The following is a 71,762-nucleotide window of genomic DNA, read 5'->3' on the forward strand; positions in this document are numbered from 1 at the left end:
CACGAAAGAATGACTAATCACACAGTTCGATGAAACTTAAACCTCAATTACACCTGCAGTGAAAAATAAGTGCTGCTTATAATTACTCGTGAAACAGTTTAGTAGCGATTAGTAGCGGCGCTCACGTGACAGTTATGGAAAGTAAGGTTTTTTGCTAGTTTCGCCAATTCTTCCTGTGACGCTTCGTTTCGATAAATTCCTTACATTCCTTCGAGTAACTTTGTTTCGTGTAGTTCAATCATTCGAAATGACAAGGTCAAGATGCCGTAACTGAGACAGGCATTACTACTACTACTACTACTACTGCTGGTCAGTCCTAACCGCTGGTTGATGGCATCGCCTCACTCACTTCCTGTACGCGGAAGAGAAACATGGTGTTACATGCGGTGCACGCCGCGTAGAATTATGATAGATCTTTGCAACGGTACCGTATCCGTCGCAGCTAGCAGTTGTGTTAGAAAGTAAGGGTAAATGGCAGTGATTAGAGGTAGCTTCACTTGGCCACTTTATCTCTACACAAACGCGGTACGATCATAGTTGATGATGATAATGATGCAAACGGCTCATGTGGTTGATGATGACGAGTAAACTAGGTCTAATTTTCGCGTGTATAGTACGGTGTTGCATGGTTCGTGACAGTTTTTCACCAGTACACGTGTAATGTGTTCCACTGTCTCATTACAGGAACAGCTGCAGGAGGAGCAGCTACTACAGCAGCAGTCCAGTACAGAGCGCGACACTACGAACGATGTCTGGAATTACGTTGTGTTCGTATCCTTCGTGGTGATATCGGCGCTGATACCGATCCGTAAGCGGCTCTGCCGTCGGAGCACAAACAGTAAGAGCAAGCAGGACTATGTCTTCGGAGCCGGCCATATATCTACCCTGGCGATGATGTTGTCCATAGCACGGGGTACGCTCGGAGTGATCTCCGTGTTGGGCTACCCGAGTGAGTTCTTCTACCGTGGTTCGGCCATGTGGGAATCACTGTACGGTGTCATTACCGCTTATCCGATCGTATGCTTTGTCTTCATACCGGTGTATTTCGATCTTGGCATAACGTCCGTCTATCAGTATTTGGAGTTGCGGTAAGGTGGTAATGATGATCTTCAAATAGATGCATCGTTAAGAATGATTTTTTGTGCTACTTTCTTTACAGCTTCAACAGCCGTTTAGTGCGTTGCTTAGCGTCAGGAACATACATACTGCGAACATTGCTGAGCTTAGGTGTTACTATCTACACTCCCACCGTTGCCCTGAACACAATCATTGGCGTGCCGTACTGGGTGTCTCTGCTTTCCATTACGTTGATCAGCATCTTCTTCAATGCATTGGGAGGGTTAAAGGCAGCAGTTGCTGCAGACGTTATACAGAGCCTCAGCATGACGGCTATGCTTGTGGGGATCATCATTTATTGCAGCATTACGGTCGGTGGTGTGGATAAGATATTCACCATCAGCTCCGATAACGGTGAGGTTTTACTTCCTGATGTTAAAGTTTCCAAAGAGGATCGTTTGAGAATAAAACTTCTTTGTTTTTTGCCAGATCGCTTTGCGTTCTTCAACTTTGCTGCCGATCTTCATCTGCGTGTGACGACAACGTCTGCCTGGTTGGGAGAGCTGTTCAACTCGCTCAGTCTGCTCGGCTGTCAGCAGAACTTTGTCCAGCGTTACCTCAGCATGCCGACATTCAGCCAGATACGACGCACGCTCATGTGGAACATACCGGTAGTGACGCTGCTATTCTCGCTGCCCTGGTTTGTCGGGATGGCCATCTACGCCATCTACTGGCATTGCGATCCCCTGAAGGCGAGTGTGATCGCGAAGATGGATGAAATACTGCCCTACTTTATGTTGGACCGGTTCGATAGTGTACCGGGCGTTTGGGGCATCTTCGTGGGGACGCTATTCAATGGAGCGCTCACATTAAACATCTCCAACATCAACTCACTGGCAACGGTGACTTGGGAGGACTTCCTCTCGCTAATACCAGCACTGCGTAAGAAGAGTGATAAACATCAGCTGAATGTGATAAAGCTCGTGGGTACGATCTATGCGGTGCTGATCATGGGCGTTGGTTTCATTGTTGGTTTATTGTCCGGCGTGATCGAATCATCGATGCTGATCATCTCGGCGACCTCTGGTCCGCTGTTGGGTGTGTTTGTGCTGGCTATGTTCATACCGTTCGCAAATTGGAAGGGCGCTGTGATGGGCATGATAGCGTCCCATTTATCGATCCTGTGGATCGTGGTTGGTCGGTTAATCGAAAGCAACGTTAGCGACACACTGTTGGATACATCGATCGAGGGGTGTTACGCGGATTTGGTGGAAGCGCAGAAAAATGCATCCTTGCTGGTGGTTGCTCTGGAGGAAGGTGTTAACGCGATTGAGTCGAGCAATCTGCTCAATCGCATCTACTCGATCACGTATATGTACTACGGCGTGTTCGGCACGGTGCTCACTGTACTGGTAGGGATCGTTATCAGTCTCGCTACCTGGAGCAGTCACGATCAGTACAACATGAAGATGTTACATCCGGCTGTACGGTGGCTCTATTCTCGTTGTCCATTCAGTGGTAAGCACTTTGGCTCGTTCGAGGTAACAGCTAGCTATGGTGCAACCACGAAAGAAACGGTACCAAAGTGTTGATAACGGCTGCCCAGAATAGGATTGTGGATGCCCATTCCACATTGGCATGTGATAGAGAGAAGAAATAGTTCCTATGCCCAGCTTAATAGACTATGTGGGCGTCTTGTAAAGATTTTAAATGTACGATAAAGTGTATAGCCTTAGCCATTAAGTAGAAATATTACGAATAAAAAGTTAAGCCATTTTTAAAGCGAGAAAGAGTGTTCTTTTGTTTTGTTCTGGCTGTATTACACAGTAACTTATTTGGTTGATTTTCATTCAAAAAGATATGAGTAGGTTTAAAAAAGTGTTTTTCTAGAGCTGTTAAATCAGAATGCAAATATGTTGAAAGTGCACTTAATTTAAATTGAGCGAGCTTTAACAAATGACTTAAGCATGGTTGGGTGAGATAATGAAAGCGTGAGAAGGAAAGAAACAAGAGAGTCTCAGCACGGTGGTTGGTACAGCGGTGCCTACACTATTTGCTGCTCTGTTAGATCAAGGGTGTGCAACACCAAATGAATTGTTATTCAGTCTATTAAACATCTATGATACACATTTTAGTGTTATTAACGTTTTGAAGATAAACCATATAATTGTATGTCAGGTTAGATCCAGCATTTGAATCGTGATAAGATTTAAATCTGCAATCTGCGATGTTCCAATGGACAATTGTTGTGAACACCGTATGTATACTGAATTTTTTATATTTGTCTTGATAATAAACGTTTTGTGATGCTTTATTTCATCTTGAGCTTATATTATACGCATAACTATAATATCTTTCAAAGTGTGTTATTATAGTTAGTTAAATAATAAACGTATCAAACACTAGAATGTTGGAATTAAACCTCAATATTGCACGTTCAAATTAGTAGCGAATAGGGAGCATAAGTATAGTAATATAAAAAATAAAATTAAATAAAATTAAGCCAAAACATTTTATATTTCTAGCTGATTTTATTTGAAAAAAAAACACAACAATATTTTTACGATTCCATGTCTCGTACAGAGAGGAAATACAAACGACGAACGAGACTCACTTTCGACACCCCTGTTTTGAGTCAAGGGCGTCGAACATTTCTATATTATATTTTTCTCATAGCCTTATTTAAATTATGATAATGGTTTATTGTTTTTGTATTTCATTTTTTTCTAAACAACAGTTTCAAATAGTTTGTAATAGACATGATTATAAATAGACAAGTTTATAAATAGACATGATTTTGGTCATGTGAAATACAGGCTGTGAAATACGTCAAATCAAATCAAATTTAAATTGAGTTTTGCTTATTGAAAGTTAAAGAAATTTAATGAATTTAGGGTTTTATGATTAATGGATATTTTGTAGTTGTATTTTTCCTAAGAAACACTGTATTAGTGTACATTTTCTTATCCACTCGATCAATGTCACAAAGAAGGGTAATAAATAAAACTAGATCATTGCTTTGTTTTATTAACAATCAATTCGATATGTCCGCTGGCTTTGATGCATCTGTTCGCACATTCCATTCCCTAACGGTGTTTCCAGTGTCGTTGGATTCGATCCTCATTCAGCTTCTCATTTGAACTTGAGTCATAATTTATGTACCAACAAGCAAACAAAACAAAAACGACTTTGACTGGACCGGTGTAGAACTAACACCCGTACTGCGCGCAGCCACTGTTGGGCGTACTTTTCCACGGCACTTGACCGTCAATAGGCGGCAAAACCAATAGCTTTCGAGGCGATTTGCGGCAACATTGACACTGGCAGTAAACGGCCTTCTTGAGCTTGAGGGATACGGTGGTTTTTTTGGGGCTGTATTTGTGTGTATAATTTGAACGCATTTTATCGAATTGCCATTCGTGACCAAACGGCATGGATTGCGATGTAGTAACAGCATTGCTGTCTTCTAGACCGGAAGGTGTCAACGCTAGTGCCAGCACGTGTTTTTTGATACAATCTTGCACAGACACCGGACAGTTTGAGATAGTCGGTCGCTAAATTTCATCTACACTTGCGTAGTTGTGTGACGCAACGCTTACCGGGACTGTCTGGCAGAGCCCCGAGTTGTTTATGTTTTCCAAATTCCAACTCATATCTCGAGGTGCAGACAACAATTGCCCATTGCAAGTGATCCAGAACCATACTGGGTCAGTTGCGTCAATGGTGAATTTAGAGCGTGAAGATGAAACTTTATGATTGTGCACAAATTTAAAAATAACTTTTCTAAACCGAATTTTACGAATTCCTCACTAATCAAATATTCCAATCTGATAATTGCTAATTTTGTTTGATTTGTCCTATATTGCGCATCAAAGTGTCTATGTCTATGCTTCATGAACGCGGCATGATAAGCAGGCAGTAGAGTGTAATGTGATTGATTCTCACATGCGCTATCTGGTCGAGCCTTCTCCGACAGTGGCCTTTCTCAGTTTTTTCTCAATGAATTCCCCATGAACGGTGCTCAGTATCGTTCGTCGTAGACACACATCCCAACGCGTCAATCAAATGATCATACATGAATGATAGCATTTGGCGAGCATCTTACGCATCCCGAAACCAGTTCAATCCGATTCGGCTCGGTTTCACGCGGTTCATTGAGAAAATTCGTTGACCTTAGCAACATTAAACCATGGACCATATATATGCTTTTTTTTGGCAATCCAAAAAAAACACAAAACAAATTGCAAAAATTGTGCCAACTGTCGCGGCACCTTTGCAACGTTGCGATGTTTTAATGGAGGTGTTTATTTTTGTTTCCCAAAACAAATTGACGGGTACGGGGACCGGCTGCGGTTTGTTTTAAATTTGGACAATCCAACCCCGACAGCCCACCCATCGGCGGGGAAGCGTTTTTATCGAAAACAAAAAAAAAAGAAGTTGATAATTATAGTAAGCAAACAATAGTGATTGCTATTATTGTGGTGCTGTGGTGCTGCGAATAGGCCACCGCCTGCCGCCAATGCCGCTAATCAGCAGTGCTAACATGGCGCGTACAGTTTTAGCATGTCTGCTGGTGGATTTCCCATTAACACCTGATCGCATCGACGATCCCACCAGACGGAGGTGTTTTTGATGATGGGTATTTTGGTACTTGTTACGAGAAAGCTCAACGAGCATGGATGTTTATCATCGTGCATGGTTGATAAGACTTTGGCGGTGGATGAGTCACGGTTGTTTTAGGGGACACGAGCGATAAAAACAGAGATGCACAGCTGGGGCTAGAAATAAGCACCATCACCTTACCACCTACTACAAGCATTTGGAACTGCTGGACGAAGCCACCTGAATGTGGGATGAGGGCACCGAACGTGTTGCGGTCAATCATAATGACAAAGTGTTGTTCAGTGACGGTAGCGCTGACCACTCTTGGAAGGGTCTTCCAAGGACGTTGCCGAGGGTATGTATCGATCGTAGCCGATCGTGCTGAAGGTTTGTCTTTTTTTTTGGTTCTTTCTTGTTCAATTGTTTCTACCAACCGTGGAGGTATGACCCTCGCGCTGCAAGCACGAGACAACACCGTGACCGGCCTTGCCCGCGTGAAACCCTTGGAAACTTGGCTGCCCAAGTTGGTAGGCACCGGTACCGACCGCTTGCAGCTAGTAGGAAATTGGGACCTGTTGTCTGCCAACGGCACATGTGAGCCACGAGGGTTGAAGTTGTTGTTCGGTTCGACTCCGGATCGTCCCATTTTCACTAGCCGACAGGCAACCGTTGTGTCCGGCTATTAATCTCCGTTCTCCGTATGTTAGGTGGAACGCTAACAGGGGCCACCGATGACGATTGGAAGGTCTTCGGACGGTTCGGACAAGAGCCGCTGGAAAGCGGTGGCCAAAAATAAGTGGTGGGAATCTGCATGAGACAAACGAGTCGTCGAAGGGACGGAAAAAAGGGCACTCAAGGGCGAAAGGGCGATATGTTAGGTAAGGAAGGGAGCGATACGACTTGATCGAGTGTGAGCGGAATCGTAGAATAGTAGCCCGGGCGAGGGTAATGCATACGAGCGTGCATAGGCAGAGTGAAGCCACCAGTAAACGACCTGTAAGACGTGTCCGAAATCTTGCAGGCAAGCAAACTGAAACTGAAAATCGTCTCCGGCCGAACCGCCAAAATTGAAAAGTGGGGTTTTCTCTAGTGGGTCAGGCAGGTAGTGTTGACCCGTTCCAAAAACAGACGCGCGCAAGACCTGGACCAAGCAGGACGTTCGTCGCTTGTAAACGGCTGGAGACTTGAGGGAGTTACTCGTGTACTAGTTCGTGTTTCATATCACACAAGGTGACGGTGAATGCGCGTGTGTGTGTGTGTGCATATCAGTTCTTAGCGGTAAAATCTTGAAAGTACGTAACATTTTGTTTACCTGGTAGTACCCAAAAAAAAAAAACATTCCACACCAAAACAAAACTCCCCCCGAGGGCTTAGTGGCGCACGTGACATTTGCTGCCTACGCATAATCTACAGCGCATGTTAAGTTTTCGGTTAACTACTACAAGCAAACGAGCGCATCCCTGTTGGCCGACGAGTGCAAGTTGGTGCAACGTGCGTAGTGTATTTTTGTTTGTTTGTTGTTGACACAACGGCACGTTGGGTGGAGAGAAAGAGAGAGAGAGAGAGAGAGAGAGAGAGAGAGAGAGAGAGCGAGAAAGATTTTTTTTAGGGAGGAAAACAAACGTAGATTGATCGATAAGCAAAGGAACGTGCGTACATGTTTCTAATGGGTGATAGGCCTATTAAGCATAATAATACACAAACAACATAACTGTCAGTAAAGGTAAGTTCTTCCATATTTGTAAGCAATTTAAGATCTAAAATTTAAGATTAAAATTTTGTTGACTATTTAATCAAACCCAAAAAAACTATTTCTAAAAGTTATGCAATCAATCTTTCCTAGAGTTATGCAATCTGCACAGCATCACATGCAGAACAGACTGTACGTCGGCATTAGTTCTTCTTTGCGGCCTTTTGACTACCGACACACCGCTCTACTGGTACCGGCGCATATAATTATCTATATTGATTGTTTACGCCCGCCTCTACGGCTGTGCCAAATTCTGTGATTCACGTGATTTTGATAAGATGGATCGGTATGTGCACGGGACACATTGGACAACTGTCTGTCGCTAAGCGTGCGAAAGAAACAATTTTGCTGAGCTTACTTACCGCTGCACTGATCAGCTTCTGTGCGTGGGAGCTATCTTTTAGTATTTGCTTGTAGTGACAATGAGGTAGACAGGTAGGAAACGGAACACATGTTTAACGCTTCTTAGCTCACGTACGGTGTCGATCAAGTGGTTCCAAGAAGTTGGAAGCACTTAAAGGTTAATGATGGCATTCGTCAGAACTACTACTCTTAATTATCTTCTATCAATCGTGTGTTCGTAAGTGTAAGATGGCATGACTTGCGGGTAAATTGTCCAACAATCGCCCGGTAAAGCGTACTTAAAACAAAATCTCGGCTACTGAGAGTGTACGTACTTCAGCTAAAGACTTGCAACTCGCGTGCTCAATGTCTCGTGACGTATATAACCACAATGGGTTGGAATCGTACCGGAGCACGTTATCAAACGGTTAGGGGATGCTTTTATTGAACCACTTACGGTCTAGTGCTAGACAATCCAGCGTACTTGTTCACGCAGAGAGTGAATGCTTCTTCACTGATCGCGAGCTGGTTCGGTAGATGTTAAAAGTGTCTGCTGGTGTTTTTCCTATCGACTGATCGAAATGCGTCAATCTGCAAGGAAATTCTATTGTGTCTGTTATATAGCACATATTTTGTTTAATTGTTCTACGTAAGTGGATTTATTGAGGTTTCTTCTACTTTTTCTTATGTGGCGCTACAACTATGGGGGAGGTGTTGACCTGCTATTTCTGGTTTTATCTGACTTGATTTGATATCCGTGCCCTGTCGTGCAAAGGGGCCGTCCATTTGAGGTTTACTAAATATCTATTATAGGAACGTAGCATGTAGAAGATCAGATGAGAGAGACGGATTTGCTAATTAACGCTCTTAACGGTACGGTTGAATAAGTGTTTAAAGTGCTTCCAGGAACTCGACATCTGTCTTTAATTGTTATTTAATTTCCGGGAAGTACAGCATATATGTCTTTCGCGGAATTTGGTTTTTCTAACCGGAATAAGATCTGGCGTTATATTTTTCTACTTTTCCTAACCTCTTAAGAAACGTGGAAAATGATGATATGGTGTTTTTGTTGAGTAGCATCGTTCGCAGATATGTATCTAACCATCTACATGACAGCTCTGCTGATTAAAGCGACACGCTTGACAAATCGATCTATCCCGTGTGATTCATCCAAGTACTATGAGTCAGGTGGCGTGTGCACGACGTGCACGAATGTTTGAAGAAAATGTTATCCCCCCAAACGGTCAAGGCATGCTAATTGCTAGCGAAGGATTGCCTCCAGCAGTTTCGTCCAGCAGGAGGGCTAATAAAAAGTAATCTCTAAATGATAATACGTCTTACGCGACGTCTCGTCAGGACGTGACTAGGCACAGTAAGAGAAATCGAGTTAATCGTGTTGTACGGAAGTGCGAAATACGGAACATAATGGCCCATAGAGAAGGTAAGGCTTCTGTGTGAAGCCGGTCATTACTGGTGCGGTGCGATACGCGAAAAGATGAGGTCAAGTGAATGATTTTTGCCCAAAAAAATTGCACGCGTTTCGATCGTGCTACCGATGGCGCGGAGTTGCTAGAGCAGGACTGGCAGCAAAGCTCAAAGTTGGCCAAACATTCCCCAATGAGGGAAAAACAAACCTGTTTCGTTAACATCGAACTGTTGTCGCAGATCATCTGGGCGTTTGCGTCACGTCTGCGTAGCCTTACATCCAGCGGGATACATATTGAACAGGTCGAATATCTCGTGATGTATTCAGCTCAGTTGTCCTTTTGTGGGATGGAAGATAAAATGCCCCGAGGGCACATTGAAAAATCCCCAAAACAATTGGTTGGAAAATCCCACCTTAAAATGGATTCTTCAGCAGTTTTGAGTGTGAACGAACTTTACAAGGGCTCAGCAATTGTAACGCTTCTCAGTTACATAATGTTGAAGACAAGACCCAGATGACTAATGACAATGCGATCCGATCCCGACTTCATGAGCGTTAATTTCTCGATCATCCTCTGTTTCCCAGCGTACCGTTCGTCGTCGTATTATGTCGATTAATTATTAGATAAAGTATGTGTGATGGTTTAAAATAGCATCGGTGAATCGATCTGTCTGTCACACAAATTAGCGACAGTCGAGCCCGGTTTGGCTGTTCACGCAAGCTCAAGATGCGGTCGAACCTGTGGGCTTACGGTGATTGATGGATTGATGTACCTATTGGTCGACCGTGGTCGATACACTCATTGAACGTGCCGGTCGCAGCATGGGATGCGCACTGATAAACTGATACTGATTTTAACCATGTCCACTTGAGTGAGACACCGGCCGGTTACGGACCGAACTCTTTATAAATACTATCGGATGCGTGGGAATACCTATCAATACGGTGTCGATCGTTGTTCGGAACAGTCGTTGTTTGCTAACAGGAACAGTCGTGCGATATTGGAGTGCTCTGAGTGAAGAACTCTTTAAGAAGATATCGATATATTGCTTTCCTTAATCCCGAAGGTGACAACGATTTAAACGCCCAAGGTAGGTTAATAACGGTGTCGTTTAGTTATACTGCTTTGCTAAGTACACGGCCGAGTGCACTAGTCTTCCAACAACGAGGCTGCCAACGGTTAATGGATGCAACGCTGATAAAGTCGATGAGACAAAGTTAAAAAGGCACCTTTGATCCACACTCACATCAGCCTCGTGAGCTGACGATGACGAGTTTTCGGCAAATTAGTGCTAAACATCTCTACTGACGTATCAGCTAGAGTTTGTGGGCCATGTGACGGAAATCCGCTTTAATCATATTTTCCAATGGTGCTCTAGAGCATTGACATTCTTTTGCATTTCGATGTGAGTACCTTGTGGCAGCAACAGTAACAACAACAGGTTTCGCTTCCACCGGAAATGGGTTAAGAACTGGTGGTCTAATCTATAGTTACCTAGCACGATGGCACCTATCGGGTTGCCAACGGAGGAAAGAAAAAAAAAACACAGCTGATGCCGGCCGATGTTTTGCCTGGTACGCACGTTCCCGCATGGTAGGTGGCGGATTGCATAAACTCATGCCACCGTTTATCAAAACCGGACGCAAGCGTTTAGAGTTGGCAACAAGGTTAGACTTTCGATGGTTCGGTTTGTTTATTGTTCGCAGTGAGTATGAGGTGACTACTCGCACATTTCTGTACGTTGTTGTCACACCAGCAGATCCTTGCGCCGGGGGTATGTTTTTTCACCGGTGAATGATCGCGAGTGCCACACTGGCACATGATCGAACCGATTGCTAACGGTTGCCGCGAAGAGCACAACGGAGGGAAGAAGGTGCAGTTGTGAATTGGCAACGATCCAAGTCCACCGATCGAGCCTCACGCAACAGTTCGCCGACAGTGGTCGATCGTCGTTCGACAGTAGCGGAACGTAGCGTCGCTCTCGTTCAATATCAGCGAACGTTAGTCGTCGTGGCGACAGGTGCAGTCGCTACAATTGGCCGTCTAGAGTCGCTTGTTCTAACCGGTCAGAGACGCATCTGGGCTGCTGGTCTGCTGCTGTGACGGAAGGTTCGAACCTTCCATTAGGTGCATTATCGCAAAAAAACCCGGTGCGGGTGATTGGTGGTGTTCTAGATTTTGGGTACAGCTTCAACCGACCATAAACGTAAACCATTAAGGTGCTAATTGTTACCGTTTTAGTGAGTGTAAAAAGTGTAGTGTAACGCACCCGATCGTTCGATGTACAGTTGAATATTAAAAGTTTTTTGACCTCCTTCACGATCACTCTGAAGACCGTCGAACCGGGCGCATAAACGCGCATAGTATACCGGCCAGGTATATCACGTGCATCGACCTAGTGGTACGGTGGTGTTAGAGTGCAAGTGCAGTTGCATCGCAAAAATGATGGTAAATATCCGCCGATTGTTTACGGTGTTGGGACCGGGATGATAGTATTTCTCCCTCAATTTTCATTACCATTTTGTTGCTGTTGTTCTGTGTTCTCGACCGGACGGATCTCCAGCCATCGGTTGGCAAAGTGTGACAGAAACGAGCGAAGTGATTGTAGCAAAAACAAAATCGCTGCCGGTGTACTGTAATAATGCGCTTTTTGTAGTGTGTTTCAAGTTTTAATGCTCCATTATTGAAGCGGGCGTTAAATCTACGTGTTAAATTACGTGAAAAAAAACGCAAATATTAACTCAACTTTGGCAGCCATGTGTGATGTATTCGATGTGTTTTGAGTTGGTTTGTTTTTTGTTTTTAGTTGACACACACCACCGGCAGTGCCCGAACGGTTCAATCATGTGGGAAATTACAGTAGTGAGTGAACTTTTTAGCCTTCCTATGCCCTATTACCGCTGCTTGGTTAAACACACGGTGCTTACGCAAATGTTTATCGGTCCGATCGTTTGTGCTCGTCTTTGCATCATGCTCGTGGTGTAAAACAGCTCAAATCACTGCTCGTAACGATCATGTGTGTGTGTGTGGGGATGGGTGTGAATGTGCTTTTTTTTTAAGAACCATTCTTCCACGTATGAGCCTGCCGTAATAATCTCCAAATGCAAGGCGCGTTAAGCGTAGGGAGACGAAGTAAACGGCATCTCCCTGGAATGCTTGTGATGCGCTATTCCCACGCACGCATTCCCGCATTGCCAGCGGACTGTGCTGCATGTGTAATTCATTGAGATTAATAATTGCAGAAACGGCCGGACGGTATGAGCGAACTGTGTACCCCGGGGGCACGGGTATTACAATCGTTTGGGCTAATCTTGCTCATTGCGATGGCCGGACGATAACGAGCGTACACACAGGTGACATGGGGCGCACGTCATACCGGTCAGCCATAGGAATGCAAACGTGGCCCTCCTATGCTTTGGAACGGCGCACATCTTCATAATTAAGCTTTTCCGGCCTGTTTGATGAATTTGGGCTTTGGCGTCGAGCGATTCACATTACGCTGCTAATTGGTGACTAAATGTGTGTAGTCTTTTATTTAAAAGTATGCTTGATTTAATTTGATCAACCAAACACAAATCATCATCACTTACATTGCGGATGATTGCGATATGTGAAAATTGCCCTTTTTGAATCGTTCTGTTTATAGCAACTCATAAAAATGTATTATGGTTGAAGCTTAGAAAAGATTTTTTTTATACTAATCATGTATTGGATGTTCAAACAAAACGCACTTACATATCGTTGCGTTGAAGATCTTTCGACAGCAACCTAAAACGATCTAGAATACTAAAAACACAGCTAATCTGAATAGTTGAATCATTAAAAACGATTTTTTGAGTACAAACGCCTGCGTATATGCAACGTATTATCCAAAAAAAAAACTATCAAACGTTTAGTATAAATTGCATAAACACAGGCTTTACAGCCAATACTTAGTAAAATTCAATCGAAGAGACTTATACCAGGCTGTAATTTACAGTTACAAGAAATTTAGAGTTTTCATAAAATGTCGCCTAAATGTATGCAATTCCGATTAAAAATCAGATTGTTAAAGCCTTCCCGTCGTAGGGCTGTAGAATAGAAAATTCACAATTCTCGGATGAGTAGGAATGCACACCGGTAAGCATAGCCCATACATGATCGTGAGTCATCCTAAGCAAATCTGTACCGATCATCGTGTGTAACGAGGCGCGTACTATTGCCTATCACTGGAGCACAATGTACATACAGTAGCACTTGCAAAGTGTTTACTCATTAATCTAGTTGCGCTTGGCAAACTGTTTCAACATCACTTCAAACCTTTTATCACTCTGTCTCCGATGTGTGTGTGTGTCCATTTGATCAACCTCCAATGGAGGGTCGTCTCACCACAGATGGCCGGTCGTCCGTAGTTAATTATCGACGTCACTCAAAACGGTGACTAAACGGATGCTGGAGAACGCTTTGTAAACATGAAATTCGTTCATTAGTCGATAGTCGATATCGGATCCGATCCGATCGGTCAAATGGTTTCACACTCGATCCGATCACAAATTATTCTACGTAAAAGAGAACAAAGCGGGAAATGTGAAGCACGAAACCGGCATTTGTTGTTTGATTACTTTCTGTCCAACAGGAAAAAAACGATCTGGGAAGGATGGGTGAAAAATGTATAGCGACAACACTTAAAACGCTTAGTTGCGGAAGGAAATCATTGATCGGTATAGAATGGGAAGGAAAAAAAGAAAAACACGAACGTTTGTTCTGTTCTCTTACTAACCAAACCAGAAAATAAGCACCACACAATGCAGGCTAATGCGTTTGTCAATAGCTTCTTCTTCCGCATGTAGCAAAACGATGCGGTGCACCACGGTCTGTGTGAAATTGTTGTGCACCTCGATTTAGACGATGAGCCGACACGATTAGTGACCTCCACGGGTGCCACCTCATGCACCTGCCGGTAGGTGATGCTGTGTTCCGGTTCCGGTCACCGCACTACAAATTAATTACGAGCAGTGGATTATGTTTTTGTTGTTACTATTTTTGGGTTGCATTGTGCGCTAAATGCACAAGGGCCGGGTGTGGTCACATTCGGTGGCGGAAGTTGCAAAAAGAATGGTTGCCCTTTTCCGTTCCGTGGTGTTACCACGTGACGGGATGGACGCGTTGATTTTTTGTCTCCCTTCTTTCCTGCCTGTTTCTCGTTGTCCCACGTTGGGAGCTGATTAAACCAACTTTAGGGCGAGCGGGATGTATTTAGGGAAGGAAAACTGGCGGTTGACAAGCAGTTGGCACCTAGTTAGGGCTTCTATTAAAAGCGCATTCCCCATTAGCGTTACATCGTTGGATGCGCTCGATCGGGGCACGACCAGTGGCGACCATCGAGAGAACAGGACCGTTCGTGCATTGCAGCCAGCTTGGCAGATGCAAAGTGGCACAGATAGCACAAGATCCGTCCGGCAAAGTCAATGGCAAGTGCAGTCGTCACCATCGCTGCCGTTCTGCTAGCTCGCGTGATATTTTCGATGACGAAAAGTGCGAATTGATTGCGTTCTTTAACGTAGTGTAAACAGCGTGCGTACCAGAGGATCTACAAGCCGCTTGTCGCTGATTGCAGAAAGTTGTGCAACCCCTACACCTTGTAGACCCCGTTTTTCTGAACGCCTTCTACTACCCGGTCGGATCAGTGCGATGAAGCATTTTGTAAGTAAGTGGAAACGTCACAGCAAGCGCGTGCTGTGGTGTTTGTTTAGCAAAGCGTTTAGCGCCAAACAGTGGGTACCACTTTTATGGCTACCCATTATCGTGAGGACACTAATCGAATTCATCATTATAGGCTGTAAGTGGGATTGGGGGGATAAAATGAAATTTCGCTTACCCTCTAACGATTCCGTAAGGATGGGAAAGACCTCCAGGCAGGCGATTCAGGCACGATCTTCCTCCGTGGATGACGCGTACAAACCAAAACAACAGACGTGCATTCAGTGGGGCGGTCGTGCTTGACGCTTCGTTTCTCCGACGGTGGACACCCGAACGTTATGCTGGCGATTTCGCGATTGGTTATAGCGCCGACGGTGAATCGTGGCTTGATTGTGGTGAGTGTTATCACCGATGTGAGGACAGCAAATCAACGCCCTATCAAACGTGTGCTATCTCACCTGTGCGATGAAAACGAGACGTAGAAACTCATTCTCGGAATGGTACAAATTGCTCACAGAGGGCGCCACTGTTCTCCACTGTTCTGCTCTCGCTGTATACACCGCCGTATCTTTACAGCTGTAGTCATGTAGGGCCGGGAGGAAAACGTATTTTATGAGCTGCACCGTGAATTAATTTAAATGTCTATTTGTTTCTACTTTCACATCACCTTTCCAGATGGCAAGAAGTTTTATGGACCTTATCTGGGACTATGCGGTGTTCATTGTGTTCATCATATTCTCCACACTGTTCCCGCTCTGGGGTCGGTTTTTCGGCAAGAAGGAGAAAACCAAGGCCGACTATGTGTTCGGACTGGGCACGATATCGATGGGAGCGATGATGCTGTCGATCGCCCGTGGCACCCTCGGCGTACGATCGTTTCTGGGCTACCCGAGCGAACTGTTCTACCGTGGATCGGCCATGTGGGAAACGCTGTACGGCATGGTGACCGCATATCCAGTCGTCTGCTTCATCTTCATCCCGGTGTACTTCAACCTGGGCGTGACGTCCGTTTACCAGTATCTGGATCTGCGCTTCAACAGCCGTCTGGTGCGATGTCTCGCATCTGGCACGTACATCGTACGGTCGCTGCTAAATCTCGGCGTCACCGTGTACACACCGACCGTGGCCATGAACACCGTCATCGGTGTACCGTACTGGGCATCACTGATCGGCATATCCGCCATTAGCATCGTGTTCAACTTGCTCGGTGGTTTGAAAGCGGCAATCACGGCGGACGTTATACAGGGCGTGACAATGATCTTGATTTCGTTGGGCATTATCGTACAGGCGATGATTACGGTCGGAGGGTTCGATAAGATATTCACCATTCCCGCCAATGACGGTAAGGTTTCCAATCCATTGTTCACAAAACAAAATGTCCCTGCTAATGCTAATAGTTTGTCTTAATTGTTTTGCAGATCGGTTGAATTTTTTCAACTTCACCGGCGATGTGACGGTACGCGTGGATACGACATCGGCCTGGCTTGGCCAGCTGTTCATGTCGCTAAGCATATTCGGCTGTCAGCAGAACTTCGTGCAGCGCTATCTAAGCATGAGCACGTTCAAGGAGGTACGCCGCACACTGATGAGCAACATTCCGGTCGTTATTGTGCTGTTCTGTCTGGCGTGGATTGTAGGGATGGGCGTATACGCAGTGTACGCCGTATGCGACCCGATGAAGGCCGGCTACATTAACAAGATGGACGAAATTTTACCATTCTTTGTGGAGGACAAATTTGCCTACCTGCCAGGCGTTTTGGGCATCTTTATGGCTTCGCTGTTTAACGGTGCACTAAGCCTGAACGTATCGAATCTCAACTCACTCGCGACGGTCACCTGGGAGGACTTTCTGTCACATCTGCCCCGCTTCAAGGGTATCAGCGATAAGCAGCAGTTGAACGTTATCAAGTTCATCGGTTCGATCTACGGTGTGATCGTGATGGGTGTCGGGTTCTCGGTGGGACTGCTGTCGGGTGTTATCGAGAGCAGTATGCTAATGACGTCGGCCACTTCCGGACCGCTGCTGGGTGTGTTTCTGCTCGCCATGCTGGTACCGCTCGCTAACTGGAAAGGAGCCGCCTGTGGCATGGTCGTGTCCCACATCATCACACTGTGGATAACGTTCGGCAGCTTAACCGTGTCGAAGGAGGTTATACTGCTACCAACTACCATTGAGGTGAGCATCTCTTTGCACGATACAATCCAATCTTTAACTCGCTTTATTAATGACCCAATGGTATTCCTTTCCATTGTTTAGGGTTGTACAAACGACACATTCTCTTCGGGTATAACGAAACCTACCAAATCGTGGCTGCTTGCCAACACTCCGCTCGAGGTGGAGTCAGAATTCTCCTACTTCGACACGACGACACAAACACCGGTACCGCCCGCTACCGGTTTCCCGCAAAATATCTATTCCGTGTCGTACATGTACTACAGCTTGATTGGCACCTTCCTAACCGTCGTCGTGGGCACGCTGGTGAGCGTGCTGACGTCTCACACCGACGATGCGTACGATCGTAAACTGCTGCATCCGATCGCGTACCACTGCAGTAAGATATTCCCCGGCAAGGAACGCCGATACATCTCCAATCCGGACATTCGGCCCAAGGATGTGGAGTCGGTGGAAAACAGCACGAAAAAATCGCCCCTCGAAGAGCTCGAGCGTGACAATCTGGGGTTCGATACGGTTTCTGAACAGTCTGGTGTTACGGTGGTGAGCATCGATCCGATACCGCCAAAGTTGGAGAGGCCAGAGGTGTACCGGAAGCATGACACCGAAACCGACCACTAGCCGGTAGACCGGGTAGACGATGGCTCCTCGTAAGCGTTATGAAACACTTTAAAGACTGTGATAAACTCAGAGAAATTTACCGAGTACGTGCACCACCTAGATCAATCAAACACGTTTCATCACACTCAGGAGGAATCGCGTTTCCTCCGTGTGTGTTACTTGCCTCTTTGCCACAATAGTATTTGCCGTTCGAATGACATAATGGACGCACGATCGAAATGTTTTTGTTGTTTTGTTTTGTTTTCTATCGACTATAAGCGTCCTATAAAGATGGCAAGCTTAGTGAAAAGGGAACGTGTTTTCTATTCTCACCATAACGTGCGTTGCAAGATGCAGGTTAATGTGGTGCTAGCAAAAAAAAAAATAAGGAAAATAGTCATAAGAATAGCATAAGTGTACGCACATGTCTAGACACATGACATTGTGCTTGCGACAATGGGGTAGGGTCACAAATGGAATTTATTTCGTATTTAATGTAGTATGTAATGCAAGAAAGTACAAGCAAAATAAATTATGCATAAATAATAGAACCAAGGTGCGTGGTGAGATAAATGTTTAAATGCAGGAAGTCTAACAAGGCATGATTCCCGATGAACTGTAAAGTTTATAAATTCGCATAACTCGAGAAAGGATCGCATACAACGAAAAAGAAAGCTTTTCGATATGGTTCTTTTGAATAGTCGAGGATACAACTTCACCACACATGAGAGAAGTATAAAACAAAGCCGTTTGATTAGTGTAATCATACACCAGCCAAACACTTGCCAACGAAAGTTCAAGATGATGCGGAGTTTAATGCAAAGGCTTGCGTAGGTTTGAAGTTTATGGATGAATTTTCATCCCAGGCCACCATCTTGCACTCATCGGTCTTTGTTTTACGGGCGTGTTGAAAGGATGTTGATGAAACTTCAGGTATTCTTCATTCCCTACGTTCATTTCCTTTATGCTCGATTTTCGTATGCGAGTTTGCTTCTACAATGTTGTAAAAACGAAACAATTTTTCAAGTAGCTCCACGAAGCGAACAAAACAACACGAAAATGATGTACTCCTTATCATGCATGTTGTGTGACATATTTTCTACTTTCCTTTTTCTCTCTCTCTCTCTCTCTCTCTCTCTCTCTTTTCCTTCTTTTATATCCCTTTTTTGTGAAGAGAAGACCACTTATTAAATAGCAAGAAAAAGTAGTAGAATATATTGTAGCTTTAGTGCTTTTACACGGACAGCAACATGGTGAGTGGATTCCTACAATCTGTCTAACCGTGAAGTTGGGGACGTGAAATTATAGTAGACACGAGCTGAGAAAAAGAATCTAGCCCACCGTAATGAAGTTTATCCTTTTGATTATGAGCTCGTTGAAGTGCCCGCCCTCTCCGTACAGTTAAGTTTTCCAGATGCTTTTTGTCTGGCTGGTCGTGTAGTGGGCTTTGATTGAAGGTAAAGAGCCAAAGCTTTGTAGGTTTCTGCTTTCTGCCAGTAGCTGATGCATACATTTCTTTTGTAAGAATGTAGGTCACCTCACGATGAAGATGTCGGATGACGATGATGATGCAACGGCATGCCAGAGCGGGATAGGAAAGCAAACAAACACCACCGGCAAACCGGGGATGCTCGTGAAATACTGGCCGACATTCAACGAGTGCCTAGTTTGCTTACATTTTAATACAAATTACCATCGACCATTCAGTACGGTCTATTTATCCAAGCATTATTGTTTAAATGCCTTTTCGCCAGAGGTCGTTTGGATACGACAGGCGGATTTGTGTTTAAAAGGTAGTAAGAAAAAAAAACCACAAGATCCAAGGTAGAGTTGATTTCAATGAGCCAAGTACGGGAACTGATTTTGATCCAAAGTTTATGAAACCATGCTACTAGCCGGGTTTCATGGGTTTCAGTTACCGTGGCCGATGCCTGACGAGCGCCAACATTTTGCAAGGTCGGTATGGATCGCCCATGAATCAGGCTCTTGGTTGCTCAAATGAGTACCGAATGCACAACGGGTAAATTACTTCTTGTTTACCATAAAAATGTCAACCCTCGTTATTTCTGTGTACACAAATGCTCGAAGTAGCGATGACGCTTTTTCACGGCTTGGGCTTGGGTTTTGCATTCGAACGTGGAACCATTTATTAGCAATGCAACGTTTCATTTACCGAGCTGGTAGCTTTAATGTGGTGAGTATCGTGCGGAATTTGGTAAACATTTCTGTGAGAATCTCGATGACATTATTACTTAGCACTGGGGGAGAGAAATGACCTTTTTGCGATGATGGTGATGGTGATGATGAGTTGTTAGTGTGATTTATCGCTTTCAAAATAGTACAATGTACAAATTGGTTAGTTGGATTATACTATTGGAACATAATTTAATAGTTTTACTATCCATTTTCCAAAGTAAAATCATAAAAAATTGGAAGGTATGTCAAATTGGATCAAAAGGAGCAATGTTAGTTTGTTTTACTATCTGTTTTAGTCACTTTGCAAACATTGACATTTTAAATTTAATGTCACCATTTTTTTTGCTTTGTTATTCTAAATCCATGTCCCAAATTTCAAAGAAAGATGAAAAGAACAAAACACAATTTTATAGCGTCTGTAATTATAAATAGCTATAAAATAGAAACACGTCCCTTATAAGCTGTTTTGATCTGCCGTTCGCCCATTTTTCGCAGGACAAAATCGTTTTTTTGTTTCTTCCTTCGCTAAATTTAATTAAGTCAGATTGAATGCTTATTTTTGATTGGATCAATAAAAACAAAACACCAAAAAAACATACAACACACCGCTGGGTGGGAAGATCAGTTGGGTGGAAAATTTCACCTTCTCGTTGGTGGGCCACGGATCACGGCGAAGCTAATGTGGTGCAGCACAGCAAAACATAGATCACAGTGGAGAAAATATTTATTTTGTTAATATATCAAGATCAAGATGCTGGCGAGTTTTATAGCACGGTCCGATTGGAAAGCAAAAAGCAACGGTTTTGAAGGCAAAGTGCGTTATTAGTTTCACCTGTTATGACAGCTAAACGATGAAATGGATAGCTTCGCTATGTGTAACGCCTGGTAGAAGAGAAGCGGTTCGTTTACACATTTAATGGAGGTCGTTTTAAAAACCAAAAGGCAGATTTTGGGAAGAGTAAACAGGGCGCAAATCCTTTTCTGAAATCGGCGCGTACTAAAGAAAAGAAAGAAAATATATTTCTGATGAAAGTGTTAACATTATTAAGGTGCATCATTATTTTTAGAAAAATGAATTCTTTTCAATCACTTTTACAAAAAAAAGAAAGTGCTAAAATAGAATTCACTAGAAGGTGAGTAGCAAACGGCGAACAACAAGAACTGGCTTCATACCTTGCGGCTGTTCAGCATTGTTTACCGAAACGGTAAAGATAAATACTTACACGATAGCTAGGCAGTGTGAGGTGTCGCGTACTATTTTTAGCGCCCAAGATACATTGCCATTATGAATCGACCGTTTATTTATACATCGATCATTTTTCGTACATTCGCGCGAGGAATGCAATGGGAAGCAGCTTCTGGTACGTCGTTGAGTCTGCACGTCACTTAAGTGATGGTATTGTCGGTAATTCTCGAACCTTTTACCGCAGCTAGCTGATACGGGAGTGAACGCATGCGCCACCAAGTTATTCGGTGTATGGTCAAGGACCGGTTCGGTCGCGTAGTTTGCGGTTAACCCCATTAGGAGAAGGAAATTCGATGCGACGCTGCTGTGCCGTTCTTCGCAATGGTCGAGTCTCCGGAATGGACGGGGCTTGCTTCGCCAAACACAAGCTGGCAAATTGACAGAAAACAGTTAGCTAATGACCTTTTCCTTGGTGCCTTGGAGCATCCTTCCATCAGTCATCACTCGGCAAAAGATCGTGGCGGGACGCGGACGAAGTTTGACAATGTGACCGTTCGCAACCACTACCGGCTGAGTACGATGAGTTGTCAACCCTTGAGGGATGGTTTTCCAATCGGCAGTGAACGGAAAGGGAGCAGAGGCGCTTCCCGAAAAGAAGACACTTTCCCTCGCCTTTATGTCGGCTTAGTCATCGCATTCCGAGACCATGACGAACGGCGGCATAAACAATGTCAACTCGTTACAAGCCGCGTCACGTGTCACCCCATTACCATTGTCCAGCGTTGTTATGCTGCCGTCGTTTTCGCTACAAAGGACAATTATTTTTACTCGTTCGTAAAAGTGATTGGTGCCGAAAATTGTTTGCTTGTTAGCAACAAAACCTCTCCTCAATAGCGAGAAGGAGCTATTTCACAGTATTATACAATTGTGCTGTGTGGGAACGATCTCGACAGCCATGATCGTACGCACGTCTTCCCAGCATATGGTGTATCTCCGGATGCCGAACCGTGCACCCTTACCCTCCTCCTTCTCATCCCCTACACTACATTAGTTTAAGCAGCATCGCATAATTAATGGGGTGGAATTTCGCGATGCAATTATGCATTGCAACCTGGACCTTTTGCGGTGCGCTTTTGGTTCAAGGTGATGCTAATTAGTGCATACACGATGGATGGATACATGAAGGTGGCAATACGTCAACATTGCGTTCTTTAGCCGAGCGTCATCTTGATGGATGGATGGAAAGAACACAACACACAGCATTGGCCATAAAATTGCTCACGATGTGCTGCAAGGTGTGAAGTGCCACCAACCGAACCCGGGTGTGGTGGAATTTTTTCGGTACGATGCTCCCAATATTCGCCTGTTTGCAACATGCCCGTGGTGTTGCAAAATTAATGTCACGTTGTAGTAAAAAATTCGAATCGCATTGAAATAAAACAATTTAAATTAAATTTTAGTTCGTTAAGATTCCTTCCCAGTAAGCGAGTGAGAGACTGGGCGCCTCCATCGGAACAAAGGAAAAATTATCATTTAATTATTACAGAATTTCGCTTGTGGTTGAGAGCGCGAAAAGAAAAACGCATTCTTATTTGCAAAACTCATTTCAATTTCAAGGACTTAATTTCGCATTGCAATAGTGAAACAATTTGTAACGAAAAAAGTGGCGAATAACAATATTGAAGGACAAAAGGCAAATGAATCATGCAAAAAGTTTTTAAAACACGTGGCTATAAACACACGATAAATTTTTCGCACCCTGTATCAAGCGGCACAGAGCAGTAGCACTTTAATATGTTCATCAGAATACAAATTAATTACCCTTGATTCATGCCACCATTGCCGTATTGAGAAAAGGATACAAGAAGAGAGAAAAAAATCCCATCAAAAGACAATAAACCACAATAACCGATGCACTTTGAGCAGTGATGCCGCTTTAAGTGGCTTAAGTCAAGTTAATTCAAACTTTCCACACCGGATCCACCGGATCGATTGTGTCTGTGTGTAGGTTGAACTCAATGCCGAAAAGGTGCAGTAAAAGTAAACCAAAAGTCAAAAGAAGCACAGCAGCAGCAGCACTGGATTTTGTGGTGAAAATATGCACATTTTTTTTTTTGAACACCATTTTGCTTGTTCTCAGTGTGTCGTTTCTTCTGTTTTTTTTTGGTTGCTTTTTTTTACTAACCCGAACGGAACAAAACAACAAACAATCGTCCATCGTGTGCTGGCAGAGTTTGGAGAATGCCGTATGCCAGCCACAGGAGCCGGACGGGATCGTCCGTCGCGATCGCAGCGGGAACGGCCGCGATTCATATCGGTGGAAAGTGTCTAATTTTAGCGCTTCGCATTACTTAATCTCTCGGCCCTCGGCACATTTCCACACGGAGTGTGCAGCAGCAGCAGCAAACAGCAGCAGACCACCGATTTACGACGATCGCGTTCGGTTACTTTTGCTTGCGCAGACTCGTGCAATTCGAAGCGAATTTCTACATCTGCCACCGGTCGACCAGCGGACCGAACGGTTCGATCGATCAGTCGACGAGTTAAACTCACGCCGAAAGCGCACAGTTCAGCGGAAGCTAGTTGGACGCAGCAACCAGCGCACAGCTAAAGCATCTACTACCAGCCTACTACTACTGCGGCGAGCGAAAGGGACGAAACACCAGTGCAGTTGAAAGAGACCGAGAGTGTATTTCTCGGTGTGTGTGAGTGTGAGAGTGAGTGGAAAAATAGTGCCAGATCAGCAGGATACGATCGAACGTGCTTCGTAAGTGTACCAAAGTATATTTGCGTGCGTATGTGTGTGTATAGAATTGCATTGCATCATCAGTAAAAGGGGTGGGTTCCGAGTGCGTGTTGGTTTCGTGAACCAAAAAAAAAACGAAAAGAAAAAGCGAAAAGGAAAAGGAAAGAAGAAAACAGCACGAACGAAAAAAGACACGAGCCGTGTCGATAGTAGAAAAATAGCCGATGTTCTGGTGACCGGCCAGTTGAGCAAGAGAAGTGAAAGTAAGCAGTCGCGTGTGCGTGTACAGGCGATCGCACAGCCAACCCTCTTCTTCTTCTCGCAAGAGGAGACCACAAAAAAGGAAGGAAGAAACCCAGTAAGAAATTTTCATCAGCCTTTTTTTCAACCGTGCGGTAACAGTTTAATAAAGTGGATTAATTAAGGATTCAACTAGAATACCGTTTGTGTGCTGATCGTTGTCAAATAGGGTCAATATTTTTGTTAAATTTGAAGTTATTTTAAGGAGTTTTTTTCGCATTCTGTGATTGGGGTCGGGAAATTTTGTGTGAAAACGTTCGTGTGAAAGCAATGCAGTGACAAAAAATGGTTCATATTTATTGGAAAGATAAACCGAATCCCACCAACGAGGTCCGCGTGGGCGTTCATTACATGTCACGGACATGTTCGGTTCTAGAAACATTTTCTTCATTGTGCAAGATGATGAAAAATGGAGCCTGCGTGTGCGCGCGTGTCTTTAGTGTGTGTGTGCTAGCAAAGAAGTGATCGGTTCGACGGATGGTGATGATGAAATGAGGAAATTTTCGAAGCAACGAAACAACATGTGCATATAAAAGTGGCCCATTAAAGCTTCTTGTTCGCGAAGGGATCTTTTCTTTACCGCTCTTTTACATTATATAATGCGCTGGTACGATCGTGAACCTCCCCGTTTTTGACCTCACACTCTCAGTGCGCCCCTAACCGCCCCTCCCACACACAAGGTGAAGGGGGGAAACTCACAGAAACGTTGGCTTGAATGTTCTTTTTCTTTCCCATCGCCATACCGTAAGATGTTTTGCGAGCCATCCCGCCTTTACCGCACAGCAGCCGTCGAATTCTTCATTGTGTAAACATAGGCCGAAGAAATGCGCGAGACCCCGTTCGGAGCAGTGCAATAATAGGTTCCCAACAAATAAAAAAACAACCGCGGCGCATGAGTGAATCGCGCATTTCCTTTGCCTTCGTTCGATCGGTGCTAGCGGTGCGGAATGATTCCGAAGTGCGAGGGGGCCCGAACGCTTGAGACATGGGTTTGTGTAAAAATAGAAGAAAAACTGAAAAAAAGTCTATAAATAAAATGGGCCGACTGACATCGCCGGGGAATGGGTGCGGATCGGGTGTCTTTTTGGATTGGCGTAAAGTTTCTGAAACCGCAAGAAGAAAAGAAAAAAAACCCACATTCACCCCCAGAGAGAGAGAAAGTTGTAGAATTTGGCGCTTCACTAGCAGTTTGTATTAAATGGCGTGTGTGTGTGCGTGTGTGTAAGTGAGTGTGTTTACTCAAACCCCCTTCCCTTAATGCGTGCGACAGGATATACGATCGGTTACGGTGACCACGCATAAAACATGTCGTTTCGTGGCTGTCACTTTTTCGACTGATGGTGAAATTGTGCGCGAAGTGAAACGGCGAAGTGAAACACCAGCGGCATGGTAGATTTTGTTCGCAAAACATCTTTACCGCAGCGAATAATGATGGGCACGTTTGATTTGAATTGTTCAAGGTTGAAATTGCTGTGCCAGGCGGTGGGATGGATGGTGCGTACCGTGGTCCGGTGGGGCCGTAAGGAACGCATGTGGAATGCGTTTGCCGAAAGGGGATGATGAAAATAGTTAAAACCCCACCTGACAGTAAAAAGAAGGGGGTTTTGTTTTTTGGCGGCGCAGCAACAAAGTGTGCACCCAAGGAAGCAGCCGCGGATCGGGGGGTCGGATTTGTCCTTTTCGGCGGGTGGATTGCACCACCGGGCCTAATGAGCGAAAATCCTGCCGCACCAACCGTCCACCGTCGGCCGGTGACCGTGACGGGGAAATGATCGCGAGTGGGCGAAACATACAGCATTCGGTGACAGACAGCCAAGACCGCACGCGAAGGACGTTGCGCGATGGAATAGTGTGTCAGGGTCTGGGCTGTGAACGGTGCGCTAAGGCTACAGTGCTCGGTTCCAAGTGCTGCTATGAATAGACACGCGGCTCCATGAAAGCTGCTAGCCAAAGAGATGTGTGTTATGAAAATTTAAAATGACAAAAGTTACGTTTTTAGTGCGTGTTGTGTGAAAATATAATGGATTATTGTGTACATTGGGGTGTGTGTGTGCGAAGTTGTAGAAGAAATGATCTACTGTCAGGAATTACTACTCTTGATTTTCTTTTCGAATTATGTTGAAGATTTTATAAATGTTATTAATTTATATTGTTTTCTTTTTCGAAAATTATTAGTCTATTTCACCCTTATTTATATAAATTTATTGCAATCGAAGGAAATGAACGATTTTTAGGGAAACAGTTTAAAATCAGAATTAAACGATCATATTAATCTGTGAGCCTTATTATAAATGAATGGCACGAATTTCCGACCTTTACAAGCATTGCAAACGAATAATATTAAAAAGAAAATAATTTTATATGTATGAGTTATTTTAAAATTACAAACTTTCCTCTTTGTTGGATTTCTTCTTTATAAGAGCAACTATTTGAGATACAACTTGGAAAAAGCAACGTTCCAGATGAATTAATATTAAGCAAATTGTTCCATGGTTAAAGTATGGAAAAATGCATCAGCGTATCGCGTTATAGTGAAATCTAAATTTGTAGATTTTTGTCAAAAAAAGAAACAGGGATTACTAGTTGACTCATTGTAGAAAAGCTGTATGTTTGCTCATAGTATATAAATATAGCACAAGGTGCAACATGGACAGGATGAGCAACCGTTTTCCAACAATAGCATTCTAATAATAGCATTCCGTGCATTGTACAATGAAATTATTCACTCTCAGGTAGTGAAATTAAGTATTATGCATTTTTAATGTTGAAAAAAAAATGGAAATTGTAATATTAGTCATAAATATAAAAGAAAAAAGCTAATTATACGAGTTGCTTTCGTATTATTTGTTTTTAGAGACGATTGAAAATTGATCCTCCAGAAAATAGAGTCTTTTCCCAATGTCTCGTTAAAAAAAATAATAATTTCTCTATTATACACAAGAACATTCGTTAAACATTTTCAAAAGTTGCACGTCACCTATCTTCATCTCTATGATACCTTCAGGAATGCATCTGAAACACAATCCATCTGTCCGTCAGTACAGGAATAGCTTTATTTTTAGGGTACTTTCATGCAAAATTTCGTCTATACTTAGTCAGCCACCTTGCCACGAGGATCGGCTTCTACCAGCGAGAAGACAGCGTGCAACGAAATGGAGGCAAAACATCTGATTTTTTTTCTCTTCTCCTTCTGACCGTCCTAATAATAGGTTCCACTTTGGCTTATGAATAAGCCCCGGTGGTATGTAGTTAACCCCGCGTACAGGGTACAGGGTGTTTTTCTTCAACATTGATTCGGGTTGTGCTCTGTTTTTCCCTTCGACAAAATAGAACGAAAAAAAAACACAACAACTAGACATACGAGTAGTGCACACAAGTGTTTGTTTTGCTTTCGTACGGCGTAAGATCATCGTTCCGGTCAAGCGTTTTGCGATGCCAAGGTGTGTGGTGTATGGTTGGGCTAGTTATTTTTGAATGCATCGTAACGGTGGAGAGAGCGTGTTTGTGTGAAGCTTGTTGGTTGTGAAATTGGAGACTGATCGTACGAGAGACAGAACAACGAATCATCGCCAGAATTCTTTCAAACGAAGGATGTGAAGAAAGTGATTTGTTGGAAAAGTCACAGGATGTTTTTTAGTTATTAAGCTGTAGCTATCAACTTGTAGTGTTTTGCGTTATTCAAAGTGAGTTATGTTGTTGGTTTTTTCTTCTTCTTTTGTTTCGTTTACTCCCGACAGCTTAGTATCACATTCAGAGACTGAGCAGTGAAAGGAAAACGCAAAGTTTTTGTGCACGACCGCAACGCAAAACACCATTCCGTGTGCGAGAAAAAGGGCGCCTCTTTTTCGCCTACATGTTAGTGCCACTGTAACCAAAGGGGGCAGAAGACCGCGTTACGTACCGTTACGTGCTGCTGGTGCACGAAGCAAACGAGAGAAGAGGAGTGGTTGGTAGTGGGCGTTAGTGAGTGTCCGAGCGTAATAGGCAAGGAACCGAGTCGAGGAACAGCCGGACACTGCTGGTGGTGGTTGCCTCCACCGCAAACGAGCAATCATGGCCGACCATGATTTTGCGCCAAGCTTCACCCAGAAGCCGCAGCTGCGGCAGGAGGACGATGGCAACCGGTTGATATTCGAGTGTCAACTGGTGGCGAAGCCGAAACCGAGCATCGAATGGTACCGCAGCGAGGAGCTGCTGTCCGAGAACACGCGGACCAAGTTCAAGATCCAATCGTTCGGCGAGAACAAGTACTTCGTGGTGCTCGAGCTCGACGACGTCATCGATACCGATGCCGGACTGTACAAGGTGAAGGCCAAGAATCGGATGGGCGAGGTTTCCGCATCGATCAATCTGAACTTCAGCCGTAAGTAGGGAACGCAGGTTGTGGGTTGGCGGCGGTGCAGTGCCAGTCGCGAAATTTTTTCACCACCGGTGACGCAAATAACGTGGCAGCAGCGTGTTTCGGTGAATGAGTGGCTAAAATGTATCGTGATCCATTCATGATTTGTTGATCGTACCCTAGGAATGTGGGAGCTAAATTTAGCGGATTGTGGTGTATTTCGCTGAACAAGCTGATCTAACCATGATCCTCAGCACGGATCTCAATTACGAATGCATTTTGTTTTAAATCGATTCATTCAACGTGTGCATACCATTTTTTCCATGTTTCTATGAATTTTGGTCTAATTTTGTAATGTTAGCTTTTGAGCGTAAATTCTAAAAACAACGAAAACAAAACAAAAAACTCACGATTCATTTCACACAATAGTTACCCATTCACTGTTGACTCTGCACACATAAAAAAAAGATAAAATTCGTAGCACTTTTAATTAAAGTAAAAAAACTCCCACGATTAACATGTCAATATTTCCTCTGTTCTCGTTTACCCACCCACACATCATGTTGTACGTGTCTTGTGTTCAAAATTCAACCACAGCTGCTGATGAACCTGTCGAAAAGTAAGTGTGCCCCGTACATATGCCGTACTATCGCGTTGTTTCGGATTGTTTGATGTTGCTCTATTATGTTTGTGCATTCGTTCTTTCCCACTCCTTTCGCTGTCCTTTACTGTTTACTATTTAAGCACTGTCAACAAGTTTAGTAAATCCTCCTTTTTGCTTTTACCACATAATAAATGCGCTTCCGAATGATTCTCCAATTTTGCGCTACTAATTCCACTGCCTACGACCAACTACGACCGGCCACTGTGCTACTGTGACAAGCAGAAAAAGTAGAACGCAAGGAACGGTATGTATTTGCTCTGCGTGTTTACGTTTTTGAACGATTGATTGTGCTTATGTGGATGAAATGGTTAAGGCAAAGGTGTTTGGTTTCGTCTTTTACTAAACCTCTGGTTCTACCCCTTTGTACACAGGCAAATCGACGGTGTTGCACCAACGTTCATCAAGAAGCCCTCCATCAAGCAGGAAAACGATGGCAAACGACTCATTTTCGAGTGCGAGATTAAGGCTGACCCGAAGCCACAGATCAGGTGGTCACACAACAGTAAGGTTATCGATAATACCCCGAGGCATAAGGTAAAGCTTTCTTTAAAAAAGCTGGAATCGTTACGAACGCTCCCCTAAACAAATGCATTCGTTCATTTCCAGTTTAAAGTACAAAATGACGGTACAATGTACCGTGCCACACTAGAGGTCGATAATGTGTCGTTCGAAGATTCGGGTAAATACAAGGTGACAGCCAAAAACGAGCTAGGAGAGTCGAGTGCAACGATCAGCCTGAACTTTGACAGTGAGTATAGCGTTACCGGCGTGATGTCAAGCTACACGGTATTTGACATTTTTTTTCTACAGTGCTCATCCCGATCGCAGCCTTTTGTTTCCTAATTTTGTTTAATTTAAAGGTTAATTTGTCGTGTGCCATTTTGCCAGCCACCATTTTCACCAATCGTCATTGTTCATCAAAAACACATTGATCAGTTCATGCATTACCGTCATGCGTCACAGATTTCGTTGATGTTGTAGATAGTATGTTTACTACACCGTTAGTATACGGTTGATTTACTCACGCATCTTTTTTTATTTAAGTATCAACAGCATCATCGTCCCATCGCCATGCAACGCCATCTCGGTGTAAATTCATTCCCATCATGTCTCATTCCCCATGACCATTTCATTCACTATCGGATTAAACACAAATGAGAGAAATCAATATAACGCGAATCATTGCTATCGTAACAACTAAATCGGACACTATAAAAAATGTATCTACGCAAAGTAGAGGGTGTAAATGCTTTGCAAAACTGGAAGATCTTAAACACAAGAAAAATGAACCCCCCCGGTCATAAACAATATGCAAGAGGATCGCAAACCGATCGGTACCAAAAGAGATGCAAAACAAATCGAGAAAGACATGTACAATAAAATCGAGAAGTAGTTCAATAACACGAAGAAGGTTATGGTTCGGTAGTGGTTTCAAACAAAACGCTGATCGCACACCGAATGGGTCGGTTGTGTTGCACACAAATCAAGAAATGTTTGGTTTTTCTGTAATCAAGTATCAAGTAGCAACAATGGTTTCGGTACAGAATGTATGTCTCTGTCTGTTTCTCTCTATTTCTCTCTCTCTGTGTGTGTGTGTGTCCCTCTGTTCTCTTTATGCAATGGATTGCAAATTACAACGTCAACTCATTTTTCCGTCCCTTCCCGTTTAGGTGAGGAAGTCCCGGTACCGGCGGATGGCTTCAAGCCTGCTTTTACAGATCGACCTGTCACACGACAATCGGACGACGGCAAGAATATAATATTTGAGTGTAGATGTATCGGCGATCCAAAGCCAAACTATTCATGGCAAGTGTCGTATATTTGATTTACTATTTAATTTACCTCTAATACGCTAGTAGTAGTACGAACAAAATTTCGTATGACGAGATCTCGCTTTGAACATGGCTGTGGTCTGAGTCTGTCCAGCGCAGGCTCGACAGTTTGTTTGAGCGACGACTTGCGACTAGCAGCGCTAACTCTAATTTCCTTTCCAACTGATGGCACTCCTGTAGGTTCCATGAAAAGAATGAGATTGCCATGGCTGGCAGGTTTAGCAGTGAGGTCGAGGAGGACCAAAACCACAGCTATCTGATCCGTTTCACGATAAAGGATGTGAAGCAGTTAGACCGAGGTGTATACAGTGTGCTTGCAAAGAATAAGCATGGCGACTCGACGGCTGTCATCAATTTGAACTTTGACTCTAGCTCGAAACTGATGTAAGTTTGCGATGCCTAAGCGTAAAGACTGTTTGAACGATTGCATAAGGAGCTGGCAATGTTTTGGGCAATGAAATGTCTTCAATTTCAATAATATTTACGTTAGCGTTAGCTTATGAGCGGATGTGTACATGAAAGCTCCAATGGAATCGTATCAACATGTTGTCCCTTGAAAATGAATGTTTTTAACAACACACACACACACACATGTTCTGCCTTCCTATTGCTGTGTAGAAATCCGGAGGGCAAACCACCCCGGTTCCCACAGAAGCCAACCATCTCCCAGAAGGGAGATGTGCTTTCGATGGAATGCATTTTAGAGGCAATGCCGGTGGCTGACATTACCTGGTATCATGGTCAGGACCGGATCGAGGATGGCGAACGGTTCAAGATCCTGCGGAAGGCCATTTCCATCGATACCTACCTGCTCACACTGCAGATCTCGCTACCGACCGCCAATGACGGAGGCATCTATCGCTGCCATGCTTTCAACCCGTTCGGGGAAAGTAATGCGCACATTACGCTTAACTTCAAAGGTATTTCCACGTTCCTATTCCTTATCTACCATAAACCGTGTTGCGTTCACTGGTTGTTTTCCTGTGTTTTCTTTGTTTTTTTGTTATCATTTTGATTTCTCTACTGATTATCATGCACTACTTTTGTTTCTTGTGCCACCTTATACGTGTGTTCGGTGCTGTGTTTTGTGAATTATTTTTTTTTTTCGTTTGTTCGTGACCTGTTATCTATAGTATGTTTCGTGTTCTGTTACTTGCTCGTATTTTCGCATATACTGTTTTATACTGTACCGCTACGATCTATTTGCTAGACTGTGTTGATTTGTTTCTTTGATGAAGCGTCTCTACTTTGTCTTTCCCTTGATGTTGCGTGTACGATTGATCAATGATCAAGTGTTCGTACGATGTATTATGTTTTCTTCAGTGCTATTTGTTCCCTTGTGCTAATGTCGGATTCTGCAGCTTTGGAGCATTTTCTGATTCTTTTTTTTCCACAACAACTATTGTGTCTGAGAGGTGAACGTACCACCATACTTCAGGCATTCCTTGGGCTCTTGTTTTGTAAAAAAAGTGAATTATTTTGCACAACTATATCTTTCAAAAATGATCATGTTATTACGATAGCAAACAAAGATTGATCACGATCTTTCAGCATCATTTAAGGCTACTAGAGAGCAACTGCTTATGGCTGCAAACAAACACGGAATGGCAGCTTCGCATCATAACGTAGTCTGTAAGAAAATGTTCATCGACCGTTCCGTAGTAGTGGTTTTCTTGATTTGGCTTTTAGTTTCAAAAAAATACCTGACCTGTTTGCTAACCGATCGATTAAAATTTCTCTTGATGCGCGTTTGAGTGAGTGCAACATTGTTAACCGCTTCGAAAACAACGCTTCTGTTCTACAACTTTACCAAAGGGCCAAACAATTCCAACTGATAGTTCTGTTTTCAATTCCACCTTGCTAACCCGTGAAGCGAATGAAAACGAGCGTGGATTTGCACCGTCGTTTGTGGAGAAACCGAAGATCATACCGAACAAGCTGGGCACGCTGATAACGATGAAGTGTAGATGTAGATCGAAACCGAAACCGACCGTCAAGTGGATGCGAAAGAAGCAAGAGGTAACATCGTCCAACAAGGTTGCACTGGAGGTGAAAACAGTCGACGAGGACACGTACGAGCTCACCCTGAACATTAAGGATCCGAACGCGGACGATGGTGGCAGCTACTCGTGCATAATCAGTAACGAGTTTGGCGAGAGCAGCGCAACGCTCAATCTGAACATCGAGGCCGAACAGGAGACGACCAAGAATGCGCCCATCTTCGTGGAGAAGCCACACATCGTCTCGCTGGACAATGGTAAACTGGTGCGCATGGAGTGTAAGGTGAAGACGGACATCAAGCCGGATATCACGTGGACACGCGAAGGTCGACTGCTGCAGGAAACTTCCAAGCTTAAGATGACGATGACTCAGGAAAAGGACGTCTATCACATCACGCTCGTACTGAAGGATCCACAGACGGAGGACTCTGGCACGTACAAGTGCAACATCAAGAATATTCTCGGAGAGTTAAATGCTAATTTAATTCTTAATATTGAGAGTGAGTAGTTTGGCTTGTGGCTGGCGAGAGGATAGAACACTGTATTTACCCGTTGTTTTCTTTTTGCAGTTATTCCTGTGATAAAGGAAAAGCCGAAACTAGTTACGAACGTTAAGAAGCGAACTGCTTCAATCGAGTGCTCGGTGGCGTCACGCTTCAAGCCAGAGTGCGTCTGGATGAAGGAGACTACCGTCATCAAGGAAACGCACCGGCACATGATCAAGATAGAGGAAACTCGTGAGGGCGAGTTTTCGGTCAAGCTCAACATTGTAGGTTTGAGCGAGGCTGACTTCGGTGCGTACAAGCTGGTGGCCAAGAACGACAAGGGCCAGGCAACGTCCCAGGTGATCGAGATCAAGGACATTGTGTTCGAGAAACCGCCTGCAACGAAACCGATCATTGACGCCAAGTTCAAGGATGTGGAGATCGATGAAGGTGGTGATCTCACGCTGGCGGCCGGTTTGGCACAACCCGATCGTCACTTCAAGGTGTACTGGATGAAGAACAAAACGATCCTGAAGGCCAGCGAAACGGTCATACAGGAGTTTACTGGGCGGATGGCTAAGTTAGTGGTCAAGAACGTAACCGTAGAGGACGCCGGTTCGTACAAGGTCTCTATTAGCAACGAAACCCAGAGTGATGAGTGCGAGTGCAAGGTGAAGGTGAACGCCAAACCGAAACCGAAGGACGAAGAAAAACCGAAGAAGAAACCAGCCAAGAAGGTAGAGGAGGAAGAAAAGCAGGAAGAGAAGGTAGAGCTGAAGAAGGTGGCCAAGAAAGAGACGGACGAGAAGGCCGAAGAGGAGAAGGTGAAACTGAAGAAGGTTGAAAAGCAGGACCTGGAGAAGCAGGCCGAAGAGGATAAGCTGAAGCTAAAGAAGGTCGAGAAGAAGGAGACTGAGCTCAAGGTGGAAGAGCAGAAGGTGCAGCTCAAGAAGGTGGAAAAGAAGGACGGTGAGCTAAAGGTGGAAGAAAAGAAGGCTGAGCTGAAGAAGGTCGAACGAAAGGAAGTGGAGCTGAAGGTGGAAGGCGAAAAGGTTGAGCTGAAGAAGGTCGAAAGGAGAGCGTCCGAGGCTAAGGTGGAGGAGAAGAAGGTGGAGCTGAAGAAGGTCGAACAGCCGGACAAAATCGAAATCAAAGTCGAGGAAGCGAAGAAGGTGGAAACGAAGAAGGAGGAGAAAATCCAAATCAAAGTCGAAGAGGATCGCCGTGGATCGATACCGAAGATCAAAGAGGTAATACTAATTAATTTACTAAGCTTTTCGCTGGGCTGGTGTATGTGTCAACAATTCTCATCCGATGTCTGATTGCAGGAACCTGCCCCTGCCCAGAAGGGCTTGGAAGCTCCAAGTATCGAAATCATCCGAGACAAGGGTAGTCGCCGTGGTTCATTTATGGACGATCGTCGCCCAAGTTTACTGATCAACGATGATGTAAGTAAAATCATCATTCACAGTTATAGGTCCTGCCGAGTGATCCAATCCGTGTTGTTGTACTAAAGCGTACGTTTACATACACAGTGGTACTGTTTACTCACAAAAAATGCACCTTCTACATCGACTGTGGTTAACGATTCGCCCGTGCAACTTGTTTTGCTGGGTTCTTTTTTTGCGATTTACGTTACCGTTTCGACGCCCTGAAACGATTGACTTTGTGTTCCTAACAGTTCTACTCTTCTTGTTACTTATCTTCGTTGTTCAACTCTGTATCGTTGGTGGTAAATGTGCGAAAAACGACGAACCGTTTTTACTTGTATACATTCTTCCAAGACCAAACTAAGGCCTGGCGAAGTTATCGACGAACGAAAGGTGAATATACAGCTGTCGGTGATGTACACGCCAATGATGAGCAATGAAGTAACGAGCATAACGCTCGGTTCCTGCATTGCGCCACGAGTACTGTTTATTCAAATGCTAACTGACTCAAGAAGAACTATGTTAAAAATCCGTGTTGCTATTCTGGTGGACAGTGGCGCGTGTGTTGTTGCAGTGGAAAAACTGTTCGCTAAAGCTAGACCTGCCCCGGCTTACTTTCGACGTATGATCAATATTTTCCATCCGCAATGCTAACAGTCTATGCTACGGCTGCATTGAATGCGCATCACAACTCAAGAGCGTAACTTCCCGTACCTGTTAGCAGATGGGGGCTAAAAATAGCGTAGACCCCGATGGTGTGTGCAGAATAGATAAATGTTCACATGTTGAAAGTTTGGCGATTTTTTTTACGAAAGCAAACGAGGAGAAGCCAGCGCTGCAAAAATAGCGGAAAATTCGATTATTTTCCTGCCGCAACTTGGCTCTTTGACTTAAGTGAATAATTTTGTTTTTACTTTTTCCTTTCCAAGCTGCCACCGACTCCGTCTCTCTGTGGGGTAGCTTGAATTGATGATTTATTGCGATTTGCGATTTGAAGAAGCATTTTAGGAAGCTTGTAGACTGCCAACCGTAGGGATGGTTGGTTTCGACCTAATGGCGGGAAGCGGAAAGGATTGTGAAAATTGATTACTGACATACGAGATGTGCTCGGGCAAGGTGTTTTTCAATAGCTTCGCAAAACATACATAGCTGGGAAGGGTGATCCAACACAACCATTTCGAGTATACTATCGAATATCACGTTTTATCGAAAGAATTTGTGCACTAATATTGAACATCTTTCTCTCCCCTTCTTTGATCGCGATCATTGGTACGATTGTGTGTGCGTGTGTGTATGTTTGTTCATGTATCTGTTTGCATGTGTATTTGGTATGTATGGGAACACGTGTCTCATGTGGTATGTGTGGTTTGGAACAACGAATCATTGCGATGGTGGACGTACGTCTGGGTTTGCTGACGACTGGTTGCGATTAAAAATATCAAATATCACGCAAAACTGGCGCTCTGCAGAAGCGACGACCATCAATCGATGTGCGTCGTCCGAGCATACAAGATATGGATGAGAAGATCAACCAACCGTCGACACCGTTGCGAGCGATCGGCGAAGACGGCAAGGCAGCCATCATCGTCGACTTCCAGGAGAGCTACTCGGCAGTAGAAGGTTTGCATATTTCGTCTGCTTCCTAACGCTTATGCTGCTGCCTAGAGGGTGTTTCTCGAGTGTGCAATGTCCGTAGTGCCCGTGCATCTGCTTATGCTTGGCCCTTGCGTCTTCCGATGCAGAACGGTAGAGTTCCAACGAGTTCCAATGTGTTGTGATTTTGCAGATCAAACCGGATATATCTCGGTGCAGGTTGAAGGTAACCCGGCACCGACCTGGAAGTTCTTCAAGGGTATTACCGAGCTGGTGGACGGTGGTCGCTACAAGCATCATACCGATGGTGAAAGCAACACAATTACGCTTTGCATCCGCAAGGTAAAACCGAACGATGAGGGCAAATACAAAGTGGTCGTCTCTAACGCGCACGGCGAAGACAGTGCCGATGTCCAGCTCTACGTATCGGACGCCAGCGGTATGGACTTCCGTGCTATGCTGAAGAAGCGAAAGTACGCCAAATGGGGCAAAGAAGAGAAGGATCCTGATTGGGGCGATCTGAAGGAGGTGGAAAAGCCGAAACCTCAACTGAAAAAAGTGGAACGAGTATGTGTTTTGTTAGCTAACCGATGGTGTACAATCTCATTTGTGCTAATCATTTTGCGAGTGTTAATTTCTTTCGCTTGTCCTGTGTTATTGTTGTTCAGAGACTAATGATGATCTTTCTTAACTGTTGCTACAGAAACAAGACACTTTCTCGAAGCCCTTGGTGGATATTACTTGCAAGGAAGGCAAAGAGAAGAAGGTGGTGTTCGAGGCTACCTTCACCAAACCGAACGCCAAAGCCAAGTGGTTGTTCCGTAAAGATGTGAGTACCGGAATTGGTTTCGGGAGGGTAAAGCGACAACCTTTACGGTGAACTTGTTTGTTCGTTGCAGGAAATCTTCACGGGATCCAAGTACAAGTTCAAGGCGGAAGGTGATAACTATACCTGTACCATCTTTAATCCGAAGGTTGAAGATGGTGGCAAGTATACGTTGGAGATTGCCGGTATCTCTTGTTTCGCGTACCTGAACGTGGAGGAAGCCGATCCGGTCTACAAGTTCACCAAGAACCTTAAGAAGGCTGAGAAGGGTTTCCTCACGCACGACTGTACGTTGGAGTGCGCTGTTGACAATTCTCTGGCACCGATCGGCTGGTACAAGGGTGAGACGAAGCTCGAAAACAACGACAAGTACGTTATTGGCAAGGATCTTAACGGTACGGTTACGCTGATCATCAAAAACTGTACGGCGGATGATGCTGATACGTATCGGTGCCAGATTGAAAAGCAAACAGACAAGACGGAGACGAAGCTTAAGATCCTGGAGTACAACTATAAGTTCACGAAGGTGCTCAAGAGCCAGCAGCTGTTCGTGAAGGACACGGTAACAATGGCTTGTGAGTTGGATCACGTTCTAGGCAAGGTGGAATGGTTCAAGGGAGATGAGAAGATCGTTGAAAGCGACAAAGTGCAGATCGTGAAGGATGGTCGCAAGCACAAGCTGATTCTAAAGGATGCTGCCAAGACGGATAGTGGCGTGTATCGTTGCGTCAGTAATGCTGACAAGACCGAAGCGGAAATCTTTGTAAAACGTAAGTAAACACTTAACGGGAAGTACAATCGATTGTTTCGATACATCTACACTATTATTACAGGGCCGAACAAGTTCATGAAGAAGCTGAGCGATACGGTTGGCAACGAGACAGAGAAATTGGTTCTGGAAATTCAAGTACAAGACGAGGAGGCTGATGTTGCGTTCTTCTTGGGTGATACCGAGCTAAAGAAGGACGGACGCGTCGATATCATCAACAATGGTGATGGTACACATAAGCTGGTGTTCAACAAGCTCGAGCTTACCGATGCCGGTGAGATCCGTTGCGAGTGCGGTCCGCTGACTAGCAAATGTACGCTGAAGATCAACAAGAAGGAAACGAAGCCCAAATTTGAGGTACCGCCGAAGGTTGAAACCCCTGCCAAGGTGGAGAAGGTACTGGAGGTGCCATTTACAAGTAAGTACATAGTGCTGTTTTGTCTTTTTCCACCATTGATGCAATTCATAAGAATACATTGCTACTCTTTGTTGCACAACTACAAACTGTACATAATGTGTTGTCTTCTTCGACACAGCCGGTGAGTCGCGCCAGTCTAAGGTGGTTGCAAAGTTGTACAAAGATGGCAAACCGGTACCACCGGAAGATGTTGATATAGTTGTAGAGAACGATAAGGTCGTACTGAAGTTCAAGAAAACCGAATTTAAGGATTCGGGCGAGTACAAGATTGAACTGACGAACGCCACTGGTACAGAAGAGCATACCACTAATGTTGTCTTCCAGGACAAACCGCAACCTCCGCAGGATCTTGGCTGCATCGGTATCTATCAAACGAAGTGTGTTGTGAAGTGGAAGGCACCGGAAAATGATGGTGGAGCACCGTTGGAAAAATATGTGGTTGAGCGTCAGGACGTGTTCAAGCGGTCGGGTTGGGATGTGATAGGTGAATCACCCGGAGACCAATGTAAGTTTAACTGTAACGATCTCGTTTCGGGCCGGCACTACAAGTTCCGGGTGAAGGCCGTCAATAAGATGGGCGAATCGGAGTACTGCGCGATGGAGAACGATATAATAGCGAAGGATCCTTGGACGGAACCGGATCCACCACGCGATCTGAATATTGCCGATTGGGATAAGGACTTTGTCGATTTGCGATGGAAGGTACCGAAATCGGACGGCGGTGCGCCCATCACCAGCTATATGGTGGAATACAAACCGTACACAGCCGCCAACTGGAAACACTACGCAGATGTCGGTGCTGCTGAGCTGAACTTGACCATACGCGGCCTAACGGTGGGCGAAACGTTTGAGTTCCGCGTGAAGGCTGTCAATCAGGGTGGAGCAAGTAAGCCGAGCAACAGTACCGAACCGCTAAAGATCCGCGATCGCTATGTGAAACCGTTTATCGAAGGTGAAGGACTGCAGCCTATTACGCTAAAGAAAGGTCAAACGGTACGTTACTATGTACAGTATGGAGGTGAACCTGAACCAGAAGTTGTATGGGAGAAGGATGACATTCTGGTGATATGCGATTCCGAAAAACGAAAAACGATCGACGTTGAAAGCTACGCTACAACGATACAGGTACGGCACGCGGTACGTTCCGATTCTGGTGACTATAAGCTACGGTTAAAGAACAGCAGCGGTGAGTTTGTCACGATTGGCAAAGTATTAGTACTGGACGTACCGACGCAACCCATTGGACCGATAAAGATTGAGAAAGCGCGATCAAATCATGTAGTAATCAGTTGGCAACCTCCAGAAGATACGGGTGGTTGTCCATTGACGGGATATTTATTGGAAAAGATGGATGTCGAAAATGGCACCTGGCTACAGGCTGGTGAGTGTGGAGCAGATCAGACGACGTTCGATTTCACGCATTTACAGAAGGGTCGCAAGTTTGAGTTCCGTGTCAAGGCATACAACAAGGAGGGTGAATCCACTCCTCTGGAAACGCTGTTGGCCGTGAAGACGGTCAATCCATATGGTAAGCTCAAAGCCAATCTGTCTGAATGTTTGTGCGTGAAGGTGGTACTTCTCTTATTGTTAGTCATTGTCTGAAACTTAAGTCTGATTAAAACAAAAAAACAAAAATTGATATAGTTGAAGATGCCACTGTCGATATAGACGTCCGGTAGCATTGATTTGATGGTAACCAATCTTTTAACTCACCTTGAATCTCAAATCAGATCCTCCTGAGGCACCGGGTAAACCAATTGTTGATGACTATGGCGTTGACTTTGTGGAACTGAAGTGGGAGAAGCCCGAAAAGGATGGTGGTCGTCCGATCACGCACTATGTCATTGAGTGTAAGAACAAGTTCCTTACCGATTGGACGGAGTGTGCCAAGACCGAGAACGATGACTGCGTTGGTAAGGTGCACGGTTTGAAGGAGAAGGTAGTTTACCAGTTCCGTGTCAGAGCCGTCAACAAGGGTGGCGCATCGAAGGCTTCGGAGCCAAGCGATAACCACACCGTCAAGCACAAGAATCGTAAGTATTGTGATGTTGGTCAAATACAACGCGTTTGTGTTGCGTGTTTTTGGTTGTTTAAATATTTCTGTTGTGCACTCTGTGGCTGCTAGTATTTAGTAGCAAAGTATCGATATGCTGTCAATGTTATGGTACGTTACTGAAACGCGCACCTAACTCGGTGGTAAAGTTTTGCTCCCTCGGTATGATCGCGGTCTGTCAAATGGTGTCAATTATGTGTTATTTACGAGGTCACTAACATATTTGTACAAACTGTTCTTTGTGTACCATCTACTTGCAACGCCGTGAAACGTACAGTGAAGCCACGTATTGATCGTACAAATCTGAAGAACATTACCATTAAGGTCGGCAAATCGATGATCTGGTCGGTTGACGTTAAGGGTGAACCGGAACCTGAGATCATTTGGACCTGGCGTGATGATATTCCTCTGACGAATACCGAAAACATCAAGATAGAGAATGCTAACTATCATTCGAACTTCTCCATCAAGGATGCCAAACGTGCGGATACTGGCAAGTATAAGATCGTTGCCCAGAACGTTAACGGCAAAGATGAGGAAACGGTCGAGCTGGTGGTTCTTGGATCACCAGGCAGACCACAAGGCAAGCTGGAAGTTTCGAACGTTACCAAGAAGGGCCTGAAACTGAAATGGAAGAAGCCTGCCGACGATGGTGGCAGCCCAATTCTGGAGTACAAGATCGAGAAACTAAAGAATCGCAATGGCAAGTGGGTCCGCTGTGGCACGGTAACCGGTGGTCCAGAAATTCTAGAAGCAGACATTACCGGTTTGGACGAAGGAGCAACCTACAAGTTCCGTGTGATCGGTGTTAATGCCGAAGGTGACGGTGAGCCATTGGAATCGGAAGAAGTGGTTGCCAAGAACCCATACGATGAACCATGGAAGCCAGGCACGCCAGAAATTGTAGACTACGACGACAAGTCGGTGAAATTGAAGTGGGCTGCACCGAAATCGGATGGTGGCGCTCCGATTCAGAAGTACGTGATCCAGAAGAAGGATCGATTCAAGGACTGGGAAGATGTGAGCGAAGTCGATGGCGGAGAAACGACTGCCACGATCGAAGATCTGAAGGAAAATACTGAGTGTCAGTTCCGGATTGTCGCTGTCAATAAGGCTGGCCGTTCGCCCGAATCGGATCCAACGAAGTCGCACATAGTGAAGCATCGTGCACGTAAGTATAGCAATCGGCACAAGAGACGCGCTTAGAAGTACGCTTATTAAATGCGTACGTGTATGCAAAATTGATCAACTGTCCAACCGTTGGTTGGTTCCTCATTTCACAGTAAAACCGCGTATCGATCGTACAAATTTGAAACCGATTGTCATCCGCGCTGGAAAGATGGTTCATTACGATGTCAACGTAAAGGGTGAACCAGAGCCAGAGATTACCTGGATCGTTAAGGAGAAGCCTGTGTTGGCTGATGACAATTACGAGATCATCAACAAGGATTACAACACTAAGTTCACGCTTAAGGATAGCTTGCGTAAGCATAGCGGTGTTTACAAGATCCAGGCGAAGAACGAACATGGTCAGGATGAGGCTGAGGTGGAGATAACGATTCTGTCCAGCCCAAGCAGACCGAAGGGTCCACTGGAAGTGAAGGATGTTACCAAGAATGGTTGCAAGCTGAAATGGAAGAAACCGGATGACGATGGTGGCAAGCCGATTACAGGTTACGAGCTGCAGAAGTACGATCAGAAGGTTGGACGTTGGGTACCGATCGGAAAGGCACCAGCCGATGCCGAGGAGTTCGATGTTACCGGTCTGCAGGAAGGCCAACATTACAAGTTCCGCGTGAAGGCTATCAACGATGAGGGTGAATCGGAACCATTGGAAACCGAAGAGTACATTGTGGCCAAGAATCCGTTCGACGTACCGAAAGCTCCTACGGATGTGGTTATCGTCGATTGGGACAACCAGTCGGCCACACTGGAATGGAAACGGCCCAATTCCGATGGTGGTGCTGCTATCACTGGATACTTCATTGAAAAGAAGGAGAAGGGAGAATCGAAGTGGGAACCAGCTATCACCACAAGCTCGCCCGAATGTCGTGCGAAGGTGGTTGATCTGCCAGAAAAACGTGTCTATCAGTTCCGCGTAAGTGCGATCAATAAAGCCGGAACTGGTGAGGCTTCTGATCCTACAAACTTCCACACTGTGAAGCATCGTTACCGTAAGTATAATACCGTGTCGATAACACGTGAGCATTATGCTGTTCTTTTTGCTAATAAAAATGTCACTTGCGGTTTTGTGAAGTTCGTACGGAATGTTTGAGAAAAAACGATTATCTCTTCCAGTGTTGTATGAATCTTTGATAATGTAGTATCATTCTCTTTCCGCAGTGCGTCCGCGTATCGATCGTACCAACTTGAATCCGATCACGATCAAGGCGGGTCTTTCGGTGCAGTACGATATCGACATCGAGGGTGAGCCAGCACCGACTGTTAAATGGTTCCACGGCGAGAAGGAACTGGCAACCGATGCCGATTATAAGATCGACAATGTCGACTATAACACGAAGTTCTTCATCATGCGTGGTCGCCGCAATCTTACTGGCAAGTACACAATCGTGGCTACTAATTCCCAAGGCGAAGACCGTGCCGAGGTAGAGATCTGTATTCTCAGCAAACCGGGCACACCGGAAGGCCCGCTGGAGGCGTCCGATATTCACAAGCATGGTTGCAAGCTGAAGTGGAAGGCACCATTGGATGATGGAGGCATGCCGATCGAAGGGTACGAAATTGAGAAGCTAGATCCGTTGACCGGTCAATGGATTCCATGTGGACAGAGCACGACACCCGAAGCGAACATTTCGGGACTGCAGGAAGGCAAGCAGTACAAGTTCCGTGTCAAGGCCTTTAACAAGGAGGGCGATAGCGAGCCACTGGAGATGGAAACCGTGATCATTGCGAAGGATCCGTACAGTGTGCCGTCCAAGCCCGGTCGTCCGAAGCCAACCAACTGGAGCAAAGACTTTGTGGAGTTGGAATGGACTACACCCAAGTCGGATGGTGGTGCACCTATTACAGAATACATTATTCAGAAGCGCGACAAGGCTTCGCGTAAATGGCAGGATGCTGCTACGGTCAAGGGAGATCGTACTAAAGGCACGGTTGAAGACGTGGAGGAAGGCCATGAGTATGAGTTCCGCGTTGTTGCCGTGAACAGAGCCGGACAATCAGAACCAAGTGACATTTCTGATTCGGTTATCGCGAAGATGCGCTTCCTGGCGCCGAAGATCGATCGCAAGAATCTTGACAAGAAGGTACTGCGTAGCGGCCAGCTGTTGAACGTGGAGGCCGACGTTACTGGTGAACCAGCGCCGAAGGTTACTTGGGAATTCAAGGGTAAGCTGGTCGACGGTAAGGAGGACGATCGCATTAAGCTGGACAATGAAGAATACAAGACGAACTTGGTGATCAGAAATCTGAAGCGCTCTGATGCCGGTATCTACAAGATTACCGCAAAGAACGACTCCGGAACTGATACGGTTGATTTGGAGCTGGTCGTATTAGCAAAACCTTCGAAGTGTCTTGGTCCACTGAAGGTGACGGATGTGACGGCCGATGGATGCAAACTGAACTGGTTGCCACCGGAGGATGATGGCGGTGAACCAATTCAAGCGTATATTGTTGAGCGTATGGATGTGGACAATGGACGCTGGATTCAGGTGTGCGAAACACGCTTCCCTGAAGCTGATGTTACTGGACTCCAGGAAGGTAAGGAGTACATGTTGCGCGTGAAGGCCGTCAACAGCGAAGGAGAATCAGAGCCGCTGGAGACCGACACGAGTATTAAGGCGAAGAACCCGTACGATGCACCAAGCGCACCTGGCAAACCAAAAGCAACCGATTGGTCTCGCAAGTTCGTTATGCTGGAATGGAAGGAACCGGAGAGCGATGGTAATGCCCCGATTCAGAAGTACATCATTGAAAAGAAGGATGTGAACAGCACCAAGTGGCAGAAGGCGATGGAAACTGACGGACCTGAAACGAAGGCTAAGGTGCCCGATTTGTTCGAGGGAACAACCTATCAGTTCCGCGTTAAGGCTGTCAACAAGGGTGGCCACAGTCCATATTCACCACTGTCGGACCCGGTGACGGTGAAGGATCGTTTCGCACCGCCGCGAATCGACCGTTCTACATTGAAGAATATTACTCTGAAGGGTGGACAGTCGTTGCGGTTGGACTGCAAAATCAGTGGTGAACCAGCGCCAACGAAGTACTGGCTGCTGAACAAGGCGCGCGTCGAGAAAGATACTCCTGATGTACGCGTTGAGTTTGAAGATTATCGTGCTAAGCTGAGCATTAGCAATATCACACGTGCCCATGGTGGAAGCTATGAAATCAAGGCTGAAAATGCATCCGGGTACGATGAAGCTCAAATCACAGTTACCGTGCTGGATAAGCCAACGGCTCCCGAAGGTCCGCTGAAGGTATCGAATGTCCACAAAGAGGGTTGCTCGTTGAAGTGGAATCCACCACTAGACGATGGAGGTGTGCCCATCGAGTACTACAACGTGGAGAAATTCGACAAGGAAACGCAGCGTTGGTTGCCCGTGGGACGTACGCATGATACCCACATGGATGTGGCTAATCTGGAACCGGGTCAGGAATATTTGTTCCGCGTATCTGCAGTGAACGATGAAGGTGTTTCCGAGCCGCTTGCTACGGACACTTACATTACTGCTAAGAATCCGTTCGATGAGCCTGGCAAACCGGGTACGCCCGAAGCATACGATTGGGACAAGAACTTTATCGAGCTGCGCTGGACGCCACCGATGACTGATGGTGGTTCTCCTATCACGAAGTACATCGTCGAGAAGCGGGTCCATGGTACGATCAAGTGGATCAAGTGTGCCGAAGTACTTGGTAACAAGTGCGAAGCAAAGGTTACCGAGCTGAATGAAGGCGAAGTGTACGAGTTCAAGGTACGTGCCGTAAATGAGGCTGGACCAGGTATTTGGAGCGACCACAGCAAGCCAATTACTGCCAAGCCACGCAAATGTAAGTACAAGGAAGCATGTGGTTCACACAGTTTGTAGGTAAAATGAATATTATTTTGCTTTACAGTGCCACCGAAGATCGATCGTCGCAACTTGAAGAATCTGAGCATTGCTATTGGTGAGCCGTTTGGATTTGATGTGAAAATCTCAGGTGAACCTGCACCAGATGTCGACTGGACTATCAATGATCGTATGGTTACGGTAACGACTACTCGTACGATCGATAATGTGCCGTACAATAGCAAGTTTGCTAACCAAAATCCGGACCGACGCGATTCGGGCAAGTACATGATCAAGGCAACGAATAAGTTCGGTAGCGATCAGGTGGAGATCACTGTGACAGTGAGATGTAAGTGTCTGATAGTGGATAGTTTTTTTTTATCTTGTGCAGTCGATTAATAGAATTCATTACGTAACTTTTCAGCTAAACCTGCCGCTCCGGAAGGACCACTGGAGGTTAAGGACATGACCAAGGATAGCTGCAAACTGGAATGGAAGAAACCGAAAGATGATGGTGGTGTACCGATCGATCATTACGTGATTGAAAAGTTCGATCCTGACAATGGTATCTGGATGAATGCCGGCAAAACTGATGGACCCATCACCGAGTTCCCAGTGGAAGGTTTGGTACCTGGCCATCGTTACAAATTCCGCGTGAAGGCTGTTAATCCTGAAGGCGAATCGGAACCGTTGGAAACCGCCGGAACAGTTGTTGCGAAGGATAGCTTCTGTAAGTACATTAAGCTTAGTGGCTCGAATGTAATGTAAAGCAATTACATGTTATGATTGTTCCTATTAGCTGTTCCTGATACACCCAGCGCTCCAACGGTTGTCGATTGGTCGGAGAACCATGCCGTACTCAAATGGCCAGAGCCAGATGATGGTGGTAGCCCTATTACTGGATACATCATTGAGAAGAAGGACAAGTACAGTCCAATCTGGGAGAAGGCTATCGAAACAAACTCACCCAACCCTACGGCTACTGTGGGAGGATTGGTGGAAGGCAACGAATATCAGTTCCGTGTGATTGCGATCAACAAGGCTGGCCCATCAGATCCATCCGACTCAAGCCGCACGTTTACTGCCAAACCACGCTTTGCGCCACCCAAAATCGATCGTCGTACGATTCGCGATCTTTCCATTTCGGCTGGTTCTATGCTGAAGTTTGATGTAGCTATTTCTGGCGAACCTGCCCCGAAATGCGAATGGCGTGTCAACAAGGCTATTGTCACTGGTGGCGATCGTCGCTTGGAGATCCTTAACACCGATTACAATTCGAAGTTCATCTTGCGTCCCGCAAACCGTGGCGACTCGGGTGATTACGAAATTACAGCTACGAACTCATCTGGACGTGATCATGTGCTGGTGCAGGTGACGGTCACTGACAAGCCTGGTCCACCAGAAGGACCGCTTACCGCGTCAGACATTACGAAGGAAACGTGCAAGCTGAAGTGGAAGCGCCCCAAGGATGATGGTGGTTGCGATATTGAGTACTACCAAATTGAGCGCTTCGATGATGATGTGAAGGCATGGGTTCCTCATGCCAGAAGCGTCGAAACCAATGCCGATATTAACGGGCTACAGGATGGCAAGAAGTACAAGTTCCGTGTCAGCGCTATCAACGCCGAAGGAGAATCGAAGCCGCTAGAGATGGCTGGAGATTTCATCGCGAAGAATCCGTTCGATGAACCGTCGGCACCGCGTGACTGCAAGGCCACCGATTGGGGTACCGACTTTGTTAAGCTTGCGTGGCAGCCACCGGTCAGTGATGGAGGCTCTCCGATTACTGGTTACGTGGTTGAGGTGAAGGACAAGTATGGCGAATGGGAACGCAAGATGACTGTACCAGCGGAAGCTACATCCGCAAACGTGCCTGACCTACTTGAGGGTCAAAAGTACGAGTTCCGTGTTCGTGCCGTCAACGATGCTGGTCCTAGCGACCCGAGCAATGCTACTCCTCCGATTATTTGCAAACCCCGTAACCAACCACCCAAGATCGATCGTACCAATCTGGTTGAAGTTCGCATTAAGGCTGGTAACAACGTAGTTTATGATGTGAAGGTTTCTGGTGAGCCGGTGCCTACTACGAGATGGTCTATCAGCAAGCGTGAAATTAAGCCAACTGATCGCTACAAGCTTCAGAACTACGATTACAGCACTAAGCTAACCATACGTTCGGCAACGCGCGAAGAAAGCGGAACTTACCAGCTTGATGCCGAAAACGAAAATGGCAAGGATACGGCTACCGTACAGGTAACGGTGCTGGATGTGCCAAGTCCACCAGGAGGCCCGTTGAAGGTGGTTGAAATTACTGCCAACACTGCCGTTTTGGAATGGCGTCCACCATCGGATGACGGTGGCTTGCCGATCGATAACTACATCATCGAGAAGCTGGACGAAGTTAAGGGCACGTGGGTATACGCTGGAGACTCGGGCAGCCCGAGATGTAAGGCCGAGATCGATGGACTCATCGAAGGTCATACGTACAAGTTCCGTGTGCGTGCTGCGAACAAGATGGGCAAGTCAGAGCCACTGAGCATGTCCAACTCGGTGTTGGCCAAGAATCCTTACCGAGCACCAGACCGCCCGGAACAGGTCGAAATCAAGGATTACGACAAGGATTATGTCGAGCTTGAGTGGAAGGCACCGGAGAATGATGGCGGATCACCGATCACCGGTTACGTCGTTGAGAAGCTGGGCAAGTACTCGAGCGACTGGGAGAAGGCAGCGGAAGTGCCAGAAGGTGACATTACCAGTGTTAAGGTGCCGGATCTGATTGAAGGAACGGCGTACCAGTTCCGTGTCCGTGCCATCAATCGTGCGGGCGAAGGTGACCCCAGCAGGCCGACGGAATCACACATTGCGCGTAGCAAGAACCAGCCACCGAAGATCGATCGTAACTATTTGTCGAATGTCAAGATTCGTGCGGGACTTACGTTTGAATTCGATGTGCCAGTTAGCGGAGAGCCAGTGCCAGCAAAGGAATGGTCGCATAAGGATAATATGATCATCAACACTGATCGTATTAAGGTGGTGTACGAGAACTACAGGACCAAACTGCGTGTGATCGATGTGAAGCGCGCGGATAGCGGTGTTTACACGCTGACGGCAAAGAACAAGAACGGTATTGACATTGCTAATGTCAATGTAACGATTCTTGATGTACCGGCGCCACCAGAGGGACCGATCCGGCACGAGAACCTTTCGAAGACGGGCGTGACATTGATGTGGCGTCCGCCGAAGGATGATGGTGGCTCTGAGATTCTCCACTACGTTGTTGAGAAGTTGGATACGGATCAGCTGCGCTGGGTACCGGTGGGAGAAACTATCTCCACCAAGATTCGTCCCGATAATTTGATCGAAGGTCATTCGTATCAATTCCGCGTACGTGCCGTCAATAAGCAGGGAGAATCCACTCCGTTGGTGACGTCGCAACCGATTACCGCAAAGGATCCGTACAACAAGCCGGACAAACCAGGCAAACCGTTGGTGGTCGATTGGAGCGACGATCATGTCGATTTGGAATGGACCATTCCCAAGAAGGATGGCGGAGCACCAATTACCAGTTACATCGTGGAAAAACGTCCACGATACGGCGATTGGAAGTTTGCTGGTGAGTTCACCGAGTTGTACAAACCGTCTGCCAAGATCAAGGAGCTGACGAAGGACGAGGAATACGAGTTCCGCGTATGCGCCGTCAACAAGGCAGGTGTGAGTGACCCGAGCGAACCATCCGATCCAGTGGTATGCAAGTCGCGCTTCGTCTCCCCACACTTCAACAAGAACGCGCTGAAGGATCTTGTTGTGCCGGTGGGTAAGAAGATTGCCTACAACATCTCGGTGGAAGCTTCGCCGCAGGTTACGGCTGTTTGGAAACGCAATGGCGCTGTCATTCCCGAATCACAGCGTGTCATTCGAGAAGTTTACAACAATGAGGTATCACTTGAGATTCCATTCTCGATTCGTGACGATAGCGGCATGTACACGCTGATTGTCAAGAATGAGTGTGGCGAGTTCTCGGCGTCAGCGAACGTGACTGTTCTGGACAAACCGGCACCACCGGAGGGACCGCTTCGTATTACTAACATCACCACAGAGGGATGTCGGCTGGAGTGGAAGCTACCTAAGGACGATGGTGGAAGTCCGATCACGCACTACGTCATTGAGAAGATGGATATGTCCCGTGGTACTTGGACGAATGCTGGTATGAGCACCTCGTTGGTGAACGAAATTTCGCGCTTGATTCACAACAAGCGATACTCGTTCCGTGTGAAGGCGGTGAACGAAATTGGTGAGTCGGAACCGTTGGACTGCTCTCATCCGATCATCGCAAAGAACGATTACGAGGAACCATCACAGCCACCAAAGCCGGAAGTTCGAGACTGGGATGCCAACTCAGTCACTATTCAGTGGAACCCACCGAAGTCGGATGGAGGTGCCACGATCACGGAATACATCATCCAGAAGAAGGAAAAGGACAGCCCGTACTGGAGCAACGCTGGTCGTGTGCCTGGTATCAAGCGCGATCTGCAGATACCGGATTTGGCAACGGAAACGGAATACGAGTTCCGCGTGATTGCAGTGAACGCTGCTGGTGAATCGGAACCATCCGACCCAACCGATGCTGTGCTGACTCGTTCGCGCTTCATCGCACCAAAGATCGTGACACCAATGCGCGATATGGTAGTGAAGGCTGGATTGATCTTCCATCTGGACATCAACTTTACGGGCGAGCCAGTACCGGAAGTTGAATGGACATTGAACGGTAAGCCGGTAAAGACCGACAGCCGTACGACGATGACTGCACTTGGACATCATACAATCGTGCATACTGTGAATTGCAACCGTGGAGACTCTGGAACTTACAAGCTGGTTATCACCAACTCTAGCGGTACGGATGAGGGCAGCTTCAATCTGACTGTGCTCGATCGTCCAGATCCACCACAGGGCCCAATGGTGTACGAAGAGATTACGGAGAAGAGCGTAACGATTTCTTGGAAGCCACCGCTAGACAACGGCGGTTCGGAGCTTACTGGATATGTGGTAGAAAAGAAGGACTTGACGCATGGTGGCGGCTGGGTTCCAGCTGTGGCTTACGTTAGCCCGAAATACACTCATACCGTGGTGCCACGATTGAACAAGGGCAACAAATACGAGTTCCGCGTTATGGCCGAGAATTTGCAGGGCCGTTCGGATGGTCTTATGAGTGCGCATCCAGTTGTGGCTAAGGATCAATTCGTCGTACCAGGACCACCGACGAAGCCGGACATTATCGATAGCGGATACGACCAGATTACGCTCAGCTGGAAGCCACCGATCAGCGATGGTGGTTCGCGTATCTCGGGATACATCATTGAACGTCGCGACTTGGCTACTGGACGCTGGATTCAGGCGAACAAGTATCCTGTACCAAACATCGAGTACACCGATACTGGCGTAATCAAGGGTCATCAGTACGAGTACCGCGTGTCGGCGGTTAACCAAGCCGGACAGGGCAATCCTAGCGACTCGTCCGTCAAGTGCTGGGCACGACCGATGCAGCAAGCTCCCGCCCTCAACATGGACAGCTTCAGCAAGCGCACTATTAAGGTGCGTGCTGGTGAGCCGATTGTTATAACTATTCCATTGGTTGGTGCACCGCTGCCGACAGTGGAATGGTCACGTGGTGGCAACAAGATTCCAGAGACATCGCGTGTTTCGATTGATACCAACATGGAGCAGACGGTATTCCGTGTCGACAACAGTAACCGCAATGACTCGGGTACATACAAGATTAAGGCATCGAACCAGTACGGCGAAGATGTCAAGGAGTTCGAAGTTATCGTCGTCGACCGTCCACAGCCACCAAAATATGTGTCCGGTCTGGAAACAACGCAGGACAGTGTTACCCTCAACTGGGACCCACCATCAGACGATGGAGGCTCGGAAATTACAGGATACAGTATCGAGTACAAGGAGTTCCCGTCGGACAACTGGAAGATGGTCTTCGGTACTGTGCCACGTTGTTCGCATACTATCAAGCATTTGACGGAGAACCACGAGTATGTGTTCCGCGTGCGGGCTGAGAACATCTATGGCGCATCGGAACCTACCGAAAGCAAACCCATCTCACCAAAGAGCCCCGACCCGCCAGAGGCGGTTGACAAACCGACCGTTACAGACTACACGCCCAGCGCGTGCACGATTGCCTGGAAACCACCTCGTGTACAGACGCGTCCAGTGGTTGGATACTTTGTTGAGAAGCGTGAACGTGGTACGGGCGAATGGGTACAGGTTAATAACTATCCAACGACCAACACTACCTACACGATTCCCGACCTTATGGAAGGTTTCCGGTACGAGTTCCGAGTCAAGACAGTCAACGAGGTTGGTGTTAGCAAGCCTAGCGAACCGACTGATCCGATCACTGCTTCGCACCAGCGCAAGCGTCCGAACCAACCGGATCCACCATCGATCGACAAGATTACACGAAACAGCGTCAACTTGTCGTGGCGTACGCTGCGTCGTGATGCCAAGGAGAGGATCAAGGGCTACATTGTGCAGTATCGCGTCAAGGACGACGAGAAGTGGTTGGATGCCAACTCTCCAACCGACCTTATTGCCGATCAGGCATACCGCGTTGAGAATCTGGAAGAAGGTAAAGAGTATCAGTTCCGACTTATTGCCGTCAATGAGATCGGTATGTCTGATCCTTCGCGGCCAAGCATTTCTGTGACGCTTGCCGAACAGCCCAACAAACCGATGATGGATCTGAGCAACGTACGTGACATCACTGTACGGGCTGGTGAAGACTTCAACATCCACGTACCGTACACTGCGTTCCCGAAACCAGTATCGACGTGGTTCGTCAACGAAGAGCTGCTGGATGACAGAGACAAGCGTTTCCATACTCAGCTTACCGATGAAGCGGCCAGCATTGTAGTGGTAAAGAGCGTCCGTGCTGACACCAAGCAGTATCGACTGATGTTGAAGAATCCTTCCGGATACGATATTGCTACCTGCAACGTGAAGGTGTTGGATCGTCCTAGCAAGCCAGAGAATATTGGCGTTGAATCGTACGGTGGTGAACATTTGGTACTGTGCTGGAATGCCCCGCAGGATGATGGTGGTTCACCAGTCACGAACTATGTTGTCGAGAAGAAGGATAAGAACTCCAACGCATGGACAAAGGTCAGCAGCTATTGTACGACTAATTATCTGAAGATTCGCAACCTGCGTCTGAATCAACTGTACGATTTCCGAGTGTACGCCGAGAATAAGTACGGTCTTTCGGAACCAGCCCAAGCAGACTCGATTGTTGCCAAACATCCGTTCGATCCGCCATCACAACCAGGAACGCCGAGCCGTGTCGAAACTACGGAAGACACGATTACCATCACTTGGACAAAGCCTGCCAGCAATGGTGGCTCGCCGGTTACGCACTATATCGTGGAGAAGAAGCTTGCTACCGAAGGACACTGGTCGAAGGTACAGCAGGGCACGCTGAAGGATCTGATGTGCAAGATTACGGGACTGTCGGAGAATCACGAGTATGTGTTCCGCGTTGCTGCAGTGAATGCTGCCGGTACCAGCCCGTACAGCAACCCGTCCGATCCGATCATGGTCAGCGCAGCGTTTACGGCACCGAAGATCACTTCCGACATCGGAATGCGCGATATTCTGGTTATTGCCCGCGATCCTTTCAAGATTATTGTACCGTACACTGCCACACCGAAGCCAGACGCCATCTGGATGGTCAATGGTAACGAGGTATCTCGCAACGAACGCATCGAACTGCCTATTAACGACACAGAAGCCATCTTCAAGAACGATAACTCGAAGCGTATCGACTCTGGCAGCTACACCATTCATCTGGTGAACTGCGTTGGCAAGGATACTGCATCATGCCGGGTGTTGGTGGTTGACAAACCTTCTCCACCTATTGGACCACTGGAAGTATCTGAAATTACGCCCGAATCATGCACACTGTCCTGGAAGACTCCGCTGGACGATGGTGGCAGTCCGATTACAAATTACATTGTTGAACGTTACGAACCACTTGGATACTGGACAAAGGCTAGTAGCTTTGTCCGTAGCACTCACTACGACAACATGGGCATGGAGGCGAACAAACCGTACAACTTCCGCGTGCGTGCCGAGAATCAGTACGGTGTGAGTGACCCGTTGATTTTGGAAGAACCAATCATCGCTCGCTATCCGTTCACAGTGCCAGATCCACCGAATCCACCACGTGTATCGGACTGGGATGCCAACTATGTCACAGTCACGTGGGAGCGTCCGCTTATGGATGGTGGTTCTCGCATCCAGGGATACCGATTCGAGTATCGTGATGTGCTGGACAGCACCTGGATCACGAACAACTTCCTTATCAAGGATAACAGCTACCAGGTGTACAATCTGCTGCCGGGACGCGAATACGAGTTCCGTGTACGTGCCCAGAACGCTGCTGGTGTGAGTAAGCCGTCGGCATCATCGAAGAAGTTCAAGATCCATGGCAAGATCACACCACCATCTGCACCGGGAGCACCGGCTGTTGTGAAGGTGGGCAAGAGCTTCGTCGATCTCAGCTGGACTCCTCCGGCCACCGACGGTGGTTCAAGGATCTTGGGTTACTATGTGGAACGTCGCGATATCGGTGGCGCACGCTGGGTAAAGTGCAACGAGAACAACATCCCAGTTACGGAGCTCACCGTGACAAATCTGATCGAGGGAGGTGTGTACGAGTTCCGCGTGTACGCCGTCAACAACTATGGTGTATCGCCACCATCGCCCGAAACCCGATCGGTACGTATTGGAGAACAGCTGGATACGGAAAAACCGGAATGGGTCAAGAGGTTGAAGTTCAACCTTGTGCCGCTGGGTAAATCAGTAGAACTGACGTGTGAAGCGCACGGCAAGCCTGAACCGACATGCCGCTGGTTGCGAAATGGAAAGGAAATCACTCACGGTGGACAATATGCGCTGGAGAGCAAGAACGGTGTCTTCTCGCTGCACATTTCTAACGTTACGTACCGTGATGAGGGAGACTATACCTGCGAGGCATTGAACTTTGTGGGCGTGATCCACACGACCGGTGCGTTGAAGATCGGTGTACCGCCCAAGCTGGTTAACATTCCGTCGGATGTGTATCTGGTGAAGGGTGATAATGCAAAGATCAAGCTTTGCTTCCACGGCGATCAGCCAATGGAGGTTAACATCTCAAAGGATCGTGAGAAGCTGATCGAAACCGAACACATCAAATACACCGTGTTCGATGACTACGCCGTTATCTACATTCGCGATGTACTGGACACTGACAAGGGTGTGTATCTGGTGAACTTCAAGAACGACAGTGGTAGCGTATCGTGCAACGTAAACGTCCATGTTACTGGTCTGCCTGGACCACCGACGGGTCCACTGCTGGTGAGCCACGTCACCAAGAACATGTGCACGGTATCCTGGAAACCACCGGCATACGATGGTGGTCGCAAGGTTACGCACTACATTGTAGAGCGACGAGACATTAAGTCGCAGCACTGGCTAATTGTGTCAAACTACGTGAAGGAGTCGCAACTCATCATCAAGGGATTGATCGAAGGCTCGGAGTATTTGTTCCGCGTGTCTGCTGTTAATGAGAATGGTATTGGACCAGCACTGGAAGGTGTCGATCCGATCAAGGCTCGTGGACCATACGACTTGCCATCGGCACCGGGCGTTCCGATCATCCACGAGGTTGGAGGAGATTTCGTCAACCTTGAATGGGAGAAACCAGTCTCGGATGGCGGAGCACGCATCCAGGGTTACTGGATCGAGAAGCGCGAACAGGACACGGACACATGGCAGCGCGTTAATACAACGCTGTGCGTCATCTGCACTATCAACTGTGCAAACTTGGTCGAGGGCCGTCATTACGAATTCCGCGTAGCGGCACAGAACGAGATCGGTGTATCGGAGTTCTCGAAGGCATCGCAGCTGGTGAAGGTGGTTGATCCGGATGTGGTGAAACCACCGGAGGTTGTGAAACCACTGAACACGCTGACCTGCGTACAGAACCGTGGCGTCGAGTTTGTGTGCAAGATTACCGGTGTACCACGGCCAAGGATCACCTGGCACAAGGGTGCACGCGAGATCTGCTCTGGATCGAGATATCACATGTACAGCGATGGCGATACGCATCATCTTGCTATCAATGATGTGTTTGGCGAGGATGCTGATGAGTACACTTGTCGTGCGGCTAACCGTGGCGGTGTGCGATCGACAAAGGCATCGCTGATCATCAAATCGCCACCGAAGCTGAACGTTCCACCACGCTTCCGCGATACCGCCTTCTTCGACAACGGTGAAAACATTGAGATTAAGATTCCGTTCACTGGATTCCCGAAACCGCGTTGCCACTGGACTTTGAAGGGTGAACAGATTGAGTCAGGTAGCCACTATCACATTGAGACGCGTGAGCGCCACACGGTGCTGACGATCCGTGATGGTTCGCAACTTGATTCAGGCACCTACACCATTACGATTGAGAACGAACTGGGACAGGATACGGCCGATATCAAGATCCAGATTAGCGATCGTCCTGATAAGCCACGCAACCTAACCATCGACCAGATTGGTTTGGATCATGTAACACTCAGCTGGTTGCCTCCATCGTGGGATGGTGGAGCAAGCATCACCAACTACATTGTAGAAAAGCGTGAGGTTCCACTGTCTACCTGGATTCGCGCTGGCACTACGCGCTTCAACCAGCTCATCATTCCGCATCTGTCACCAGGACACCAGTACGAGTTCCGCGTGTTTGCTGAGAATGTGTACGGTCGTTCGGAACCATCCGATCAGACCGAGCTGATCAGCCTGAAGGATCTGGGCATCAAGCCGGCCAAGCGCGTCAAGTACGAGCTGGATGAGAATGGCAAACCGAAGCGTCAAGGCAAGAAGGAGGCTATTTCGGACTACGATGATTACGTGTTCGACGTGTACTCCAAATATCACCCGAAACCGGTAGAAATCTCGAACAAGAGCGTGTACGATCAGTACGAGATCCTGGAAGAGATCGGTACGGGTGCATTCGGTGTGGTACATCGTTGCCGTGAGCGTAAGACGGGCAACGTGTTCGCCGCGAAATTCATTCCGGTGTCAACTAATGCCGAGCGTGAGCTAATTCGCCGTGAGATCGACATCATGAACCAGCTGCATCATCGCAAGCTCATCTATCTGCACGATGCGTTTGAAGATGAGGATGAGATGGTCCTGATTTACGAGTTTTTGTCGGGTGGTGAGCTGTTCGAGCGAATCACCACCGAGGGCTACCGTATGTGCGAGCAGGAGATCATCGAGTACATGAAGCAGATCTGTGAAGCTGTGAAGTACATGCACGAGAGGAACATTATTCATCTGGACATTAAGCCGGAGAACGTGATGTGCCAGACGCGTAACACCAACCAGGTGAAACTGATCGACTTTGGTCTGGCGACGAAGCTAAACCCGAACGAGATGGTTAAGATTTCAACGGGTACGGCCGAGTTTGCGGCACCGGAAATTGTGGAACGCGAACCGGTCGGCTTCTACACCGACATGTGGGCGGTTGGTGTGCTGGCGTACGTACTGGTAAGTGGCCTTTCGCCGTTCGCCGGTGAAACGGACATCGATACGCTGAAGAACATTAAGCAAGGAACCTGGGAGTTTGATGAGGTTGCGTTCCGCGACGTGTCGGAAGAATGCAAGGACTTTATCCGTCGCTTGTTGATCAAGAACACCGAGAAGCGTATGACGGCGCACGAGTGCCTAATGCATGTGTGGTTGAGCGACACGTACAACAGCTCGACGTCGGTGATTTCGATCGAGCGCTACAAGCAGATTCGCGATCTGATCCGCAGAAAGTACGAGAACTGGGCATCGTTTGTGCTTCCGCTGGGTCGCTTGTCGGAATACTCGGCTCTGCGCAAGCTGTTGATCCAGAAGTACAAGATCCACGAGACCTCGGTCGACCGACGCCAGGCGGCTCCACGCTTCGTCATTCGTCCGCAGTCGGCGTTCTGCTACGAAGGCCAGAGCTGCAAGTTCTACTGCCGTGTTATCGGTGTGGCTACACCGGTGCTAACCTGGTACCACAACAACCAGGAATTGAAGCAGTCGGTGAAGTTCATGAAGCGATACGCCGGAGACGACTACTACTTCATCATCAACCGCGTCAAGCTGGACGACCGTGGCGAGTACATTATTCGCGCCGAGAACCACTATGGTGCGCGCGAGGAGGTAATCTTCCTGAATGTGCACCCGATGTCGAAACAGGTGCCGATCTACAAACCGGAAACGTTGACTATCCGCAAGCGCGAACCAAGCCCGCGACCATTCTGGCAGGAGGAAGCCGACTCGGCACCATCGTTCACCTTTGCCCTGCGTCCACGTGTCATGCAACTGCGCGACACCTGTAAGCTGTTGTGTTGCGTAACCGGCAAACCGATGCCATCGGTGAAATGGTACAAGAATGGCCGAGAGCTCAGCAAGTACGAGTACACGATGACGCACACGGACGGTGTGGTAACGATGGAAATTATCGACACGAAGGTTGAGGATTCTGGCGAGTACAAGTGTGTTGCCGTGAATCCACTGGGCAAGGCGGAAACTACCTGTGTGGTGATTGTTGAGGATCATCGCGCAGAGCAGCAGTTGGCCGCTAAGCCCGATGTGAAGAAACCGACCATTAAGAAACCGGAACCGGCTAAGACGGCATCATCCGGCGCACGACTTGGAGCACCGACGAATGAGGCCAGATCGAGAAACTCCACGCGCGAACTGATTCGTAAGTATTGTTGATATGGGAGTTAACAACAGCCAGGACGAATATGGTACTGATCAAGCGTTTTTGTACTATTCAGCCCTACAATCGGACAGTTTGATGCATCCACCAGAGTTTACGAAGCAGCTGAAGGATGTGGTCGCCGCCGACGGAGAACCACTGCAGCTGAACTGTCATGTAAATGGAGATCCGCTGCCACAGATCGTATGGACGAGGGATGGCAAGAAGCTTAGTTCGTCCGACGTGATCGACATCAAGTACAAATCGGGCATTGCAAGCTTGCGCATTAACGAGCTCTTCCCGGAAGACTCGGGAGTGTACGTGTGCACGGCCAAGAACTCCATGGGAGAAGCGTTCACCCAGTGCACGCTGGATGTGAAGAGTGAGTAGCTGCAGGGAGCTTGGCTGTCTATGGAAGGGTATGATTTGCTAACCGTTTGTGTTTGTTTCCTTCCAACAGAGGGACCTACGTCTACGTCACGTCCTGAGGGTAAGGGTATCCCGATCAAACCACCGGTCATCAAGAAGCATGCCGATTCGGGCTACTACAAGGACGGTTCGGAGGTGTTCATCTCCTGCAGCATCAACTGCACCGATCCGTTCAACGTGATCTGGCTGCACGATAACCGCGAGATTAAAAATTCGGCCGACTTTGAGTATCTGAACGACGGTGACATCCACACGTTGCACATTGCGGAAATTTTCCCGGAAGATGCCGGTACGTACACGTGCGAAGCGTTCAACAAGGGTGGCGAAAGCTTCAGCTCGTGCACGATCACCGTCCTGGCGCAGGATGACCAGAAGGATAAACCAACCTTCGCCAAATTCCCGGCTTCGTTAAGCGTCCTCGACGGAGCCAAGGCTGTGTTCTCCTGCGAAACCTTCGAAGCACCATCGAAGCTTCAGTGGTACAAGGACGGTGAACCGATCAACGAATCGTCCAACCGATACCGGTTCGTGAAGAAGGACAACAAGTACACGTTCACCGTGGCCAAATGTTCGTTCGAGGACATTGGTCAGTATCAGGTGCGGGTCGTGACGCGCACGGGCGATGCGCTAGCATCATTCTCGCTCAACGTCAGCGCCTAAACGGTTGCATCTCGCGATGCTGTATGTTAAACTGTAATTATAATGCATAGCGTGTAAGTGTAGGTTATAGAGTCGAATTGTTTTTTTTTGTTTTTTGTATAAACATACATATTTTGGGGCCGGGAAATGCATAGCGGGCAAACAAACATGTGCAAAAATCGATATATTTATACATACACATATATATTTACGTTTTTTTTATCCGTAAAAGCAAGTTGTTAAGTTTTATTTTTGTAAAGTATTATTATTAAACTAAACGAATGGTATTTTGCAATTTGCAATGTCTAATGATAGCTGTAACTCTGAATGATGACAAACACATTTTATATCCATATCCGTTCTACCGAGATTGAATATAGTCGTATCAGCTCAATAAAGTCGCATTTTGATCAGATCAGATTAGAGTCGTCTGGGCTTCGGGTAAGGGACCTGTAAGAAACCAATGGCGCTCTGCCAACGAGCAGCTGGTGCGATTGTTGGCACCGAGTGACTTTGTCAAATTACCTTTTGAAGACCACCATCCTTGCAGTCGCCAAACTTTCGCCAGCCCTATTGATGCCCATCAATCCGCTTTTCCCGTTCGTAACAGAGGCCAAACAACGTACCAGCTATTAATTATCAAACTTCTGCGCTGGTACGGGGCAACCCATTAAACTACAATCGTTCCGACCATCCGATCAACCAGCGTTGATGGAAGTTTTGGCAAAGCTCATCGTTTATGGTTTCGTACGGATTGGTAGGACTACAAAGTGGGAAAGTATGGGAGCAAGTGTGGTGAAGGGGACGGGGGTGGGGGAGAGACATTTTTTTCTCAACCCAGCTAGTTTACAGATTGCTCGTTTACGTTCACTGCATCGGCATGGCCATATTCTACCGATGTTCTTTTAGTCATTCTAGGGTGGTGAAACAACCCAATTCCTCAACGCCACCCGAACCCGTCGCCATCATGCGTAGCATCCTTTTACCGAGTGGAAAACATAAATCCGGCTCCTTCTGTTATCGTTGCGGCTGACAGAATCCAACCATGTGCATTTTACATAAACTATTGGCTGTTGTCGAACGGGACAAACTTTAGGACGGATGGAGCATTGTGTCTTCTTGTCAGGGAACGAAGGAAGCGAATAAAAAGATCTAAACCCCCAGCCAGAATACATGGACTGGTTCTGCACACGGGTTCTGGTATTGAAACATCATTGTCAACCTTCGTACCGGGGGCAAGGATACAATCGGCTTAAGGTTTGTTGTTTTATTTTACCTCTTCTGTCCGGTTCTGGCGTTGCCAATTTAAAGCCACGTACGGTGACCCCGCCCATTGGGGACGAGTTTCCAAGCTCGTGACAAACGCATTAGCAAAAAAAAACGAAAAAAAGGAGACAATATTCGTCTCTCCGGGTTCCTTCACGTCTGGCGTTGCTGGATTGTTGCGTTTTGATCAGGCAGGTATGCCAACAAAACTTCCAGGAAAGGATTGTAGCTTAGCGCAAGAATCGCCATGGTGCTTCAGTTCAGTAATAGTGAGCATGGGAGAATGGAGCAGAAAAGCCAAAATATATGTACATACATGTTGATTTTAAGTCCCATCGTTCGGTTACCCTGAAGGACAATACGGTTGAGGGATTAATAACATGCTATAGATCAACTGCACCGCTTCGACCGGACGGTACCGGTTCACCGTACATCGTACCTCATAAAAGATCCGATGAGGGACCGACCAGTTCACCACTAATCCACCACCGAAAGGACGATATTAATTATGTCCTGTCAGTGTTTAAAGTAAGCAGTGAACACGCAACAACAACAAAAAAATGACAAAATGGTCAGCCTGGGTCAGTTTTTGACAGCGCAAGGTGCGTAGCAAGGTGAAGTACAAATCATCACAAGCAAAAATGTGGTTTTATTTTAGCAAAACCAAAAAAACCTTTAACCACACATGATAAGGTAACGACGGAAATCACGATTTCTTAATGCTTTCTGTACGTTTGTGGCAACCGAATGCGAATCCACAAAATCGCAACGCCTAACCTTCGGGCCTTCGAGCACACCGAGGGGCGTTATGACGATTTTTGGTGCGTTCGCATTTTGGCATTTGCGTGCGGAGTTGCATTTAACCCCTGAAGTGGACTCACCGAAAAACCGCCAAATTACAGGGGCTCTCATGCGGCGCACATCGCCAAACGGAAGAACGTTCTGGGAAGATGAGTTTTGTGCGAAATGATGATGATTGCTTCCTTAGCGAATATGGTGGAGAAGCATCCAGTTCCCGCCGTATGCAATGCGGACGTCATGCGCCGTGGAGTGGGCAGTTATTATGCACTTCAGCGCTCCGTAGCACCAAATGAGCTGTTAAGCATTTGTACATCATAAACGCATTTGGAAAGTTGCGAGACGAGCGCAAGGCTTAAATTGATAAAAAATGACCATTTAAGCGCACGTATAATAGGTGCCAGATACCGTGCGCTCTGATGACGCGTGTTTCGATTTGAACTTTGCTTTGGGGAGCATTTTGTGAGATAAATGTAGTTCTACAAAATGTTAGCTTCATCGTTGAATGATGACGCAACGTTTGATATTGCATAATGAATAAAAATTGAATATCTCAAAACTTGTTCACCGAAGGACCGAAAGTTTACAAAAGCATTAGGATCTTAGACCGGGGATACTGTATGCGTGGAGGTGGATACTGAACAGAGGTTATTCCGAACTGTTCTGTCACAGTTTAGGATCGCATTTTGTGTTTAGAAAGGGTTCAATGTTGAAACTGGATGAATTCTTGAAGGTACTTTGAATAAACCTTTTGTTCTAGATAATTTCTACAGATCTCCGAAAAAAATATCATTACGCGAGCTCATGTCCGCTCATGTTTAAAGTTCATCAGAGTAACATTTTGTGATATTGATTCCATAAAAAACGGAAACATCTCTGAATTTATCATGTAATTTTTGTTTATAGACATTAGCAATGTTAAATATTTTTATGAGACTTTGATCAACGTTGTGTTTTTTTTATACAACCCAATATTTTAAATAGTTCTTGATGAGGATTGCACGATCGAATATGCGCTCCAATCAACTCCGAACAAACACTGATGCATATCTTAAGATCAGAATTTTGTGGTGGGTTGTACCGAAGTGCCACACCATCAACAAACCAATTCCAGCGGTACATAATCCATCAACCTGTTCTGCGTTACGCTACGCAAGAGATCCCACTAACCCAAGCTAGATAAAGACGTAGAACTTGCAGCATCAAGGTATACCGGGATGCGGTGTACATGTTGATTAAGAATTACAGGTTCTCTCGAAACTGTCAATCATCAGCCCGTAGATTTTGGGGTAGGCCGGTACGGTTTTCTGGTTCTGTAGTGAGGTAAAGCATAGTAAGAAGCAAGCGAATTCAACGATGAAATCGTGTAGGAAGCCAGAACGGACAAGACACAACCTAAACCGACGACAGCACGCCACCCGAAAGTGTTTCGAAATCGAAAGTTCGTCGAACCCGAAACTAATCCTGCCACGCTGTTTACTATCGGAATGAAGACGGCTAGTGGCGCATTTAGTCTGATCGTATGGCCCGCGGGCAAACCGTATTATACCATCCCGAAAACGAGCAAGGCCACGATCCATCACACGTCAATGTGTACATTTGCATATTTCGGTGGTACGATCGGAAAGAGGAACAAGAAACTGATGGTGAAACAGAGCCAGCCAGTACCATCTTCGATTGTTAGGAACAAATGCTTGTAACTGTCTTTTGAAACGGGTGAAGATGTTCAACGGTAGCACCACGCACGAATAAAAAGCTGTTCGTGTTCCAACCAGATTGCACGCATGCATTTCGAATGCATTATAGTGAAACGACGAAAATTCAAACGCATTTGAAACTTATGCTTAGATAATCTCTGGCACGATACGTACGTGAACAATTTTCAATGCAAGTGCGTGTAAATGCTATTTGACTCGGACAGCCATTTCCTGTTCCCTTTGTTTCAATTCACCATACCTTTATTATTGTTCTACATCTAACAAAACAAAAAAAAAAGTTTCCAAAGGTGAATAACACCTAAAGGCCCATGAAAATAAATTCCTTCTCTTCAGACTTTCTTCCCTTGAATGGATGGAACCATCAAACAGAACCGTTGCTTCACACAGTTCTTTGAATTCCGGCAATCCGACACAACAATATCTTTATTGCTAAAAGTGCATAAATTTGTGCGTCTAATGGGACGTGTTTGTGAAGACGTTCTGCACCAATATATTCAGCAGCAGCAGCAGCAGCAGCAGCAATAATGCGCAGCGTATTGCGAAACGGATCGAACAGTGTAAGCGACAGCAATGCATAAATCATAAGCTGGTATTCATTCACATTGCATGAACCGCAACCGAACGCGCCGTGAGCTTTTTAATCCGCAAAGCATGTGCGCTGCTAAGGGTCTGTGTGCCAAATTCGACGCTTAAATTTGACCGCTGCATGAATCATCTACTTACCGCTTTGTGCCATTTGCGGTTCATTTGCGTACGATGGATGACATTTAACCGGGAGGAAGGCTTAAAGCTTTCGCGTGTGTAAAATATTTCGTGTCATTTTGCACGGCAAACCAATTGCTCGTACGTGGAAGTTTATGCGCTACGGTAGCTTGCTGAAATAACAGAACGAGGCAATATTTAAGTATAACATCGTACAAAAAAAATTCTTTTACAATTCTTAAAAACTAATAAATTGAAGCACGGGTTTCATTTTTCCATGTACATGTGCTTCCCTACACAGCGAACTGTTAGAGATCAGAGTCCAGCGAAAAGAATTTCCAACCGACCAGCTACACGAAATTGACCAGGGCACAATTAATCTACCGACCAGTTACATAATTTCCTACAGCAAAAAAAAGGGTAACAATCTCTGCCAAGCACATCCGGTCAAAGGCTGGGTGATCATTTCGACCATTTATTACTACCCGGTAAGTCGTCACGCGGCCCCGCAATTATGGATGCTTGAGACCCGTGCCTCATATGCCCGGTGTGCAGCAGGGCAGCGCGACTTGGTACTAAATAATTAGAAACGCATGCAATCATTATTCTACCGCAATATGATCCCGTTCTATGGATGGGTTAATTATTGCAACGCACTTAATGGCATCGTGTCGTAACAGTGCAAAACAGAACAGAACTGGCTGGTGAGGAAGATGAACATGAACATCGTTAGCTAAAAAGGTCTTGCTGGGGTATTGGATGGTTTTGTAAATTCTGGTTTAAATGCAGTAAAAAGACAATTAAAATCAGTATATTTGAAGTATTCATCGATTTCGCAATTGAAATTCGAGTTCGAAAAGCTTTCTTTCAACACTGTCATTTTGGAAGCTTTTTCGAATGTTTTTGTTTTGTTAAGTATTTCAAAATCAATACACCTTCCATTGTATTTCAAAATGGTTGGAAAGAAATACAATTAATTGAAATTACGAAAAATTGCGCTAGCAAAAACATGTATATTTAATGCTGCTATTCGACACAATCATAAAAAATGAAGGAAACACGGAAGAACTTATCAAAAACATGCTGTTCTGTCAAAAAGCGCACAAAGCTAACCGCGGACGACATTTTGCTAAAAAGTCACGTTTTGATGTATGCTAAAATTCAGCATTTTAACATCTTCGCTGTGTGTCTCGGATCAGAATTAAATTTATGGTACGTATAACAACAACCGACCGATGTCAATCAATATCGAAAGGGAATCGAAGCACTAAGGAATCGATTATTTTGCACTTTTACTCTTCAAAATTTCCAACATGCATTGGGAAAAGAAATGAAATCAGAAGGTTGGCTCCTCCTCAAGGACCGATGAACATCACCACACGATCTGGTTTACAGTTCTTCGATGGAACAGAAAGATACTTCGTTTTAATGAAAGTTAATTAACTTTCCATGTCGATTTACCAGTTCACTCACCACTGCACTGCACTCTTAAACCAGCCACTTTTACCGTTTCGCGAGAACAAACTGCACGATTCTCGTCCGCCGTATATCCTCGCTTTCATCTGCAACCGGCTACTAGAGACGCGAACTGCCAATATCCAGGCTCTTCAGCTTTGTACGGCCGTGTGCAATGTTTGCTCAAGTTAATCGCTATGCAAATAGTAGCACTGCCACCGTCCTACCAGGTTAAGTGTTGCTTTGTTGCCTTGTTTCGGGCGCATTTTTACCCATTAAGAAGTCGTCGCTCAGGTGGCTGGAAGAAGTGGCTTGTTTGCTGCATCCTCTTTACTCCACTCCCCACAGCGGAGGGGGGAAGTCTTCTATCCAGCCAAGGTAACTCATCACCTGGAGAAGACCAATAAGTTATTAATTCGCCTCTTGCAGCACAACCTGCAGCTTAATGATTTAATAAGCTTCTGTGTAACGGTGGGGACTTTTTTCTCCTCTACTTCGGTGTGCCTGGTTCGTCATCAACGCCGACGTTGAAGTTCTTGTCACGCGAGTGGAGTTCGTTGAACCGCGCGCACTAGTATTCTCTCGGTACGATCGTCAAGACGGGGGGAAAAACGGATTATACACATAGAAGGACAGAAGGGTCCGCTCGATGCTGTCGTTCCATACTGTGGTTAAGCGTGGCAAAGCTAAATTCTACCCTCCGATCGTACCCATAGCTTTCGGTTTCCACGCTGCAGAACGAAATTCCGATGCGAGTTGATTGAGATTTTAACCGCATCATTTCGTTATCGATTAACGTAAATGACCACGCGCCTACCCATATGGGTGCGCACGCGAATGTAATGTACGCGACAGAAGCCCGTAGGTACGGGTCGGAAATATCGGAAACGAAGCCCTAGCCGTGGTCCTTTGCTGGCGGTGATGACGATGATGATGTTGGCGGTAGTGTGGTTTTTGGATCGGAATGTAATTAAATACGGTCAGCCTTCTTAACGCTTGTCACGTACTTATGGTGGTAATCGTCAGGACTTTGGCGTGCGGCGCGATACGTTGTATTGGGCCGTACGGGAATGGTGGGACAAGGTGTGTGTGAGAAAGACCGTGCGCACTGATTGTGAATGGTGAGCGGATTGAGAAAGAACGTCAATCGGCATGATGAATGTCCACCGTTTCGGTTAGCTGTTGGTGGGTAGGTAAGTTATGCTTAGTTATGCTGCGAAAGCAGCCAGATTTACGATTCCGTTATGTGTCTGTCTGTTCGCTCAAACATAACTTTGTATGCAAGGAAATGAAGTGGGTGTTGGGATGTTTTCTAGTAAGAAATACGTAACACTAGATTACTTGCATCATTTTAGTACAACAAACTAATCTTAGCTTTTATGAAATTTCGTCACAAAATACTCCATTTAAAAGTAAATAAGAAAAACTGAAAATAAATGTCCGCATGAATATTGGACGCGAAGGGATGTCCAACTTGTGGTGCAGGATCTTGGTAATCAAAGACGGTCTTACACGGCAGGATTGGGTATCAAATCCCATCTGGACTGTACTTCCGTATGCAGAACGAAAGCTTGAAATTGCAGGCCCTCTGCAATCTTCAAGACATTTCTTGAAGTTATGAATGCCTCAAAGAAAAGAATGTCCGGAGAATAATGGATTGAAAAACGATGTCAAATATTCAGTAAGTTACTGTCTAATTCAGAGGAATTGGTTATTCTTTTATCTCAGTACAGCTTGCAGATTCGATCCCCGACCTTTGTTATCAGTGTGGAATGTTTATGTAGTGCTTGATCATGCGTTATGATTTTATTTATTGTTTTTAACATTGTTTGTACCAAAATTCAATAAATTTAAAGTTTTGATCTACTTCATCATTTAAACGAATTTTGTGTACAACAAGCAAGGTTTCGATTTAACACACATTTCTAGTCTGGAATGCTGAACGAGAAAACTAAACAGGACGAATCGCAGTACCACGGCGATGGTTCACTAGGAGCAAAACCCAGCCAACTCGGGAAGTGCGAATGGCAGTGCATGTGTGAATTTGATGCAAATTTAAATTGCATTTCGCCATGCCACGGTACGTTCGGACACAAGGCCAGGATACATGCGGGCAAAGGTTACCTCGTTCCACGGTGACAGGGACGAATCTCACCTGATAGGTAGTGTACGAACACTCCTGCTAAACACCTGAGCGCAAAGAAGAAAAAAAAACGGATCCCTGTCCGGGCGGTGTCACTGCCACATGCACGCTTAAATAATTTGTCGTTTGAAAAGCTGTTTATTTGTTCGTACGCTCGCTCGCTGGGACTTATCGTCTGGGGTCGGTACCACATTCGGATGGGTGGTTGGATGCATTTATTGGATTTTTTTGCTGTTATTGCCAGCTACTCTTAAATGAGAAGTTTTTAACCGGCAAGCTTACCGGGAGTTGTTGCGGGTGATTGTTGGAACCGAGCAACAGGGTTTGGTGCGAAATATGCGCCAGTGTGGTTCAATCAATTCTTCTCACACCGATCGGTTCGGTCACTGTTATGGTCAATGGTATTTTTAGCTGTAGTTGTTGATAGTAACTCCGACTAACGGACGCGCATGGGACGATGGAAGAGTTTTTGGAGTTCGATCTTGCACGCTACGAGACGAATATTGAACGTCGGAACAGTGCCGTTGCAAATAATGAAGCGCAAACGCACACCCGAACCGAAAGGGAGAGCGTTAAAGGGATTTAGCCAGAAAAAAGGAAACATGGCCGAGATGAAAATTCTACAAACAAAAGCGATAGGATAGTGTCCTGTAACTGACAGGCCTGGTTAAACGAAAGGACTCGGTCCGTCTACCTGGACGATGAATGTCGCCCAAATGGATCACGATTGGTTTTATCCCGAAACACGTACACATCAACGATAGCTCGAGTGAATCGAGCAAATGTTTGAGAATGGATATGAAACAGTATCTGTTGGTTTTTTTTGTTTGGGAAAGTACCATTATTGTTGTTTTCTGTGGAGAGTAGGAGTAAAATGTCCTTAAAATACTGCAAACAACAATTTAAGACCATTCAAAGTGTATTTAATGGGACTATGTTTTTGGTATGACAATTAAGAACCGTCTAATGATCCTGAGTATTCAGCAATATTGAGCAAAAGTTCTTATCTTAAAGCTTTTTTTTTGTTGAACTTTCAAAAGGATTCTTTGGGATCTGTTTTTTGAGACTTTCTCTCACAACCATCTTCTGGGCTCAGGGCTGCGAGCGCTAGCAATCTCACTCTAGTTCTCGGTGGAAATCTTAATCCGTGAGGTTACGATTTTAAGTAACAGAAATCATTATATCCGAAAAAAAGGTTTAGACAACATATTTATTTGCATACGCTTTGTGCATCTTAGTCACATTTCTGAATCACCTTTTCTTGGTGTAAAATCAACAAAGCAAAACAAAAACAAAGCGTGATAGTTAGAACGATCATTGTAGCGGTATTTTCTCGCTGCCCTATTACATTTACCGCTCAATTCGCCCAAAACCGACAAAGCGAAGAAGCCAAGTGAAACTGATGCAACGGTCGTGTGCTGCCAGCGGTATTTAATTACAGTCCAACAGGGCGAGAGTATTTTTCCTACCAGCTAGCCGTACATTTATATTATACTTTTTTTCCCCCCGCTCGTTGATACAAGAACAAGAAATAAACATCCGGACGAAATGTCTTGCGTCGTGTGGCGCGTGGTGCGAGCGGGTTAGGTTTCAATTGAACCGGTTTCTGTTCCTGTACACTTGTGCCACTTGTGCCGATCGGCGGCATTTGCGGTACGATCGAGGGACAGAACCCGCCCGCTAGAACATGGTCACGGCTCGGGAGGGCGAAAGTTGACACTGATGGGAAATAAATTGTAGTCTTTAGAACAACAAAAAGTCCACCATTAATCATGGATAGACAAGGTGTGCGTTTAAGCCAACTCAAAAGGGAGGATTGGCCGGGCTGTGGTGTTCTGTTCCGTTTTCTTCGGGCTATTCTGGGGAACCGGGTGCAACCGTTCCACGTTGTACATTGATCCGGCAGACAAGAGTGTGTCGCTTCCTTTTCCCTGGGCCCTGGATGCAATCCGATGCACGCAGGGTGCGAATGAGTCGTGAAACTTCCAGCGTTCTATACTACTGCTGATAGGGATAGTGGCCGAATGCATTCTCAACTGGGGGACGGATAGATGGTGGTGTAAAGATTATCGCAAATTTGCACACCACGCCACTTGTGCAGCTGGGATGGGAAAGGTTGATGATTAATTTTCGCCACAGGTTGATCGTGTGAACATCAGGACACGGGTAGTGTGAAGGAAATTACCTGTGCACGGAATCGCTCGGGACCGAACGGGATTTGTCGGGTCAGGATGTTCCACCCGAATGGCCGGAAATAATTTATCTGCCCTGGTACGGAGCGAACTATCATCACCATTGTCACTTGAATGAACTAGAATGGATTTTAATGAATTTTAAGCCGATTTTAAAGACCAATTAATGACAGATTTTAAACGTTTAAACATTGTGTTTAAGTCAGTAAAAATATATATGGACAATGCCCTAGTTCTTCGGTAATGTCTAAAACTCAAATAATGGCGGAAGAGTATAATTCCTGATTACTTTTATCTAAGCTCGCACTTGAAGTGTCGCATAGCAATGAGAGAACATTGTGACGACACTTCAAAATTTATTGGAAGACATGAGCAGAATAAAACGTGCAGGCTTATAATTTTCATCACCAAAATTGCCTATTTGTTATTGACTAAGCCGTTGGTATAGTACAGAAGCTGCAATTCTAGAAGGACGTGAGAGTGAAAAATAAAACACATTCCCAAAGCGGCGAAAAGGAATATAAGGAAAAGGCAAATGGTAGTGCGTGATGGAAGTAATTTTCACATAAACACATAAATGCGACAAAAAAATCCTCACTGCGATATGCGCTTTGCATAACAACTACATGGTACGATGGGCGTTACAGCAGTATTAGGCAAAGAATTCACCCTTGGTGGAATAGTTTCGTATTTTTGCTTTCAGTACTGTTTCCCAATTGAGCTTCCTCTTAGGTAAGTGGATCTGAATCACGAGAGTCAGTCATTAAAATTGTATACACTGGGAAATTCGCTAAAATACAGTTTGCGCATTTTTTCTGTCGCTTTGTCCAGAATTTAAACCAAACTTTCGCCTTCGCCCGTATCCATCCCATTTTTTAGACGGGGGTGAATAATGTCCACTCGTCTATCATGAAACTCACATTGAAAGCTGCAGCTATTGTACGAATCGTTTTAGATTTTGGACTTGGAGGACGGAAAATAACAACCAAAAAAGGATAGTAAGCGAAATTATTCATTCATTTTTCCATTCAAAAACTCTTACTTTTTGCTTAAGTGGATCATTTCGGTTGTTTTAGTCCCCAATATGCTTCCGGGGGAAACTGTGGTTTCGGAAATGTGTCTCCACTTGCATCCTTCCATCGGAGATACGGCTAGATTTATATGAATTTTATGCTTATCAATGTTTATTTTAGCAATCAGACTGAAAATCTCGAGCGGTACGGCCAGATAGACGGGACGTTGTACAACTTCAAAAGTTAGTCCGATCGTGCTTACGAACGTGATAAATCAGAGGTCAAGGGGTGTGTGTGTGTTTTCTCGCTCTGTTTGTTCGAATAGCTGGGAATAAATATTTAAAATGAACCCCTTGGTTGCTAGTAGATATTCACTTGACCTAAAATGCTATTTTTTTGTTGTTGTTGTTAAGAGTTGGATAGGGTAGGAAGAATGTAAATGGAGACGATTTTCCTGTGTCCATTCCATCCTTAATCGGAGCCATAAATGAAGCGTAAAGATATATAGTTTGTTTGCTAATGAGTTGAAAAATGGGTCGTTTGTGAATCATTGGCTGAGATGTTGGTGCGTGTTGGAAAATCCTTTCCTCCCCAAACTGGCCGCCCTTGCTGGCAAAAAAGCATTTTGTGAAATGGTGAAAAATTGAAAACAAGGGGGAAAATCGACCATTGCTGAAAAGTAGCATTCGCACCATTATGTTCACGAGCAAAGATGGGCTTTCGTCCGTTTTGTTAACCATCGAAGGGAGAAAGGGTGCGGTAGGAAGCATGAGGGGAAGAAGAAAAGAAAGCCATATCTGTAGGATATGACTATTTGAATGGTAAAAACAATAACATTTGTCTGTGCATGTGTCGGTAAATTTGGTGCGAAGTGGCACACAGCACAGGTACGCAAGGATGTTCGTTGTTTCGCCATATTGTGCAAAAAGGATCCTTTTGTCTGACTTTCCTGCAACGGTTCGTTTGTCGTTTGTATTTTTTCCATTCATTTATTCAGGAAAATCCTGCTTTATATTATAAATCCATCCAACCGTTTCTAACTGAAAGCGAAATATTTTATCTTTTATAGAACAGGCTGTGTGCAGAGGGTGGATGGGTGGGGGTGAAGGGGGGGAGAGGAGACTTTTATTTCGAACTATTTCAGCTTCACTAGCTTTCTA

General features: G+C 45.9%; 3 protein-coding genes across 17 annotated transcripts in view; all 3 read left to right on the forward strand.

The window, feature by feature from the left end:
* The window catches only part of LOC125774845 (sodium-coupled monocarboxylate transporter 1-like), a 4,788-nt gene extending 1,942 nt beyond the window's left edge, over positions 1-2,846 (forward strand). For 2 of the 3 annotated variants that reach the window (XM_049445158.1, XM_049445159.1), the window contains exons 2-4: positions 685-1,088; positions 1,160-1,470; positions 1,546-2,846. In XM_049445158.1, coding sequence (XP_049301115.1) covers positions 685-1,088; positions 1,160-1,470; positions 1,546-2,648 — 1,818 coding nt within the window. In that variant the 3' untranslated portion in view covers positions 2,649-2,846. Of the gene's footprint in view, positions 462-684; positions 1,089-1,159; positions 1,471-1,545 lie in introns of all 3 variants that reach the window. The other variant, XM_049445160.1, reaches the window with a different exon arrangement.
* Positions 2,847-10,034: 7,188 nt separating this feature from the next.
* Positions 10,035-18,180, forward strand: LOC125774840 (sodium-coupled monocarboxylate transporter 1). 5 transcript variants are annotated; one of them, XM_049445142.1, is made up of 4 exons: positions 10,035-10,267; positions 15,532-16,198; positions 16,275-17,032; positions 17,114-18,180. In XM_049445142.1, the coding sequence occupies exons 2-4, from the start codon at positions 15,532-15,534 to the stop codon at positions 17,648-17,650; spliced, it is 1,962 nt and encodes a 653-aa protein (XP_049301099.1). In that variant the 5' UTR covers positions 10,035-10,267; the 3' UTR covers positions 17,651-18,180. The 5 variants fall into 5 exon arrangements, with proteins under 5 accessions (XP_049301099.1, XP_049301097.1, XP_049301098.1 ...); XM_049445140.1 differs by lacking the exon at positions 10,035-10,267 and adding an exon at positions 11,116-11,625; XM_049445141.1 differs by lacking the exon at positions 10,035-10,267 and adding an exon at positions 12,976-14,863.
* Positions 18,181-23,512: 5,332 nt separating this feature from the next.
* Positions 23,513-59,610, forward strand: LOC125774819 (twitchin). Of its 9 annotated transcripts, none has more exons than XM_049445061.1 (27): positions 23,513-23,778; positions 27,795-28,420; positions 28,994-29,015; positions 29,432-29,594; positions 29,667-29,808; positions 30,731-30,866; positions 31,073-31,276; positions 31,511-31,812; positions 32,766-33,392; positions 33,462-34,627; positions 34,706-34,825; positions 35,162-35,200; positions 36,277-36,427; positions 36,594-36,967; positions 37,104-37,229; positions 37,300-37,996; positions 38,060-38,413; positions 38,532-39,941; positions 40,144-40,446; positions 40,744-41,637; positions 41,750-42,640; positions 42,810-45,473; positions 45,540-45,821; positions 45,897-46,202; positions 46,272-58,250; positions 58,327-58,629; positions 58,708-59,610. In XM_049445061.1, the coding sequence occupies exons 2-27, from the start codon at positions 28,111-28,113 to the stop codon at positions 59,334-59,336; spliced, it is 24,594 nt and encodes an 8,197-aa protein (XP_049301018.1). In that variant the 5' UTR covers positions 23,513-23,778; positions 27,795-28,110; the 3' UTR covers positions 59,337-59,610. The 9 variants fall into 9 exon arrangements, with proteins under 9 accessions (XP_049301018.1, XP_049301020.1, XP_049301022.1 ...); XM_049445063.1 differs by lacking the exon at positions 28,994-29,015 and adding an exon at positions 29,283-29,304; XM_049445062.1 differs by lacking the exon at positions 23,513-23,778 and adding an exon at positions 23,785-24,115.
* Positions 59,611-71,762: the final 12,152 nt, after the last annotated feature.

The sequence above is a fragment of the Anopheles funestus genome, chromosome 2RL (genome assembly GCF_943734845.2).
Source record: "Anopheles funestus chromosome 2RL, idAnoFuneDA-416_04, whole genome shotgun sequence".
Taxonomy (NCBI): Eukaryota; Metazoa; Arthropoda; class Insecta; order Diptera; family Culicidae; genus Anopheles; species Anopheles funestus.

Coding starts and splice junctions, on each gene's coding strand:
- LOC125774819 (XM_049445061.1), top strand. CDS start 28,111: ATGGCCGACCATGATTTTGCGCCAAGCTTCACCCAGAAGCCGCAGCTG. Junction 28,421..28,993: donor GATCAATCTGAACTTCAGCC/GTAAGTAGGGAA, acceptor ATTCAACCACAG/CTGCTGATGAACCTGTCGAA. Junction 36,968..37,103: donor AACTGAAAAAAGTGGAACGA/GTATGTGTTTTG, acceptor CTGTTGCTACAG/AAACAAGACACTTTCTCGAA.
- LOC125774840 (XM_049445138.1), top strand. CDS start 15,195: ATGCTGGCGATTTCGCGATTGGTTATAGCGCCGACGGTGAATCGTGGC. Junction 15,252..15,531: donor TGAATCGTGGCTTGATTGTG/GTGAGTGTTATC, acceptor TCACCTTTCCAG/ATGGCAAGAAGTTTTATGGA. Junction 16,199..16,274: donor CACCATTCCCGCCAATGACG/GTAAGGTTTCCA, acceptor ATTGTTTTGCAG/ATCGGTTGAATTTTTTCAAC.